Source organism: Malus domestica, chromosome 03, assembly GCF_042453785.1.
Source record: "Malus domestica chromosome 03, GDT2T_hap1".
Classification (NCBI taxonomy): domain Eukaryota; kingdom Viridiplantae; phylum Streptophyta; class Magnoliopsida; order Rosales; family Rosaceae; genus Malus; species Malus domestica.
Window position 1 is genome coordinate 23,033,761 of NC_091663.1, and position 62,037 is coordinate 23,095,797.

The window sequence follows — 62,037 nt, forward strand, 5'->3', positions numbered from 1 at the left end:
GTTTGATGCAACCCTTTCTCCAACTTTTTTTTAGCAAGATCACTGATCCTCCACAATTGAGAAAAATCATTATCAGAACGTGCAAATTGAATATAAATATCAAGTTCATCTTCAAGTGCCAATCTATCTCAATCGTGAAATCTTTAGGATACAATTAATAAAAACATATATCAATTAACCAACAAACAAATACTATCCAAATTCCAGCATATCAATTAACCAACAACATAAAACATATCAATAATAGACTATAAATCTCCATCAATGTCTAATATAATTCAATTGAAATTGGATTAGAATACCAAAAACTTGCTTGAATTTTGAAACAAATTGTGGTGGTATGGAGAATTTTAAAACAAATTGAGGTATGAAATTGGGGTATAATTGGAATATGGAATTGAAATTGAGAATTTAGAGATTGAGGAATTGTGGAATTGGGGAGTTGACGGATGGGTGAATTGGGATTGGGCGTTGGAATTGGGAGGGGTGGGGGGGCGTGGGGGTGGGGAGCGGGATCTGGGCCTTTAAAAAAAAAGAGAAATTAGATTATCATCCTTCATTTTACTACTCCATTAATTAAAACCTTTTTTTTTTTTAATTTTTGATCAAGGTGCTTGGTATTAAATTATTAATAACATCATTAATTATTTTAATAATAAAATATTTTTATTTCTAAATATATTCGTTTAATGTTAAAAATGTTACAATTAGTATATTTATATTTATGACTAAATTTTTTATCATATATTTTTATTTTTAGTTTGTACTCGTTTTTAATTTGCAACCCTTTTTTAATTTGTTCCAATTTCCTTTTCAGTTTTAATTTGTACCCATATATTAATTTCTTTTTGTGCCCATATTTTATAAAGTTTTATTTGTATTTGTACCCATTTTATTTATTTATGTACTCATTTTTTATTTTGCTAAATGTACCCATGCTAATTATATGTACCATTCATGTATTTTTTTTTTCAAATTTTTAATCTTAAAATGTACTCATTCTTAAATATACCAATTTTTTATACGTAAAATGTACCCTTTTTTTTCTAATCCATTTTTAAACTTAATTATATGGGTACATTCTTTTTTCTTTGATTTGAGAATGTATCCATGTTACGTTTAATTGAAGAAATTTACTAATTTTATTAAGCCTAATATCTTTTTTTTTTTTTTGTGATTTTGAAGAATGTACCCATGTTTTGATACAATATTTTTTTGGTTAATTTTGATGAATGTACCCATGTTTATATATATATACACACACACACACAATAGTATATTTATATTTTAATATTTTTAATCCCACAAATTATGATTTTTTATTTAAAATCTCATTAATATAAACAACTATAAATTTCAAATTTTAATTTAAAAAATATAGTAACGTACATAGAAATAAATTATCATATTAATTTCAGGGACTTTGATCAAAAATTGAAAACCAACAAGGTTTCAGTTAAAGAATATTCATAACTAGGGACCGCATCCAAAGTCTCATTTAAAAAAATTATCCAAAAAATTAGGTTAAAATCATTATTTAATAATTTTGGTCTAAAATTTTAAGCTAAAATTATTAAATGATAAAAATTGTAACATTCCACATCGTCCAGGGGAGTGGATTCTGTAAGCCTTATATGTATATTCTCATCTTTGCCTAGCACGAGGCCTTTTGGGAGCTCATTGGCTTCGGGTTCCATCAGAACTCCAAAGTTATGCGAGTTCGCGGAAGAGCAATCCCATGGGTGACCCACTGGGAAGTTTTCGTGTGAGTTCCCATAAACAAAACCGTGAGGGCATGGTCGGGGCTCAAAGTGGACAATATCGTGCTAAGGCGGAGTCGAGCCCGGGATGTGGTGGGGGCCTGGGCCGGGATGTGACAAAAATTGTTTCTGAGTTAGAACCTAAATTTTGTAAGCTAAAGATTTAGGTTTTAAATTTTAACCTGCACCATATTGTACATTCTAAGTAAAAAAAAAAAATCATTAAACTATAATACTAATTAATTACTAACGACAAAGTAATGTAGAAGAGAGAGTAACCCCACTTCTTAGGGTTGATTTGGTATTGTCGTGCTTTGCAAAAAAAAATTGATTTTGCTGTGCTGTGAGAATAAGCTTATTTTTGCTGCTTCACATTATTAGTTTTTTTTTCTTCATAAAAAACTGTGAAAATAAGCTGTTTTTAAGTGTTTACCAAACATCTTTTTGAGCTCAACTTTTTTTATACCCATTTTTTATAAAAACATCTCAATACCAAACCAGTACTTAGTGTCCAAATCGATTTACAGTCTTATAATGAAGCACAAAGTAACAAAGTGTACAGGTAAAAAAATGATGAGAAATTTCTTGAGATTCTGTACTGTGAAAATGATCCGAACCCGCACGAGCCCCTTCATTGGATTCTCTGTTTTATGTCGGACTCAGCTCAGACCCAAGTGTCTGACAACATGATCTCACCGTTGAATATACAATATAAAACCAAACCAATACACACACACACACACACACAGTCGTAGTTCCTTTGTGTCCCTGTTAGGCTATTATGCAAGCAGTATTTTATATTATACAGAAAATACGTTAACAAATTATATAATTCCAACCACATAATCCATTCGTGACAGTACTTCTCTCATTTTCGAGCATCATTTCACCGTATAATAAGTATTATATAAATTATTATTTTATATTAAATAGTATTAAAGAGATTAAATTTTTAAATCAAATTTTGTAAGTTAAATAATATGAACGTTGATGATTGAATTATAACTTAAGTGTTAATTAACGTGCTTATTTTTTATTAGTGACACATCGTTTGGTTTTTAAATTTGATTTAAAATTTTGATCTTCCTAGTATTATTTTTTTGTGTTATACAGAAATTACGTTTATAAATTATTTAATTCCTACCTCATAATACATTCATGACAATACTTCTCTCATTATAGAGCATCACTTCATCGTATAATAAGAATTACACCCATAATTATTTTGTTTATGGTGATTTTGATATTATTTTGCAAAACAATAAATTTGATTTGTAGAAATGTTTAGTTTCTACAAGTGTCAAACAAATAAACGAATATGGTAACAAGTAATATTTTGTAATAATACAAATTAATTGCTTTTATTTATATAAATTAATAAACTTCAAATTAAATGAATTTTTCTAAAAAATATGATACGAAATTAGCCAGCCGGGAATGAGGAAAATATTATCCATCCATAAATCACAAGTACTGAAATATTCTCCTTGCTGCATTCCAAAAGTGACGTAGGAAGGGAAGACATGCATTTGGTGGAAGTACTCTTTTACAGTAAAAAGATAGATGACTGATCACTAGTTTTTCCATCAGAATGGTGGACCTCATCAGTTAACAATTAGTCGTTAATATAGAGTATATAATTTTGTTAGACTACAAATAGTGGTGCCAAATGATTAGTTAGTGGGGTTTAAGAGGTACCCACAAATTGAATTTTGAAGAAATGATCACTTCAAAATTATATCCTCTCCGTAAGAATCCAACGTCCAAAGCGGTATGTCATGATGCAATATATTGATACAATAATGTACCCAAACATCCCCTTCATATTCATAATAATTTGCACCATGCGGACTTGAGTTTAACTAAGTTGGATAGAATGTACTTTTCGATCTGCACTTAAAGTTCGAATTTACGGTCTACAGTTTAAAAAAATTTATCATAGAATATCACATGTAAAAGATATACTAAAAATGGCTACATAAACTTTCAATCTTCATTAACTTAAGAAGGGTTTACACACAATAAAAGAAGTGTCTATGCTTCTCTTACTAATTTGACTTAACAAACCACACTCAAACTTCAAACCCTTCCATTACATTTCACTCACCAAACTCAAAAGGTCAGCAATACATTAAAAAATAAGCAAAAAAAAAAAAAAAAAAGGCTAAAATGAATTAGTTGGACAGCCCCAGCTAATTTAATTACTGCTTAGTATACCCTAGAAATTGAAAACCCAACTTAGATAGTTGGCAAAGAAAAAGCAAGGGCCAATAATTTGCTTTCTCCCAACTCAAAATCTCATCCCATGAGACTAAACTAAAACTAATTTGATGGTAAAGATAACAACCTTCTACGGAGATTATTTATGTATATATTCCACGAAATGTAACACAAAGTTTGATTTAAACTGAAATACCGCCATTTGCAAAGCAGAAGAAGAGCTCTAAATCCGGCGGAGCAAAGAAGGCGATTGGAGATCTCCGAAACAAGAAGTTTGATGAAATCACCCTCTTCTTCTTAGGCGCCGGTGGACAGGTCAAAATCTCCGGTATCCGAAATCTCTGAGCTTTCGGTGTGGAGCAGGCACTTGTAGTAGAGACATCGTCAACAGCCTCCAAATCATCCACGCCACCTTCAATCTTCGGAGCATCGTTGCAGACCACGGAGGATGAATTCCAAGGCGAAGTCGTCGGAGTTGCAATATCTTGACGAGTAGCAGTCTTTGGCCGGCCAAGCTTCTTCTTGAAATGAGTTCTTGTTTTGGCCTCTCTTGTCGTTTTTGTCTTTGATCTTGTTCTTGCAGACGGAGTCATTGGTTGAAGAGAGCAAAGAAGAATTGGGGAAGGATTTGAAGGTGGCCAAGAAGCAAGAGAGAAGAAAAAAAAACTTCAACAAACAAGTAGAGAAAAACTAAACCCTATATATTGGATGCTTTATAAAGCAAGTAAAATTTGACTGGAAAAGTGTCCAAAAAGCTGAAAATAATCAAACACGCCTTTGGAAACAAAGGCTTTTCAATCAAACCTTACAACTACCTACCATATCAAGAAACCCCACTAAGCATGGAGACGCAACTCAGACAATTTCTGACACAAAAGGAAAAAAAAGGCACAAAAACAAAATTAAACCTGATATATTTTTTAAGATGCAGAAGAAAAAAAAAAAAGCAATCTGGTTAATTAGCAGTAATACTAAAAACCCTAGCTACTATATTTTGGAAGGAAAAAGGAACACAGAAGATAGAGGATTATTGGAGTGAATAAGGTAGGAGGAGGGGGAAAACCCACCTCTGTAAGAGTTGAAAAGCCCTAAATAAAACCCTAGAAAAAGGATGGAGGGGGAGGAGAAGAGGTGGGATCTAACACTTATGAATACATATGTTGCTGATAGGGCTTTATAGTGATTGAGAAGTTGAGAGATAGATAATTCGGGCAAAGGCTGCCCGCTGCCCGAAGCAAAGGCTAGAAACAGATTCGGTAAGGGGACAAAAACTAATGTTATTCATCTCATATTTTTTTTACCACATTTTCATACCATTGTAAGTGGCATTTAATGTGAATAGTCACAAATTTTGAATTAATCTGATTTTTAAATTTAGTTCATTATTTAATAAACTAATAATTAAGAAAAACTAGTTAGCTAAATGATGATTGTGGAATATGAGGAGTCTTTCTCCTTTATTTCCTTGGGTTTTGCAAATTTTTCAAATGATGTGATTGTTCATATCAGATGCCACATAAATAACATTACTTAATGCCTTCCTTATTCATTTTAGTTTTCCTTCTTTTAATTCTGTGAACACTATTCCATTTAGAAGAACGAGTAGGTTTAAAAGTAGAATTTATTTTTATTTTTATTTTTATAATAGCAATACAAGGGCAAGGAGAGTCTAACTCGGGAAAATGCTTTTAACTAATTAAGTTGCATGAAGTTCATTTAGAAGTACTTTTAAAATAACTGAAAGCGATTTTGGTGAATTTATTTTTTAAACCAACCCTTAGTAAAAATCCAACTAGATCATAGAAAAACACTTTAAATACTCCCTGCAAGAAACACATATCTAGTGTTTCTTCTAAAAAGCACTCAAAGTGCTTTTGAAACTCAAAATCAATTTCACAAAAAGTGCTTTCAGTTATTTTAAATGCACTTCCAAACGAACCTATAGTCTTTTGCATATAGTTTAATTACAAAAACTTAGTTCGGCTCGTTTGTGGATTGTGCTCGGTCGAGCTTGTGTTTAACTCAACTCAACTGTCGAATCTAATTTTGCTTACTTAATGAACATTGAAAAATTAATCAAGCAAGTACAAATAAACATAATAGTAAGACGTGTCTTAAAAGAGATGTACTCCATAGATATTTTTGTTATCAATCCGAAGAAGGTTAATTATAAGTTAAAATGTCTAACCTCTATGAGTTAAGTTTAAATAAACCAGGTGAACGTGAGCTATCTCATAAAAACATACGAGCTGCTCACGGGCTTTATATCAAATATGTCAAAGCTCATCAAGTTCGGCTCAATTTTTGAACAAGCATAATATTTTGTTTGAGTTCAACTATTACTTTTGATGAACTTAGCTCGAACAAGCCAAAATGAGTCGAAAACTAGTCCCTCAAATTGTTTTGTATCAAGTTGATTTACAACCTTAATTTATTTTACCAAAGTTAAAAAGGTATATTTGATATTTCCTCTTTGGTTGACAAAAAGTAACTACTTTTCAAATACGAATTTTGATATATCATCTTCAAAAGTTGAGTTTCGAGTTCAAAACCTCTATTTTTTAATTAAATTAAAATATAAATATCGTTTGTATTATTATTTTAATAATAATACAAATATATCAAATAAAAGTCTAAATTGAAAAAAAAATTAGGTCTACTATCAATAATATGAAAACACGGAGATACCCAACTTTTACCTTTTGTGAAGGGATTCAAAATGAAATATGCGAAAATAAATCAAACTAAGGTCTCTAACAAACTTGTTAAAAGTGAACAAAAAATATGAGCTAGTTGGCTTAATTATGGGGTGAAGGGAGGGTTACATATTGTATTAGGTTTGGAAATGGTTAAAATATAGATCTCTTTCTCTTCACTTATAAGCAGTTACGAATTTAGGACTCTAAACTCATGGGGTCTCAATGTAAACTCATTGAGGCATTTAGTCAAGCAATTGGTATGCATTATCTACCTGGTTCTATTAATATCTTCCAAGGCTTGATGCCGAGCATCACTTGCCAAGGCGTGTTGCCGAGGCTTGTCCCAAGGCTTGTTGAGCACCACTTGTTAAGGCATGCATAATTTTTCCTAAGAGGCATTGCATCAAACAATTTGTGCGTATTCTTAGGTGAGGTCCCATAACAAATAGCCTCATGCGACATTCCCCAATGTATTTCTTGACTTTAGGATCCCGGGATCTATTAGAACCCCTTGGATTTTTCCTGCTTATAAGTGAGATATATTAAATTCAACTTATATGATTGTTAATAATGAATTATTTATGTGTTTAATTCGATATCTAGTTAGTGACTAACCTGTTGTGGGGGGCTAGTCCAATGTGATTCCCTCTAGAGTAATTTTTACTTACGGTAAGGGAATGAGAATAAATGAGTATGAATGAAAATGAATGGGCCGGTTACCTAAAAATAAAAAATATCTCATTAGCATAGGGAGTTGTTCTATATATAATTCGTATCAGTATTCACCTATGCTTGCAAGTTGTTTGTTTTTGAATTCAGGTTTCCTATATATCCCACATATACCTGTAGAGAAGTCAAATCTTATAAATCACTGGGTCAGTACTCAGTATATAAAAAATAAAGCTTAGATCTTTAATTAATAAAATTAACATTTGAATTTCTCTCCCGCCAAGCTAAGAAATGAAGAAAAATGATAGAATAAACAGAGAAAAATATCTGGGAGATAAAAGAAATAAAGGTCGTACTCAGTGCATAAGGCTTCCGCTTTACGCAGGATCTGGAAGAAATGAATGAATATATTTTAATTTCCTTTGCACCCTAGGGATTACAAATACCCAAGGAGCAGTTAATAGTTTAGATTCTTTCGATTATATATATATATATATATATATTCGGTAACATTGGAGAAGAAAATGAAACACTAAGAAACAACTAATCTCGTTGTAGTAACTCCAAAATAGTTATAAAAAAGAATTTGAACTAAACAAGAAGAAAGCTTCGCAAGCTTCTAAAACTCTATGTTGCTATTTAAACCAATTTAACTAACCCACTGCAAAATTACTCTATCTATATATTGATATATAATGGTACTAAATTCATGATTATTTTATTTTCATAGTTATCTAATTAGTTGATGAATGATAGTCACTCGCTGTTTTGTCTGCAAGCCAACCTTTTTTTATTAGGGTTTCTGAGATTGATTGATTGATTCATGCATGGTGGAGCTGTCCCTGCCCCTCTTGTTTTTTTCCCCTTTTTTTATTAGAAATTTTCCAAGACAATTAATGTCAGTGTTTTTCAGGGAATCCTAAATGCAGGAATTTAATATTTGTACACGTGTCCCTTTATACTTGGACAAAGTCATGGCATACAAGAAATTTGTTTGGGATTGGTTTTGTGAAATTATGAACATGGGTCAATGGAGTTTCATGTTCATGTTACTATTTAAATATGAATCTTGTTTTTTGGAGGTTCCCATGGTATTTTTCTACACCATACCCTCTTGTGAGACTTTCTTCTAGTTTTGTTCCCTGTTAAGATAAAATGACCAAATGTTATGTTGTAAAACTATCATTCAAATTATAAGCCGTGTGGATTGTATTAGTGATTAAAGTTTTTATCTCCAAACTGTGTTTTACGTTTAAATCATCGTTCCTTTTTTTGGTCTAGCTTAAAATAGTAGTAAAAATCTCTCACTCATATTAATCAGGAAACATATTAGATCGTCAAATTAAAAATCCAATAAGTACTTGTTTAAATATATAATTCAAATTGACAGCTTGAGATAACATATACTGTTGGTTTGTACCAGTAGTTGTGGGTAGAGGGGTTGACTCTGGTAAGAATTAAGCAAGCAAGGTTGGAAAATCTGCTAAATGAGCTAGTTTTGCAGAAAATGAGGATTCCAAAATAAAATCTCATATCAACTAATTTCTCTCTCCCTAAAACGAAATAGATTTCAGTCGGCTCGAGATATTCTCTCACGCAATCATTTCATAGTTTCAGTGGTATTATTCAGTCAGTTAATTGTTTTCAAGTGTTAAAAAGGTGAATCACACGTCTAATAAATGATTGTCATGTGGTGAAATGGTTGTAAGAGAGGAGAAATTTTTTATTGTGACGAAAACACAGATGATATATCACAGTGTTTTCATGTAAGTAGTGAAAAATTTTATTTTTTAAGTTCTTAACTTTTTAACACATATATCACAGCATTTGTATAATGACACGTAATGCACCACCTCACGAGAGAACCTCTGGCTCAGCTCAGCGTAATTCCGACAAGTTGCCCACGAATGCCTTACAACAATTTCAGCAACATCCAAATGCAAAACATGTGTCACGTAGCAGATACAGAACGCGAGACAACGGATAAACCTAAATCAGCAGAGAAAACTAGCTAAATATGAAAAACTTCACCCATACATAAATCATACTTCTCCCAAAACAACTAGAAAATCTGGCTGAAAGTCGTCAAGCAAAATTTGAAGCAACAAAGTAAAAGATAATGGGTAGTACACAATACCAAATTGATGGCCAAGTTACAAGGAATCACCGTCCTCTTGATATTGCTTCATCCAACTCATCATGCGTGGAGGGGAACAACTCTATGTATCGACTTCCAAGCGTCATCCTATCCTTGGCCATCGCTGCCTTGGAGTCTTCTGCACTTGCAAACTCCACAAAACCTTCCCCGGTCGGCCTCCCTTCTGAATTCATTGTGAAATGAATTGAGGATTCTGACAACACGTAGTCCTTGAAGAAATCCATTATGTCATCCTTCCCAGCTGAAAATGGCAATCCCCTCAACCGCAATACCCCGGTATGCTCCGCTGATTCCTTCCCTTCATCATAAGATTTGGCCCTTGGGGCATTTCTGCGGGGGGAACCACCACGAGAATCAGATACTTCTTGGGCTATTGCCTTGTAATATTCCTGCCTCTTACTTCTGAACACTTCAACATATCTCCTGCCCATGTTCTGCCTATTCTTTTGTAGGGCAAAATCAACCTGGAGAGGATACCCCAAAACACAAAAAGCTTCCCCAGTGAACTTGCTATTCTTGTGGACAAAAAGAACATCAACAATGTCAAGACCATGGAAGAACTCAGCAACATCAACTTCTGTGCAATCAAATGGTAGACCACGAAGCTTGACGACAGGGAAAGGTGGAGGTTGTCCAACATATGCATAAGGAGTTGGATTGTACATATAACTTGAGCCAGGGGAGGTCCCATAGAATGAAGATCCTGGCTCACTTAGCCGCTGACGCTTTGAACCCATTTCCCGGCCATCACCACCATCAGCAAATTTACTTTAGTCCCCAGTGACAAAAGCAACAGAAAAGAGAAGCAAACTCATCAGTACTCTTAGCACATATTGTAAAGAATCAAAGCTAATTACAGAACTACATTAATATGCATTCCAATTTTCCAATAACGTTTCATTCAGTAACCATTTATGATTGAAACAAGCAGAATCTTGGTGCAGGAAGAAGAAAAAGTACACCAATGACTCCTAGTTTGGTACTTTTTTTTTCTTTCTAGAAAAGCATTTCTCATGCAATTTTCATTGAACCACAACTTTTAAATCACAAAATATATGACTTAGAACCTAGGACAATAGTAGTTGTATTAATATAGACTTCAAGATTAGGAATTCATTAGGTACTGTTTAAATCTTGGCACTTTCATGTTCTTTCCGTGGATGTGGGAGAATCAAGTCCCTACGTGGCATCTCTCCTTGTGTTTCTTCCTATACATCAATTGTTTAGAAACAAGAATACATGTGCTACTCCTACAGGGATATTATCAATACATATAGAATTATAGATGCAATCATTGACATCATTCCTGCATATCAAATTTCCATACGATGTGTATTATAGGTTGTCGGATGATAACCACAATATAAAGCTCTACCTTCACAAATTCCTCAGCCCACGAGTGTTTGAAATAAGTAACTTAGTCATAAATACAAGTGTTCTAACAGTCAATAACCCAACTCAACTTCTTTACAATTACGTACAATGACAGCCCGGATCTCTTCTGATCTTTCTAGAGGTGTATTTTGTACTGTTTCCTTGATTACAGCAACAATAATGTCACCAATATAAGCATATCGTCGATCACTAGCTCCTATGATTAGGCCAAAAAGAAGCTAGCGAATTACAGTTCAGCATTACTTGACACGAAATAATGCAGCCCACAAACTTTAAAAAATAGGTTGGTTTAATGTCATCCACAAATAACCCAATTTCGACACAAAAAAACTGCTTACGTAACCTTAGATGAAGGTATGACTATTATCTTCCATTTCTTAATATGTATTGTACTATTCCTTGTAGAATAATAAAATTTTAAGGTTTTTCTAGTTTCAGGATGAATTGGATTTTGTTTTCATAAGGAATAAATAGTAATACGTTTGGTTAGAAATATGTGTAACTTAGTTTTCAGTTTTTAATTCAAAATATATGTGGAGTCGTGGACTAACCCAAACACAACACCACTAATAAATGGGTAGTTATGCCTTAAGTGTCAAGTCATTCCTCTCGATTAACAAAAGAGGTCGGATTAGGGTTGACTAATAGTTAACAAGACAATAAATGACAGGAAACAAACACCACCTTCTAACATCACTTGACAATAAAGTACATAAATTGACCCAAACACAGCATGATCAAGGAAAAGGTTGGGTTAAATGCCAAGTCACCTTAAAATGGTTAATGAGACAAATTGGGTGAGAGTTCTTACTAGTAAGCAACATGAACCTAAATGATACAATCATACGAGTAGAACAATACACAAATACAGCATGATCAAGGAAAAGGTTGGGTTAAATGCCGAGTCACCTTAAAATGGTTAATAAGACAAATTGGGTGAGAGTTCTTACTAGTAAGCAACATGAACCTAAATGATACGATCATACAAGTAGAACAAGACACAAATACTACCCTTTGGGACTGAGGACCTTGTGCTACTAACTTACAAATTTTATAAGTTGGGAAACCCCTTAGGTGTAAAAATTATAAACTAAAGATAAATTTGCTAAGGAAAACCATATATAGTTGTTCACAAATATAGAAATAGGATTTTTCCCAACAAAACAAAGAAAACTCGTAAATATATTTGCATTATCCGCATCGAATCTCAGAATTTGGTTCATATATTTTTATTCCATTACCCTAGACACCTACCATAAATTTAAATCATACTCGGTATTCAGCTACAGGTACTCGCTTAAGATATTAATGAGGTCAAACATTTTATTCAGGTCCTAAATAAACCTCTCGAAATTGTTTTAGTTTCGACTATAAGGTTTTGATGAACATACTTTCACATCCTAATTCCGCCTTTAAACGTGTGCCAATTTGAAAACAACGGAAGTAATCAATAGTTCCTCAAATAGAAAAAAGTTTGCTCAGCCCAAATAAAAGACGGAAAAAAATTTATGAGTCCATTTATGAAAACAATATTATCCAATTACAAATTACCAGCAAGAATTTTATTGGTGTAAAGGTTTCCGAATCATCGATGACTAGCTATAGACACGAAATTTGTTGAATTTTCTTCGAAATCGAGCATACGAAGGCAAGCAAAACAAGCCCAAATAAAATTAGTTCTAATCAGATCATTTTACATTGTTGAACCCCAAATAATCCATAAAATTTCCGGAAAAATATGAACTTAAATTCTGGGCGTCATCTAATTTATACTAATCCACAATTAACAAGAACAACAGAAAGAAATCGATCAACAAAGGCCATCGACAGAAATTAATAGAGAAAAGAGCACTTATATGGATTGAAATAACCTAAAGATAATGGAAAGATGAAGAAGGAAGAAATTGAAATAAAGGGTTAGAAGGAAGGGAAGGTGCGTTACCCTCTGTAGAACATGTCTTCTTCGTCGTCGTCTCTCTCTTAGCGGCGCCTCTGTAGCACGAGGATAGGAGAGCCTGTCCAACTCTCCCTAGCTCACATTCTTCACCTTTAAAAGGCTATTTATATTATTATTTTTTATTACAAGCAATATTATCGAGTCTTCCTTTGTTGGCACCCAACTTGTAACGTTGCAACCGGAAATAAGTTAGAGTTATTGTGATAGTACGATCGAATTTCGTCAATGACTAATTTAACATTTAAATAATAATAAAATTTTACTCATTAAGTGGGATCAACTGTATGAATCTTAGAATATCATTACGCTTATTCTGTGACATGTCATCCGTTTAGATTTAAGTACTCCAAGTCTTTTTTGAGAGTCTCTTGCCAAGTCTTCTTAGTCCTTCCTCTATCCCTTCGGCTTTGAACCTTTGTCGTGTAATCGCATCTTCTAACCAGAACGTCTGTAGACTTCGTTTCACATGTCCAAATCACCTTAACCGATTTTCTCTCAACTTACCTTTAATTTCGGTTACTCCTACTTTACCTCAGATATCTTCATTCCTAATTCTAATCCTTTCTCGTGTCTCCATACATCCGACGAAACATTCTTATTTCCGCTACACTCACTTGGGAAATTTGAAAAATATAACCAAATTTTAGGCTCCATTTAGGGTTATAGCCATCATTTAAATTTTATAATAATTGGTAATTACAACAAAAACTTGATGTAAAAATACTAATATACCCTTGATATTAGGGTTCCTTGCAATAAACAAAACACGATCTTTAAACCACTTTAAAATGATGAATTAATGTCCATCACTTTTTTATTTTCATTATTCTCTAGAATTTTTAAACTACTTTTTGCAATCTTCTGGATTTTTGCAAAATGATACAAAAGCCGTATTTTTATCTTTGGTTACACTTTCATTGTTCAATCACTTATCAATTTTAAAATCTATTGGAAGTATCAAGATGCCTAACAATTTAATCTCAAAGGCTTTATTATTATTATTTGTTTTTAATTCATGCTTTTATTATGATTTAAAGGTTGAAAACATTCAAACGTGTAGTTAAAGGTTGTAGACATCCGAAGGTAGTTTAAGGGTTACATAAAATAATGAAAACAAAAAAAAAATGATAAGAGATTAATTACTAATTGATGTCAATTTGACAACAATAATGCGGGAATTCGAAAAACTCTCTCCATCTATATTCAGATTTTCAGTATTACTGGTTATTGTGAGAAATTCTAATATTAAGTGTGTATTAGTACTTTTACATCAAATTTTGGTTATACTTATCAATTAATTAAAGTGGTGGCTATAATTCTACATGAGATCCAAAATTTGGTTATTTTTCCAATTTTCCCCCACTCACTTTGTGTACATGTTGATGCTTCATCGCCAAACATTTAGTGCCATAAAGCATTGCTGACCTTATTGCCGTCCTATAAAAAATTTCCCTTGAGCTTTAGTGGCATATGACGGTCGCACATCACTCTCGATTCACTATTGCACTTCATCCATCCAGCTTGTATTCTATGATTAAGGTCTTCATCCAATTATCCGTTTATTTTGTAAGATAGATCCTAAGTAGTGAAAGCGGTCGCTCTTTGATACTTCCTGATCTCCAATCCTCACCCCCAACTCATTTGAACCTCCATTTGCGCTAAACTTGCACTTCTTATACTTTGTCTTTGACTAACCTAGGCGAAGACCTTTAGATTCTAACACTTCTCTTCAAAAGTTAAGCTTCGTAGTTACTCATTCCTAAGTTTCATCAACATTATATCTTCTGCGAAAAGCATACACCAACATAAGGCTAATCTAACACTAATTTAACAAAATCGATCGTTTGACAAAAAAAAAAAAAAAACTAAGTTAAGTTCACCCAATTAAAAAAAAAATTCTCACTAAACTTTTCAATTTGCCATTCAATTTTAAGTTCACCCAACTAATAAAAATCCTCTCTTCTACACCCATCTTCTTCATCTCTCTCATTAGCTGATGTGGTAAAAGTTAACACACAAATTAAACTTGTAAATGATGTAATTGTAGTATAAATAAGTAGGAATCTTTCTATTCCAGATATTATAAGGGATGCTAATCAACAAAAACTAAACTAATAAAACTGAAAACTAAGTTAAACTAACAATGAAACAATGAATGGGGGATTTTAAACGAATTTAATTAAAATTGAAATACAAGTAAATGGCAACAAGTAAGTTAAGTTGTGAATGAAATACGGATGAAATGATAGCTAACGGATTCTTCTCCTCACATGAAACATGTGTATACAAGTCAATATCCAGTTATTTTTCCTATAAACCAGAATGACAATACCCTAAATTAACTGTGAAAAGCACTAAATAACTCTCAAATTTTCCTAAGTTCATTGAATTGGACTCAGTGATGCAGCCAAATTATTATTCTCAAGTTCCCTAACTAGCATGATAGAGATACATCTAAAAAATCATTAAGTTATGTGAAAATCATAAGTATTGGCGAAACATTTGTACCTATGAAAAGCATGATAATCCTGCCAAGGATTATACTTAAATTGAACATGACTAGGGACTTTTACTACTTATAAATATAAGTTTATAACGATCAAGTGAAATTCTCTTATATTCTAGAAATTCAAGCATGCAAACTAAGTTGGCCACCCTTAAAAGACATACAAGAATAAGTTTTCTATAAATCAGATAAATAAATTGCATTCACGTTTAATGAAACAATAATTGGATGTAATCAATTAATATAAAATATATGTTCATATCTTCGAATTCACCTCTAGCTAAAAAGAGACATAGTTGCACATGTTCATCATAACTAAAAAGCAAACTAAAATAAACATCGATACTTAAAACAAAGATAGAAAAAACTTTGAAAATTCTAGCAACTTCGTTGTGAATAATAGGCACGGCACGCTTGTGTAAAACGTTGAGGACATTTGTATATGTGTGCGGCACAACTGAATCTAAGGAAGAAAGGGATGAGGCGTTTGAATTATTTTAGGATTCTAAAGAAACAGTTTTAGAGTGTTGGAATGTGACTAGGACTTTCCCTTGCAGCTGGAGATATGATAAGATAAGATAGTGTTTCACTCCAAGTAAGACTTCTCTTACTTGTGTAATTCCTTGTATTCCAAGCTTCAACTTTAATTCATTCATACATTAGCATGTGTTTAACACCTTTTAAACTCCAAAAAGGTCCAGCACATATCCATGCACGCTATCAAATCTACGTTCAAAACTGCTCCTAATTGCTCCATTTGATCTCTAATTATCAACTTTACCAAGTGGACATTCAATAAAACAAAAATAACTTAAATCACTACAACAAATGAAAATTAACTCAGTGAATACAAAGAAATAAGATAATAAAGTCGCATAAAAATGCTTCTATTAGCAGAACAAAGGTCCCTATTATGGCAGCTATGAACCACGTCATGAGTGACAAGAAATCTAATTAAACCAAGGTTAGCAAGGGTCAAAGACAATGAATTAGATTGAACAATTATTTAAGCCAAATCCTATGAATGACAAAGATGTTACATTTATTAATTACATTAGATGGTCATGGGCATGAATACAAGGAAATTACTACTTCCCTTCATTTACATCAAAATCGCACATTTGATGAATTTTTTTTATTTACTTGTTCAATTATTGCTGAACTACAATGGTTTATACTATCCATTTCGTGAGAAAAATGTAGGGGTGGGGGAGAAGATTGCATCAAGAAGTTAGTTTTGATAAATATAAACTGTCCAATGTCATAGCATTTCATGTCTACATACTACCATTCAGAATTTATGCAGTAACAACCAGTTCACGTAGAAAGCTCTACTCAATCCACACTTAATCCTAAACATCGAGGGTTAGCTCAAGTTTACAGAGTCATAAGCCGTAAGCCGAAGCCGCAGAGCAGTCATAGTTTGGTTATGATCGTAGATTTTTCATAGCTTCCTTATGAGGAGAAACATCCTCTGGTCGAGTTCAAAGTTCTTGAATTGTGAGGCTTCCCCCTTCAACATCATCAAAAGCCCGCCAAATGAAGCATTTACCTCCCTGAAGCCACAAGACAAAACCCAATAAAAACACATCCTCGATTATATGATATAAACACGTAGTTAGACCCCAATATTTTTTTGTCTTTCTGTACGAGAAGTAATTGGAGCAACTGATTGTCTTAGGAATAGCATCATCATCCTCTACAATTTGTTTAGGAAAAAACAAGGATCATATTTGTCGAGGATATAATACCTTAAGCGGACTTTTATCAAATTCATGTGAGCTTATTGCCTTATTATACCAATTCCAGATGCCTACAGTTTAGCTTTTGTTGTCTTTGTCACGAATAAACAAATAAATAGCATCATAGTTAGATCCTAAGAAGTGAAAGTTTTTATACGTACGCTTTTGGATCACGTTTAGAACCTTCTGAAATCTTAAAAAGCTTCCCTTGCATGACATACTCATATTCATCAGCCAATGTCCTGCGATTGCCCTGCAAAAAAGGGTAAACTTTACTGGTCAGGCATAATGTGGCTCAATAATTTGGTAAAACCGAACACAAGCAACTACCGCTGAGAACAAGGGTCAAGAAAACATGGAACACAATCATCCTTAGGAATCATCTACTTGTTCTCATTGTCAATTCATTATGGACAGAGATGCGACCTTTCATATTGACCTTCAAGCTATCATACGTACACCTAATAATTTGATCAAATCCAAGCAGATACTATCACCAACTTGAAGTGTCAGCCCCGCCATTTTATTTGTCAGTTTAAGAATAAATTTATTTGAAGGCAAGAAAGAAATATTCTAACCTAAAGGCACATAAATTAAATCTAGAAAATAATAAGGCATTCCAATAAATAACAATCTCAAGATGTGGTGGAAATCTGCAACTTTGAAGATTCCCATATTCCATAAGTTAAAACCCACCTACACAAGAGTGTAATAATAAATGATCAACCGACTATGCCACTGGCAATGTAAGTTGTAACACCATTCACCATGAATTTTCCCCTAGCAATCAAGTTCTCTGGACAACCGAATTACTCTATATTTCCATCCATCCCAAAACAGTATTTAGGAGGAACCACGGAAGACCAGATGTGCTATTAATAAACTAGATTATGCTCCGAGTACATGAATAACAACATTTAACAGAATAACTACTGACCACGCCATAATTTGTCTGAAATCTCAACCTCACTCAAGACATCGGCCATCATGTCACAAGTTTGGAAAGCCACCCATGCTCCAATCACACTTTCAAATGCCAAAGCTACATGACATCCTCACTGCCCTCCTACACCAACCTCCTAAACCATCACTATATTACCTCCATCATCCTTCTCAGGTTGTCCTACAACAAATCTCCACAAACTAAGAAAAGCCTAATTGATTGGATTATGCGGCTTAAAATCCAGATCAACAGTTAACATGAACCCAGTATTTTCCACCATACTAAATATACCTCTACTCTTTCCCCATCCGTGTTCATAAGAAGTACCCCTGAATCTTGAATGCAATGGCACATTGAATAACAATGACAGACAAAAAATAATTGATAGATCATAGACGGCATCAAAGTTATCTCTCAACCCTTAAAAGAAGTAATGACTTTCTTTTCACCCAACTAATTGCTCACATTTCACAAACTTTTCATAAATCTCTCACGAAAAAGGCCTTCTTAAAATATGAACCCCATCTAAGTTCAAGATAGGTCGGACGAAAGGAAGGAAAGCCTACTTCCATCTCCATTGCATTACTAAATGCGTTTCAGTTGGCACATCAAAGGAAATTTCATGTTTGAAAATCAGAAGTACTAGTACATGTACCTTAGATCATGGTAGAGAGTGGCTAGCAGACTCTGGGCATGTATCCGTAAAATGAAAATGCCATTGCAAATACCAAAGTTGTAACCGCAAATGTAACTTGCTGAGAATATATCCCACCTCAGGAAAACAATAGTGTTTCCTGACAATACAAGGTCATGGGCTTGTACATCTACAGCCAATTGGTTTTGAGCTGTGGATGCTCTAATTCTATCATTGTATCAGAGAAAACAATTCACGTATTGGGCCTAGTGAACACACGTGCTTGCATGTCACCCGATATATGTTGCCCCACGTGTCTGGCTCAAGTCAGATGACAAGTGAGGAATGGAAAGGTAAAAAATCCACACAAAATCAAACATCCCAGTCAGTTTATTACAAGCTTATACAAATTTCAGAAGTTCAAACCCATCACAGGTCACAAAAAGCTTAAATCCATACCACATGTGAAGGTACCAAAACCATGCATCACTACGGATGTAGCTCAGGCTTCAAGTTTCTGTCCAAGTTATTTCCAGAAATATAGTTTATTCGTTTTAGTGGTAGGTGAAGTGATAGACAAGGACAGTATATTCAAACTGAGCTAACAAGAAAAAGTGTAAACAAAATTTCAGGATGTCATGGACCATGTTGGACTTTGGTGATACAATGTGACAAATGAACAGATACCACTCTGATTTACAATAATTCAAATCTTACTAGCTAGGTGATATCATCACCTAGCTAACCTTCATTAGACAATAGAAGATCTGGCACAAATGATATACAATGCAAGATGTGCATAACTATCTAACCTTAATATGCAGGCTCATTTTATCTACAACTTACGTTCACCTTCCAGTGGCTTTTGTTAATCACTAATTACTTATTACAAAGACTTCGGCATTTCCCTACGTGAAAGGACCAGGACTGCCTTTCCGAAACCACCTAATAGACTAGGGAGTTTTAACGAAAAACTCACGGTACTGTTTACTTTAACGAAAAACCACATTTTTACACTAAAAAGTCAAACTTGGTACTATTCACTTTAGCCTTTATTTTGTCCTTATCATTAAAACTCAAAGTTTTCAAGCCCTTTTCATTAGTTTTCTAATAGACTAACCATGAAATCCAAGACAAGATACACATGACTTACAGAAACTGCTAGAGACCACAAAAATACCCAAACAAAAAATCCTAAATAAACCACCATTGAAATTTCAGAAAAACAGTACAGGTTTCCGGAGAAAAAAAAAACCAGTTTTGCCATTCGAGCTAAAATCACCGATAACTCTCAAGCTAATAACCCAAGTTATAAATTCACTTTCACTGTACACTGGCACATGCTTTCATACATGTCACATATTACCAATACAGGATTACAGATACAGTAAAAAAATACAAGAAGGGAATCCATAAATAAATATATAAGCAACAAAGTAAAAACACAAGTTTGAGTAAGTACAGGTTTTACCTGGGTGAAATAACCAGTATCAGGAGTTCCATCCAAATTGATTGTGGAAGTTAAAGCCATTGAGAATTTCTCACCTTCCCTCATCGGATACACCTCTGAATTCACATCCAGGTGCATGAACATCTCGCAAGTCTCACTCTTTGCTTCCACTCGAGTAACTTTCAAAGCGCAACAAATTAAAAATTATTGAATAAAATTTAAAATTTTCTTGAAAAAGGTTATGTAATTTCGAATAAGAAATTCGAAAAGATGGATGGGAATACCTTTATCGAACTTTTTGCCATCTGGGTTCAATCGCAGAATCTGAAATATGTCCTCGAACAGACGATCAACCATCCTTGCCGCTCTGAACGCCGAGTGTTGTCTCGCTACAAAGACGGTGTTCTGAGTAGTGGGACGACTATGGGGCTTGCTTGCGGGAGATTGGCATTTAACTGCGAAGCTACCATCTCCCACCTTGACATGCTGAACGGTCCTGATCTCCCAAAAAATTCCACAAAGTAAAAATAAAGATTAAGTACTTAAAACCCCTAACATTTAGTGTTATTCTAAATTGGTTCAAACATTTTTGAATATTCCAAAAAAATACTTAATTTATTAAAAGTGTAACATCCATTAAACCCAAGTTAATTTTCTGCTAAAATAACTAGAGCTTACTTTGTTTCCAATCAATAAAAGGTCATGAAACTAACAGTCACCACCACTCTCATCAGGCCATCACCACTAAAAACTAATGCGCAACCACCAACTCCACCCTACAACTCAAGGCCACTCTAAACATGAGCAAAACAAATATGCTATAGCAGCTGGAAGTAGTCACAAAAAGTATCCACTTCACATCATCACCCACACAGATCACATAGAACTTCAACATGTTATCAAAGAGGCAGTTCTGGTGGCAGATGCACTTTTTGACTCAAGGCTTACAATAGGCTTCAAATACTAGAAATATAACCAAATTCAATCTTGTAGGTGGTGGCGACTATTTGATCGGGTTGTTCTATCTCCTTTAATATCAAGGATTATGATGGTAATACATCAATATCAACCTATGTTCTTTCTCCCCTCCTTTCTAAGTCTTCCTCCCTTATTACCTTATCAAATTTAACTCACCTTAGGTCTTAATATTTTTCAATCAAGTAGGCCAATCAAAGCTTTCAAGACTAGTATAAAACTTGGAAAAGGGTTTGCATGGTTGGAGGTTAAGCTTGGAGTTGGCGAGGGTTTGATATTTTCGGATCTTCATTTTTGTTTTCTGTTTTATTTGTGAATTTGTTTATTTATTTGTTTCATCTTTATGTATTTTTTGAAATTATTATTATTATTATTATTATTTGTGTCCAAGTAAGCTAAAAGTGAGACCCATTGTTACCCGATGGGACATTATCAATAGGTTGGATGCTTGTTGGAATGTATCAAAAGGTTGAGACTAATTTTGAATGACAATAAAAGAATGAGGGACTTTAAGTATTTAATCCTAAAAATAAATAAATAGATTTGACCGCTCTATTGTAACATATTTAGAGCAACTCTAGCCCAATTTTTTAGGCTGGCCTAAAGTCCAAAAAAGAGGTCGGCACCCCCCAAAATCACTCTAGCCAAGCCTAATAGGCTGGCACTCAGCCCAAGCCAGCTTCTAGGCCGGCCCAAAACGTGTTGAGCAAAGGCCCAGCCTATGTGACATCACGCTGGCTTTAGCATGACGTTGTATAATCTCATCTCTAGCGCCTATGTCGTCTGGCATCACCGATCATCCCACAAACCTAGTCACCAAATCTTGCCTTCTCCTTTGTACATGAGTTGTTGCCCCCTTTTCCAACCATTGAATTGATTAAAGCTTATGTTTGAAGATTAAAGCTTATAAATCCCAAATATAGAAACACCAAAATCTACGATAAACCCATAAAACTATTACCTTGGGTTGTAGTGCTCTTATCTAGAAATCCATAGGCAAAAACGAAATCAAATTTGGAGCTGTAAATCATAAATTATATTAAAAACTTGATTTGGGATTTTTGAGTAAAAGAGATAGCTCTCTCTGATTCAAGGAATAAGAAGAAGGATCTGCTGGTCTTTTGATCCAAATGAAATTAGGTGCATATTCAGCTTCCTCATTTGAAGAAGAAAACATGGAGAAAAATGGGAGAAAAAATGAGAGGGGAGAGAGAAGGTTGGTCGGAGAAATAAGGGGAGAATACAAAGGATAGGGAATGGAAACATTGGGAAGGAAACAAAAATGTTGAGTGCATTTTTGCTCAACACCATTTAATGTGGTGTATGCTCACCATCCTAATTATCACCATTAGATGAGTTTGAATTTCGAGATTCGTGTAGTAGATAAGCACAAATCTCGAAATTCAAACTTATCTAATGGTGATAAATAGGGTGGTGAGTATACACCACACTAAATGGTGGTGAGCAAAAATACTTCCAAAAATGTTAGACCTTTCGAGAGAAAGGAAGAAATTTCCTAAAAGAAAAAAATAAATTAATGATAAAATATTAATTGATATGAATGAAATAATGTAATATGAGATAGGTTGAGTGTCAGCGTATTTTTTAGGGGTAGAGTTGCATTTGGCCAATTACTGTTTATTGGGGTCAATCACTATTCATTTGAGTGGATTAAATGGGCTGGGTGTTAGCGCATTTTTAGGGGTGGAGTTGCTCTTATGGGCGTATTTTAGAGAAGCTTAAAAATGTAAGGGTATTCAATTAAGATCTAATTTTTTTTTTTTTTGTAAATGTTTAAGTATATTTTAGAGAAGTCTGTGGCCACGAGCATGGTGAAATACCATAGCTGCTCTGGGTTGGGAAGAAGTGGATAACCGTGGCTTGCCACTAGTTGTCTTTTTTTTTTTTCAAAAAGAAAATAATTAGAATGTTAAAGTTACAGAAGTCTATAGAATTTCATGTGTATGAATCTATTAAAGTTTGGATGTATTCAGAATATCATTGATTTTGAAAGCATTTTGAAATTAATGGCTTTTTAGAGATTTTGTGATGTATTATAGATAATAAAAATCTCACCTCTCATCCAAAGATTTTGTTGGATTTTTCTCTTCCATCTTCTCATAATATAATCAACCACCAATCCTCCCACTGCATTTCTACCACCATCCTCCCCACCTTGCCATCACCATCACTGCCACCATTACCTTGTATCGAACATTACCACCACCATCCTCTCCACTGCCACCATTACATCTACCAAGGGAAGAGCCGTGAAGGGACTAGAATGGTCACGGGTGTACCCTGACATTTTTTTTTCACCCAAGAAAATTAAAGTTATCCCTTTGATTTAAAATAATTTTTCAGGGTATTCTGGCCCCAACTAGAATCTTTTCCTTATTTCCTTCACTAGGTTCGGTATGAGGTTGGTGGCTTTTATGCCGTTAACTGGGATCACTATGAGTTTTGAGTAACTCAGATGATCAGAACAGAGAGAGAGAGAAAATCGACGAGAAAACTGGTTTTATTTTTATTTTTAAAGGGACTTTTATTTTGAATCTTAGTCATGATACTGGGTATGAGGGTTGAGTTGAGGAAGATGATAACAAGAACGGTATTATACCAATACCAAATGATGAGGGTCGGTAGCTTAGGACAAGACATATCCTTATTTTTCTTAGATCAGAAGAGCGTTTTATGGTGAGACTTTTGGCTCCTCCTGAACCACCTTGGTAAGACCATCACCACCACCACTATCCTCATCACCACCATAACGCCACCGCCGCCACTAGAACCATGTCAGAATTATCACTATAGGCCCTACCATCACCACCACCATCATTACCTTATCACGACCCTCGCCACCACCATACCTCCACCGCCTACTCCCCACAAACATCACACATGATGGCCCGCCACTTTTTTCAAAACTAATGGAAATGTCCATGAATTTTAATGGACATGCATAAATTCATGATAAAAGTCTCACAGATTTCATTAAAATTCACATAGAATTTACTCAAAATCCATTTCAAGGCTCACAAGCTCTCTCAATATTCATGGATTTATAACTCCCACAACATCTTCTAAATCTCACTTGAATATCCTCCCCGCCCCCTAGTTTTGTTTTTGACCAAAACAATTTAGTTTTCATTAACTTCCGGAAAACAAAAATAACCATTATGTTTTTATTCATTAGTTCTTATTTTCTGTGTTTGAGATATGTGAGTGCATATAGGAAAACGGAGGTGTCAAAATGGGCGGTGAGAGTGAAGAGAAGAAAGAATGAAAACAAAATCTTAAAAGTAAGACCGACTTAGAATGGCTTTCGGCTCCTAGTTTTCATTTTGAGTTTTTCTATTATATTTCTTCTACGTGTATTTACTCCATCCTTCCTTTAATCTTTCCCCGCCCTACATTTCTCCCATTTCCTGAATTTTATTTTTAGTTTTGGAATTGTAGGGTCTAAATTCTTACAGTTTCATAAGGTTGTGGGAATGAATTTTTGGTCAATCAAATAGCCGATCCCATACTCCAAACCAAAAGAAATAACTAATACCTATTCCGCTGGTTGTCGGATAATAGAGTTTTATGTTGAAGATATAACAAAACAAAATGCAGTTTATAAGTGGAACTCTATTCTTCACACGTCTCTCATTTCATTTATATACTAGAGTCAACATAACTTTTTGAAGGCTTGGTCATTCATTGAATACTCTTTTAAGCTGAAGTTAACCTCTATTTTTTGGAAATCCAACTTAAAAAAGCAAACTTGAGACTAATAAACTGAGCCTAGGACGTGTTGAAATAATAACTTGCAATGATATCATAATAAACATTTTTAGGCTTATCACCACCACAAATATCATTATTATCATCCTCAACTTAACCAAATTAAATTTTATAACAAAAGACATCGATGTTTGGACCGTAATAAGAAATTACTATGAATAGAAGTCAATGCCAAAAGTTATTGTAAATGAGACTATTTTATACCTTGTGGTTGACCACACTAATTTCTCATGTTAATAAACAAACTCATGTTGTCAAAAGCTCAAATTCTAAACCACAAACGTTCAAGCAAAAGAATCTAACCTCCCTACCCAATGTGGACTACATACAAAATGCTCCCACGTGGCAAGAAGCCCACCAATTTGGAGAAAGCATCGGTCCAGGTCGGTTAGATGTTAGAAAAATTGAATATTCAAAAAAGTTGAAGACAAGGAAGAAGCTAAGTTTGATTTGATGTGTCTTGGAACGTTTGAGTTAGAGTAATTTGGACCTCAAAATTTGTCTGGTTGATGTTCACACACCTTCAAAACCTCCCAGATTCTCCCACACCTTTACTTGCACCACAATACCATCTTCGTTCATCACCAAGTTTTCCCTCTCCTCATAGCTCCTGAATCTTTGGCTAGATTTTCTTATCAAAATCTTCCATTTTCTCGTAAACCCCATCAACAGATTCTTGGCATTTCCCTGAATCCAGCTGCCAAGATTGTTTTTTGGGAAAAATTCTGATCTGGGATTTTCACAAAAAGGTGGTTTGAGCTTTTGAGAGAGAGAGGATGGTGGGAGCTGCTCTGTCTCTGGTAGGTTCGTCGGTGGTGGACTCGCACACTAGTCCTTGCCTGTGTTTGGATGCGCTGCCGACGACGGCGATGAATCTCAAGAGCGGCGGCGAAATGGTTTTGCAGAGGAATTCAATGGCCAAGAAGCATGTGGTGAAACCAGGCTCCTTGGAGTTGGGCAGTTCGTTCATTGATTTTGGCCACGACAGGCGATTTTCGATGAAATCTCTTCCTGTTACAGGGAATAGGAGTACGAGGAAGCGAAAGAACCGGGGTTTTGTAATTGTTAATGAACTTGGTGGGCAGTATGAAGACAGTTTTGAGGATGTTAAGACGGTGAGAAACTTGTCCCCTATTGAGATTTTTGATGAACTTTCTTTGGATGATGTTTTATATGTTCAACTCTCTTACATACATGATGTAGTTTGTTGGTGTTTTGGTGTGTATGAGACCCTTAGTTGACTACCTTATCCGTTTCTGTATGTGATTGAATTAGGTATTTCCTATGTTTATAGAGTTCACGCCTTTATTTTTAGTCCGCTATGCTGTTTGAAATTTTCTGTAGATATAAAAGATTGAGTAGTTTCTTGAGTCCATTTGATGTGGGAAGATGACCGTAATGTGTTACCGCCATTTGTGCCACAAAACTGATTGGTGCCCCTGCACATTTCGAATGAGCTTATCGAGTTGAACACTCTTCGCATCCATTATAGACTAATTTGTCTGGACTTGCATCATTTCCCAATTTTGTGTAGACGATGGTATGTTTATATGCTTTCGTATGTAACTTAGCTGACTGTAATTTCTCTGCATGCAGCAATTACTCAACTATTTTACGTACAAGGCTGTGAGGACTGTTATGAACCAGCTGTACGAGATGAACCCTACGCAATATAGGTGGTTGTACGAGTAAGTGATCGACAAGTGATCGATCAGGCCACTTTACCATTTTTCGTAATATGGATTTCACCTCATATTCCAACGACTTTGTTGTTCGAAGTATTACTACTACCACTGTTTTATCTAAATCCTGCTTCCATTTTCTTTGGGACAGTTTTGTTGCAACACACAAGCCTGGCGACGGGAAGCGTTTCCTCCGCACCCTTGGGAAGGTATCTATAAATCTTTATACTGTGGTTGCTTCGAACTCAAAACAGGGAAGCCATTTTGTTTTGTTTGTTCTTTGTTTTGTTTCGATTATAATTGTATTAGACGCTGAAAAGAAGGGGTTCCTGTAGACCATTCCTTTCGCAACTCGTTTGCGTGGTTGCAATCACTTTCTGGAAACCTGACTATCTAAAGCACAAGACTCACACTTTCACACACATATTTTCTGGCCCTTTGATGTTTTAGTAAAGAAAAGGATACACAAAATCGGGTTTGGATGTTATACATACGCTATTGTTTACCTACAAATTTACGCGAATGACGGAAATACAACCGGTGCTGATTGACAGGAGAGGCATGAACTTGCCGAGAGAGTAATGGTCACACGGCTTCACCTCTACGGTAAATGGGTCAAGGTAAGCAACTTCAAGCATTTTCTTTTCGAACGAGCAAAGCACTTTGATGGAGAAATGTGAGAACCAATTTTTCTTGAATTCTCTTTGATGCAGAAATGTGATCATGCCGAAATATATCAAGGAATATCAGATGAGAACCTGGAGTTGATGCGTGAACGGCTTTTTGAGACCGTGATATGGCCCTCCGATGACAACACGGAGAAGATTGGCTGATCGGGGATCGTAGCGTTCATCGTGTATGGGTGAGGTTGTTCCTTTGTCTAGTCTAGGTATATTTCACGTTACATACCAATTTGGTTCCCGGTCTGTCATTTATATTATTTGCCACCAACTAATAAGCTGCTGAATATCTGTAGACTGTATATAAGAACGTCGTCCACCTCGTTACGTTTAGCTTCCGATTGAGTATATATTTTCGCATATGAATTTGATCGAAATTATAATGCGACGTAAATGGAGATGATGAACAATTTGAATTGCCCGAACCACGGAATCTCCTCGTGCATGCAGATTCAGTTTGAACTGAACCGAAGACGAGCATTGTAGTGATGTGCCTAACTGTAGGATGCTGTCTATCGAGATATCGTTTTTGCTTTGGTTACGTTGGAAGGGAATCGAATATTTGACCAATTTCTCAGATTTAACGAAACATGCCTACAAATTTGCTTGGCTAAAAGAACTTGGTTCAAAGCTCTATAAACGACGTGAGTAAAAACCCGCTTCAGTTCTTGTCCACGCTATCAATTAACACTTGCGATCTAATAAATGTTCAATTTCCAAAACATTCGTTAATTCAATTTCCCTAAGTTCTAATTGCAATGTTTACATCGTCCACAAGAATGTTAACCCAAGGCCAACATGGTCCCATGTTCAAGTTCAAATATTTGTAGCGCGTTTACGTAAGGGTAATTGGAATCAAGAAACAGAATTGAATTCTGATTACGGTATACTCCGGTGTTTACTAAATCTGGAGGAATCAAAATTTAGTGGGTCCCACACAAATTTTGGAATCCAATTCCAATATTTGGTTGATTTGGATTCCTAAGATAAATGAGGTATTTGGATTCCGGATGGCTTGGGGAATCAGAATACTAACTTTTTTCCCTTTATGCCCTCACTTACTTTCATTATTTCCAAGATTATCCTTTTAACCCTAGACTATTATTTCCCTTTTCACGCTACAATATCTTAACGTTTTGGAACGGTTAGTTGATTAATTCAGTCGACCTAGAGTAAATTCAATCGATATAAAGTAACTCTGTAAATACATGCATAATCATTTTGTTACTCAATGCAGAATCCGTTTGTTACTTCATGCAGAATCAGTTTGTTACTCAATGCAGAATCAGTTTGTTACTATTATATACTATATCAAATTTTATTAAAAAAAAGTATATAAAATATTTGATTTGGGATAAAGGCATTTTAGTAATTATACTGGTTTATATTCCAATTCTGCTGAATTAGTAAACAGCTTTATGGAATTGTATTTCGATTCCAGACAATTTTAGTAAACAATTTCAACATGAATCTGATTCTGATTCCACCTCATTTCAATTCCTCCTCAATCAAATTCCTCACAATTTGATTACGGATTAGTAAACGCACCATTAGATTGGGATAATACCGAGAAATTTTTTCATATCCTCGATCGAAATCAAAATAATATCAAAGAAAGAGATGGGATGTCCGCACAAACTTAAAATCTCAATTCGTGCAGTAAATGCATTATTTGTTCATATACGATCGCACTCAACACCTCCTTTATTTGTAAGATATTTCTGTATGACCTGCACTCAATAATATGTGGGCGGCATAATGTATCGGGCAATTGCGGTACTAGTCCCCAAAGGGCTTTCTAAACTCCGACGCAGTACAATCTTCTGCAACACAATCAGCCCTGCCTCAATCAAAGTAGCATCAGAGCATCCTTTGCCCGATACTCCTCAACACACAGCTTCCACAAGGCAACATGATGCCACGATTATTCTGGTCACTTTATACATTTGGAAGTAAACGATTGCCGATGTATACATGTCTACAAATCTGACATGATACGACAGTATTGTACACACTACGTGTTGTCAGTCAGATGGTACACTAAGTTTACATAACTACATCAACCATATGATACAAGATAGTAAAAGGTGTTCAAAAGAAACAAAAATGGAACTGGGGAAAAATGATGGGTAACCTGGTTAGGAGTACCCCCAAAATTAGCAAAGCTTCCGCACCGCTCTGACTGGAAAGAAAGCAATGTGTTACACCTGCAAAAAAAAATAATGATGTAAACATAAACTTGGCTAATTACAAACATCAATTCATGTCGTCATTAAGCTTTTCTCGAGGCCATGGTCAGGGGGGTAGCCAGGGGGGCTGGGGGCCAGGGGGCTTCTCATGGTTGTTGATAATGGTTTGGGACTCGTAACACTTTGGTCCTTATCTTTTAAATTTGGCAGATGGAGGGGTCAAGGGTGTAACCGTTTGTAACTTTAGGAGTGGTTTTTGTTAAATATTAAAAGGACCAAATTGTTATAGGCGACAAAACCCCAGATTTCTCTATCCCAGATGCCCTCTCCAACTCGCTGCACTGTGACGTCGAGCCAGCGGCAGTGCTGGACTGCTCCAGCTGGTTTTGATATATAGAGTTTCTTTTTGGGCTTAAGGGGCAGAATGGGGAGGCTAAAGTTAGTAAGAGATGTTTTGCTGGAATAACAGTACTATAATACTATTCTATTATTTTTACCACACGAAACATTTAACCTGGCTTTCAATTTATATAAGAATAGTTTTGAATTAAAACAAGAAAGTCATACTAAAAGTCATTGTGACTTGAAGCTTACCATGTGGCTGCAAGCCACGAAGGACGCTGAATATACAATGAGGTCAAAACTAGTGCAACATCATCATTACTCCTGTTCTTTGCCAGTGGTCCGAGGGTAGGAAAATCATGTTGAGCAATCACTGAAGGTTGTAAACTGCCCAAGCATTGTTTTTACTCGAAGCTGTGCCACAATGAATCAGATAAAATTTAATCGAGTATTACATACAATGGATAAATAACCAATTTGAGAGATAAGATAACAACCTTCACGTCTAGGCAAGGATCATTGACCATGCTCTTTACTTGAGAAACTATGCCAGCATCGTGTAGTTTCACAAGGCGGCTAAATGCACCAGGACTTGATGGAAAGGTAAGATTCACAATGGCCCAGACAGAAGCTGTACGTAATTGGTTCTCATTACTCTGCAAAAACTTGAGAATAAAAGATTGTGTCCCATTGTCTCCTTGTGGAATGAGTTGTTGCATAACTGCTTCCTTGTGAAATTCATTCCCACTTGCAACATTGCTAAGCACATACATTCCCTATGTGAAAATGATTTAAAACCATATTATAACGTAAAATATTTATAATAGAAACAGTAAGATCAGCGATAACGATTAGAAAGGAGTCAAAAGCTTCAATCTATTCCTTTCTTCTGCATATTTAGATCTTGTTACTTTAATCATGAGAAAGTAAACACTGGTGTTCTATTAAGTCCCCAGTGGGCCATCACACGATTCACTTCTAGATTGGTTACTTGACTTTTAAGCATAAAAATCTTGTGCACAATTAGAATTGATGGTTAAAGATGGAGATGATGTCACTTTAACTAAAGCATCTGCCTGCTTTCTGACTCATGAAAAGAAACTCACTGGCCCACTAATTGCAAGACCCAGAACTAGAAAACATCTTTTATCAATAAACCTTCAATCAAAACTTGGTATTCCAAATTATCCCTGGTTAAACAAACAAATAAATAACTATGGAATTGGTAAGTTTATTATTCGCAACATTATTATATTGATATACCAAATGCACGTTTTCAGAAATTTCCATTTAAGTATATATTCAACAAACCTGCAATCAAGACGAAATATCAAAATTTAGAACCTGCCATGATTTCACAACATTATTAGACTGATATACCAAATGCATGTTTCAGAAATTTACAGTTACATATATTAACAAACTGGCAATCGGAATGAAGTATCAGAATCTAGAACTGGCACTGCATGTCACCATGGTACCTATAAGATGGCTACTTAATGTCATCAATCTATAGAAAGACATCTAACCTGTATCAAAATTTCATCTTTTGAAGCATTCTGCAATTGCTTCCCAACAGCATCTAATAACATGCCATCTTCAGCAAAGACAAGCTCAACAGACTTCATACATCCATCAACAAGATTCCGGATAAGTGCAAGAGCCTGCTCTTGGACAAAAGGTTCGGGGTCTGCAAGGTGCAAATACATGTAAATTTGAAGCAAACATATGAAGAAAAATTATTAAAGGAAAAGTTATAAGCTGCCACCGACAAACCATCACATTACCACAGATGACACTTGCTAATGAAGAAGCTGTGAGCTCCATGAAGATCTCTTGTTTACAGGCATTGTCTGCAAGGAACGTCAAGTTCCTTAAAGCCCATATAGCATTTAACCTCACAGTTGAATCCATTGATCTGGATAACTGAACAAGCTGTTTCACACCTCCACACAGTCCGAACAATGACCTACGCATGGTAAAATCAACTACTACGTTGCCAATCGCACCAAGAGCTGCAACCTGAAAAACAAAGCATTGAACGGAGATTTTCTGTAACTTACCATTTTTTGTTGTAAATGTCTAGGTAAAATATTTAAACTGTGGTGGATAAGCGTAATCTATTATAGGAATAGAAATGAAAATCTAAACTCTAACTGCAGGTATTATCTTGATGACTAATTTTGAATTATATTATATGTTTTTACTGAATTTTATTGTCTATAGCAATAAAGCGCCGAGTAGGCACGGCATCGCGGATGAGTTTGATTTTCAATTAAAATTTGTAATAATCATCTTTTGTAACATTCTTTATTCAGATACTTGTTGAAGACACAAATTAAAGATGAATTCAGTCTGAAAAATCTGAGTTCTAAGTGTCCTACTTTTTTTAATTGAGAACTTGATCTCTTAGTTGAATGAGTTAATGTCCCCTTAAGTCCAATAGATTCAGATGAAAGGCACAAGACGCTCAAGGAAAAAAAGCTCCAAGATCACACAACATATAATCTTTTTCACCATTCAACCCAACCTAGTCTGTGGCCTCATAAAAAGTCTTATATTTATGTGCTTCAATGCATCCACACAAATTTTAACCCCTTGAACCAAATTTCTCTTGAGCACCAAATATTATGATGGAAGCCCCTAAAGAAGCTAGAATTCGGTAATTATTTTGAATATCTATTTGATTCCCCAAAACTTTTATTACAGGATTGTTCATTTGTAGTTCTTTGGCAATAGCCACCATCGAAATATCCTTTATTTGAGCAACAATCAATCAATCAACTCCTCTTCTTTTTCCCTCTTTTTGATAAGTATCAAGCCACTGAGAGACTGAAAACACAGTTAATTGTTGTCACATAATCAAAACCATAATAAAAAGTTGATTGATTCACGGGGTTTTTGGAAGCAAGTAGTAAGTATCATGTGCGAAATATGGGAAGTGGAAAACACAAAATCCATTCCACCAGTACATGTAACCAGCGCCTAAAAAATAACTCATAACCATTGGCTCTACATTAGTCTATCGTATTAACAAAAAACAGCTCAAAATAATAATTGGGGAGGGGAGGAAGGGAGAGAGGGAGAGAGAAGGGGGGGGGGGGGAGAAGGCAAGAATCCTCTTCACCAACAATATCAAAACTGGTGCAAAAACGAAGAGAAGTCCTAAGGTAATTTTAGAAACCATTTGCATTGACGCAACTGCATATCTGTATTTCATTCAACATAAATTCTTGGGAATAATATGGGACTAGAGTCAGCTGACATAGAAACAGGTTCATTAGTAGCATATACCTGGACAGACGTAGAGGGGTCATCCAATAGCCGAACCAAGGGAGGGACAATCATTTCATTCATAAAATTACCTGCACACAAATTCTGAATGACAATTTCTTAGAAACACCTCTGTGTAATAAAATTCTAAATATTATTGACCTAGAATTCATTGCAAACCTTGATTGACCGAGAGACAGATCTTAAACAAATGCAAGCTGCCGTACGTACTTCAAAACTATCATGAGTTAGTGCATCAGATACCAATTTCAATGCCTGTATTGAGGAAAGTATCAGAAGTTACAAACTGGCTGGAAATTTCACAAACAAAATATCAATTCTACAGCTTAGTAAGACATAAGACAAAGAAGAGAAATGAGGTCATAATGATTTGCTCACAGAAACCACTATTATTGGGGAAAAAGGGACTGTTTTTACAGCTTTTATTTTTGGTTTTAAGTTTTTATTTTTATTTTTATTTTTATGAAGGAGAAGTGGGCACATATGAGAGAAAATATGGAAAAAAAAACAATGGAACGAGGATGGAAAAATGCTGGGAAATGGGAGATGAAGAAGAAATGAAATGAAATAAAAACTCGAAAACTGTTTGAAATTGCTTTTAATTTTCATTTTATGTATCATTTCATTTACACTTTTTCTCTCCAATTCCTTCATCTTTGTTCTCGCAATCCTCCCATTTTAATTTTTGAAAAATGAAACTAAAAACAAGTGTTACCAAAGAGGCCCTTTGAAAAAGAATATTGCTGGCCAAATCATAATAAACACGACCACAATGTATGATAAATAAATGTGCAAAACTAAATGAACGGAAAAATTTGTAATATTAACAAAACTGTAATAGGCTAATAGCTAACCCAGAACAAGTTAATGTGTTATATGAGGCAACAGACCTGCAATGACAGGAATCTAGACCTGCAGCTCTCCAACTTTGAGCATACATCAGCCAGTGCCAGCAATATTCCTTCGAAGCGTTTGGGATGTAACAGACTCTTTTGCAAGTGGTTGTAAAGTTTATCAACAGCATTTGCCTCAAATGCTAGTTTCTGTAGATCCAATTTTTCAGAAATTAAACTAGAAAATGCAGAGGGAGCTTCATCTCCAACTTGACCAGGATCATCATGAAGTTCAAGTAAGAGATGCACCAACTTGGTTTTGATGCCTATATCTTGCAAATAGCAAGAAGAGGAATTCCTTATAACAATCAGGCACATAGAGGCCAATAATCTGGTACGGGGATACCTATCCTTTGTTAATTCAATTAAAGAACTCAAAGCTCTCCCATTTTCAGATCCCACAAACTCTGAAACAGCTTCAACATTGTTCTTCATAATTGTGGCTAGAGACTCTAAACTATTATCTCTCTGACTTAGAGAACCTTCAAGAAGGCTAATTAACTTCTTAACAACCCCAGAATGACATAGTGCCTTTTGTTCAACAGTAGTCTCACAAGAACGTATGATTATACTTGTACCAAGTCCAGTAACATTTTCATTCTCACTATTCAATAACGAAAGAAGAAACTCCATGTTTTTCTCTTGAATGAAATCACACTTTGGAGCCAGTTTAGATTGATAAATCATCCTCAAGGAACGTGCACCGGAATCGACAATCTACAATAAAAAAAAACCATGGAATGGCATATTAAATGAGCAGGAAAGAAAAGGTACTCATGGAAGCAGGACATATTAGAAACACAGGAAAATTCTGCAATTAACCCAACGAGGAATAACTAGAGTAAAATGAGTACTAAGTGACACATTACACTAACCGAAACAGACTAGATGAACAATGTCAATAGAGTATTCTCCATATACATTTAATTTTCAGTAAAGAATGGAAGGACAAGATTTCCTTCTCTTTTATCCACTCCAATGATCCCACCCCACTAGATTAGAAAGAATCATTCATAGGGAAAAGACGTCGGGAGCACATAGAGATTCATAGACAGCAGACAATTTGAAAATGGAATGTCCGGTGGTGTCAGTCTAGTGGCTCTATCTTTAATAACTTGTAGAGTTATACACGTGATTATTTGTGAACTTTATTGAGCATCAGGCATTCAAAAAACACATACATGACACCTTGACATGGATAAACTATAATTCTGGATTGTGGATTCCACAATTCTCTCAACTACCAATGTTTTGATGCAACTTCAAATCAAACTACCAAATCAGGAGAATTGTTTATAGGGAACTTTAACGAAAAGCACCCGGTACTGTTCACTTTAACGAAAAACCACATTTTTACACTAAAAAGTCAATCCTGGTACTATTCACTTTACCCTTTATTTTGTCCTTATCATTAAAACTCAAAGTTTTCAAACCCTTTTCATTAGTTTTCCTTTGTTTTTTATATCATCCAAGATATATAGGATTTTTTTATACGGGAGTCACTTCTATAATCCTAATCATTTACAATTACGGCTTCTTTTTCTGTCTTGACATAGAGAAACATAAACCCATACCCATTCATTTATATCAATTAGACCATTTGTTCATAAATACTTTTTTGGAGCTTTTTGCATGTATAAACAAATGTCTGTTTTGCTACATATTAAAAAAAAAACGAAAAGAAAGTCTTTTTATTCATTTCACTATGGTCACTCAAAGCTCTTTAGTTGTTTTTACATGGTTTTCTTAATAAAAGAAAGGCCCTTGAGATTATCCATTGCGTATACACATGCAATCATCTGGTAGAAAATGGAATATATCAAGTTCTGATAGTAGTGGTTGACAAAGCACATGTTAGTGAAAATCGCCTATAGTTCTTGTACCGTAGGCTCTGCGGCTGAAAAATCCTAGTATCAATTAGGCATTAAAGTACTAGACTTTAGAGGGAAAAAGGGCTAGACTTCAAGAAGAAAGGTTGCTTGAGTTCTGGGACAGCATGTAAATACAAGATATTTCAGTAGAATTAAGAATAAAAAATTGGGATAAAAAATTAAGAAAAGAAAGAAGATGGGTGCTGTTCTTGAACAGTAAGGAGAACCCATGAACAATGCAGAGAGAGAGAGAGAGAGAGAGAGAGAGAGAGAGAGAGAGAGAGAGAGAGAGACTAAGTTAGGTTAACAAGTATCTGATACACAACGTGTGTATCAGAATTCACTAATACATTACGATGGGTATTGGATTTAGGAGATATTAATGATCCTGTGTGTGTTAAAATATGGGTGAATGGTCTTAAGCACTTCAGCTACAATCCCCTTGCCATAATAAAGGTGGGTTCGATGCACCATGTACTGATGTGGTATATTAAATACATGCAGACACACAATCATTCACAATCCACTTTTATGGAGTATAAACAAACATTTCCTATCAGGACTAAACCTTCAAATACAGAAGGCATTCATTAAATAACCATATCAGGACCAGAACATTCAAACACAAAAAATATTAGCTAAAAAACCAATTAAGACTACAACTTTCAAATATGATAAGCAATATTTAGAAAACCATTTCTATAAACTAAAACACCTGATTTAAAACCCAATAAAGGACACCTAGGAACAACTTCAATCACATTCTGTGCTCAATAGAATTAGTTTAAATATTTGTCAACTAACCCACCACTTAGTGGGAAAAGGCTTTGTTGTTGTTGTTGTATTTGTGCAACTAACCCAGAAAAAAAGACCTGTAGCTCTTACACTAAAGACTCAATTAAAAGCTGATATAATCCCAGGCCTAAGCTTCAGATCCATACAAAACTTGTCACTTCCACTTTCACACATATGCTGTACATAACACAAAAATGCTAAGTCTGGAAATTGGCAAATAGACCCTTATTAGCAAGTAGACCTGATACTCTTCCTCGGTTGGAGAAAACCTTACTTTGAAGTTTTGAAAGGTTTCAAAAACAAATTATGGGTTTCTTACTTCCCATATTTTGTTACTCTTGCAAATCAAAGCATCATAAGATCCTAAGATAAATTCCTACAAAATAGTCCATTGATTAAAACTGGAATTCTGAATATCCAAGCGTTTGCACAGCCGCACGGCCCCCCGGACCAATAGGCATACCCTAGGTACATTTAACACAGGCAAAGCATGTTGCATTGATCTTTGTTGAAGTCCGACTAATTGTGACACCAACTAATGGTCAGGGTAAGGCTTTGATCGTATAGTGAACTTCCATCATAGTGAAGACAATTCTCCATAAGCCAAAAATCTTTGATCACTCAATAGCTTATAAACTATTAAACATAGTCTGAAGATAAAATGCAGTTAGTTTAAGGGTAGTGATTTCCGCACACCCATTCTCTCCCCCTGCAACCCATGCTTATTTCTGGTCTATATCTAGCCTTTGGATTGAATAAATCAAAGAATCAAGGGACAGAAAAACATGGGTGTGCATTAGGAGGAAATGGGTGTGCGGAAATTAATTCCCTTAGTTTAACCACAATTCTAGTTTAAGTAAACCAAGTTCCCCATTCCTTATACCTGCGTTTCTTGTAATTTTTTATTTTGGCCTATATTATAAACTTCACAGCTGGGGAAATCGACCTTTAGCACAAAAAACGATTTGAGCAAGTAAACAAAAAGGCAACTGAGATCACATTTACTAGTAGCAGAAACACATCAATTTCCTATCTTTCCTATCTTCTTTTTGGTCCGTATCGATTTCCTATATTTTGAATTGAGTAATTCACATCACACTTCTTATAATCAGAAGCAGCAAAGCAATAATTCATTTCTTTTCTGCATTTTCTCCGCATCCAAAATAAAAAACTAGCAGAGAACAGAATGAGAATTCCATTAATTTGACATATTCGATCAGATACTTGTTTACCAAAGCAAAATTGAACAATTGAACAAACGAAAGCAATTGTACCTTAGCATCAGGATGCGATAGAAGCAATAAGAGGTTAGGAAACACGCCGGCGTCGAGAACGGCTTGGACGCCGGCATCGAAGCCGCAAGCGAAGCTTCCGAGGGCGGCGGCCGACTGAACAAGGAGATTGTTGTCGCGATGAGCCTGGGATTGGGATTGGGCTCTAGAGGCGAGGATGGCGGCGACGGGTGGGACCAGTCCGAGCTTGATGAAGGAGAGCTTCTTGGTGCGGTTGCCGATGATGCGGTTCTTGAGCTCTCTGAGAGCCTTGAGCTGGACGTCGGAGTCGGGTGACGTCAGCCGGGTCAGGAGGTCCGAGTGGGTCCCACTGGTTGAAGAGGCGGAGGCGGAGGCTGAGGCTGCGGTGGGCATCGTCGTCGTATCGCTGGAGGAGCCGATTCGGGTGACATGCAATGGCCACAGCGCTCCACGGAAGAGCGAGGTATAGCCTCCTCTGGAAAGGGACAGAAAAATCGATGACTTCGGGTCTTCGGCAGAAAACGAGAGAGAGAGAGAGAGAGAGAATGAGAGAAGAAAAGGAAATTTGCTTTTTAATTATTTATTTAAGCTTATTTATATACATTCCCCTGAACTTTAGTCATTGTTTCACTTTGGTCTTCAAATTTTTGGGTTCCGAGTTGCTCAAACTTTTTTTAAATAGGGAAAACTTGGTATAAGTCTAAAATTTTGCGCTACTAACTATCACAGGGTGACTTAATGTATGGAGATGAATTTCATGCCCATTTTCACACGTATGCTTTGAGTTTGATTATTAATGCTCGTGAATCGCATGATGGTGATCAGGAAAAACTGAAATACCTCTATGAGTCTTTCCTGCTCCTTGCCGTAGAGAAGCATTGAAGTCACTAGCTGGTTCGCTTTGTTAAGCAAAGAATATTTTGAGTCAATATTAATAATAGTTTAGTTTATTAAAATAAGTCAAATTCTTTAAGTTTATGATTATTTTATTATCAATAATTATCTCTTTAATAATAAGTTTCTTATAAAAATTAAATTTCTTCCTATTATCTCTTTAATTATTTTTTTGTTAATTCTTGTTCTTCTTTCTGCTCTAAACCCTCTTTATAGATTTTATTTTTAATTTTATAATCAACTTATAACACATTTTAATTGTATTTTTATATAACTATGTGACAGATTCTTTTTATAATCAATATAACAGATTAATGTGTCTTGCTTGTAGGTAACTAGACTTAACCTAATAACCATGTTGATTTTTTGGACCTAGATCTAAATGCCCTTATAAAATATGTAATGTTAGCTACAAAAATTGATAGAACTAGTAAAACAACAATAAAGCCTTATCTCACTAAATGGGTTCAACTGTATGAATCTTAGAATGTCATTGCACTCAGTTTTGCACCAGGTATTCTGTTAGCTCTAAGTACTCCATGTCTTTTCTTAGAGTCTCTTTCAAAGTCTTTCTAGGTTTTCTTCTACTCCTTTTGACATAAGCCTCTATCTCAAAGTCACATTTCTTAACCGGAGCATCTACAGGTCTTCGGTTTGAAAGGGAAAATTGAGATTTATGTGGGATTTCGAGTGACTAGCATGCAGACAATTCAAAATTCAAATACATAAGCAACGGAAGAAAAATATCAAAGTTATATTCATGCAAATTCTTCTAGAAGCATAGGTTTAGACTTGATGCATCAAATAAACTTATTGAAGAACAAAGTGAAGGGTTAGTTTTGTACCTCTTGATCTAGACTTTAGACCAAGGAGGACCACCTCCAAGACCTTTGCTTTTGGACCTCCTTGAGCTTAGCCTCCCTCATTGCTTCCTCCACCTTGAAGATTTGGAACTACTTGATTCTCCTTAGTCCCCAAAGTTGAAGGCCTCCAAAGATCCACACCCACTAGTGTAGTGAGATGGATGAGGGAATAACCAAAACAAAACGGGATGATTAGCTTTCTTCTTCCTTTGGTAGCTGGCCTATGTGCGTGATGGTTAGGTTTTTTCTCTCTCTCTTTCTCTCACTCCTACACAAAACAGTTGGCCTTTCCTTAGTGTTGGGCTTGGCTTGGCTTGGATTTTCTTATTTCAAGTCACTCCATGCTTGAATTAAAAGCCCAATGGATTTGTACCCAATGGACCCAAAAGAACTTGAACTTCCTTTAAGCCCAAAAACAATGTTTCATTGCTTCTATGGTTTATTTAGACTATCTAATTAATCTTGACATGTAATTAATCTAATTAATCATGACATGTAATTAATCTAATTAATTAATTCCATTATCCTTTGTTATCTCATCACACAAGTGTATTGGTGTACAATCTTTTTAGGTTCTAATTAGCGAGACAATGAGGTGGTTGGTAACAATCCAATTGATTAGTACTAATACAATCACTTCACGAATTAAAAATTGCTTTTAATTGTCCTTCTATTTTGATCACGACTTAGTTAATCATCTAGAATGACCCACAAGCCATGTGAGACATCTAATCATATATCATGACTACCCAAGCAAATGTAGAATTTGGTCGAAGAACTTATTCAGTTGGAATTACAATGTAATTCATTCATTCTTTAATGCAATACTCCCAATCACATTTTCAGGGTATGAATACTTTACGTCAAACCCTTAATGTGATTATACTATCTTATATGATTCAATTGAGCTGTATAGGAATATCTTCCATCATTACACTCGATACTTCGGTCCAAGGCTTCCGAATCATATATTAGAGTATCCATCCTCTTGTATTAGGTATTAGAGATTCCTTGTTGAACATTCACATGCCTCTGAGAATAAATCACTAACCCCAACAATGCATAGAATACATCCAACATGAGATGTGGTCACGTCTCATTATGAAATGATCAACATTGTATTCCCCAAGACATCTATGATGTCTCAGGTCAAATGACTACTTACATTATTCCAACCAGTAGAGTTACTTGCTTGACATGTGAGTAGGCCTCCATGCAATTACTCAGGTTTAATTGTGTTCAGTGGACTCATTCCTTTAACGAGCGCCTACATACTTGTCTTAGTATTCTTACACGAATGGCTTGAGACTTTCTATCATTCCCATTGAAGCAGACATAATATGTAATGCTCTATCCGGATTGTCAGTATTCATCTAACAATCCTATGATCAGGAACCTTTTGGACATTATGGTTATGTGAAGGAGGTCCTTGTAGTTTAACATATTTAAATTACTTATTCCATCAATCCATAGTCCATGGATTTATTATTTGGACATATATGGTTTATTGAAATAGTCCTAATTAGTGATTGTGCGCTTTTGTTGTATTAGACTTAACTATAGATTCTAACATCATCATGAAACGCTTCTTCTGAAGATTGACTCTCAAGACATATCCCCAACAATCTCCAACTTTCCCAGTGAAGACTCGCTCACGATTGGAACAAGTGTCGACTTTTGGAGCTAGTTCACACAATGTACTAAGCTTGAAACTCTTGAATTCCTGACTATGCACTATACCACTTGTTGAGAAGCTTGAAATAAGTGATGATTCAAAATGATGTTAGGGTGCGATTGCAGAGAGCTAGTCCATAGCTGATGGTCACCTATTTTGTAAAGTCTGACAAGGGAAACATCAATGCATGGACAATTAAGGTCAGATAGATTTGGCTGCAGTGAGTATCATCTTCGTCGGCCTCTCACCGGAGGATACATTAGTTGAAAAAGTTCTATCTAGGTTGAACGTAACCATTACATTTTTCTTGATTCCTCACCCTAAGATTAGGAACTCAAATTAAGTATAGTTTGGGTGATGAGCATAACGAACATCAAGAATGGAAGCTATAGCTATCGTCAGGAATTTAGAGAAGAAAGTTGGAAAAAAAAAGTTCGGGTATTGTGAAAGTTTTTTTCAAAGAAAACTTGAGAAATTTTGAAGGTTGTAGGAGAAAGTGAAAGAGAATGGATGAGTATTCATAGAGGTTTCTTTGGAATGCCATAAACGTTGAATCTAGAACAATTCATCTTGAGATTCATGAATCTGATGGCTAAAAACTCTTGGAAATGTAAAATGTGATATATCTTCATCATCGTTGTCTTGATGGTATGACTCTCGAGATCACATGTGTAAATTCAGAACGTCCCCACTACCTGACATTGATTACAGAACCGGATTGGTATGAGTTAAAGAATTACCAATGACATGCTATTTCAATTTACTCCGAAAGAAATGGTCCTAACCTTCAAGGGTACATCATTTCCAAAGCATAGTTAAGGAAATTTGTGGGACCATGAATTTTCTTGGGCCGGAGTAAGGTGGATCAGAATATCAATGTATTTATAGTTTGGTTATGGACTCAACGACTTCGAATCAAACTAAGCTGCCTACATGGAGCAAAGGTGCCATCACACCCTGTTGGGCACCAGAAATGGTAGGCAAGGCCAACAAGCCTTTCCGACCATATGCTTGTTTCACAAGACACGAAAACCTGATTCGACTAGGGATCATATTGGTTTCCTATATTCTTCTGTATTTCTACAATTTGGGAATTGGCTTGTGCCTCAAGTAACCACAATCCTAAAAGGAAATAACATCTTATGCTAAATATCCTATATGATTCTCTCGGTTTAATACAAATTCAATATCTTAAAAAAATCTCTCTCGACTAGTAAATACACCCCTTAGGTTTCAACATGGCAACACATACTATGCCTTCTTGCCCACTGCTTGAGTTTTAAGATATTATACTAACTTGACCTCCAGAGACCCTTTATCCAATATTACATCGGCCTTAGATTATTCATGGATGTTTGCTCTTTCTTGTAGGTGGTCGTTCTTGCACTCTTCTCCGTCCACGGTGGTACAAAAATTTGGTTCGAATAAGGAAGCATTTGCCAAATATATTTTAGTGAAATGCAATATATATATATATATATATATATATATATTATTTCATTTCTGGACTGTTTAGTGAGATATTTCTCCCACCAGGAATGAAGCATTCCTGTAAATCCAGTGACCAAAAGGTCGACAACTTGAGGTTGGCTGAGATTATGATTGGTAATATAGCTTGTGGATGTAGAGGATGTTTTTAAGGCTACTGCCTTTGAAGAAGAATTTGGAAAATCAACCAGAGAGCTTTCTCTGATTAAGAATTTTGGTTGAGAGAGTTTATCAATTTTAGTTTCAATTTTATCTAATTGTTTTCCAATTGTATGGAGACTTTGATTAGTAAAATTGTTTTGTTCAATGATGGGTTTAGTTCCCTCATCTTCTTTTGAGATTTTAAAAGGAGTTGCTGGAATCTGCTTATTAGCAGTTGTGATGAGAATAGTTTCTTGTGGTGGATGACTAGAAGAAACAATAGTCTTGTCTTCTTTAAGCCAATTTTCTTTAGTTATTACGTCTAGTTTTTTATCAGACTCATAGTACTTCTTAACATAATCGAAGAAAAATACTTCAAATCTGTGGGTTTCCATGAATTCATTCCATTTTTTTTATAAATTTCTAATTTTTCTTCTTGAGTGTATTTATTTAAGAAAATATTCCTTCGTGGAATGTTTTCTTCAGCTTCAATATCAACATTGAGCCTTTTGCGGTTCTTTTTAAATGGTTTATTTAAAACTAAAAGTTGATGATGAATCTAACCTGCATCGAAATCAGATTCTGTAGGAGAAGTTTATTCTCCTTGATCTTGGGTTTGAGGTTGGTAAACTAGATGTGTAACCTGAGAGGTCGTTTCTACGGATTTTAACTTGATATTAATCAAATCATTGATTAATTCTTGTTGAGTGATGGATGAACTAGTGTCTACTGTTTTTAATTTCCTATTGGCTAAATTGATTAACTCTTGATCCTGACCCATCCTATCAATTGGTATGGATCGATAAAAAGAATTTTTGCTAGGAGCAAATGATTTATGTGAGTGAACTGACTCACAAGACCTTCTGGCTGGACGATCAAAATTAATTTTGACAGTCCCATCAAAATATTGTTCTATGTTGTCTAAGTTGACTAGACTGTTTTGGATGGCTATTGGCCGACTTTCATTAATCAAATACCAATCTGAGGGTAGACTGATATCTGATCACCTAATGGTTCTTGTTACTTTAATGTTTGCATTTTCTTGGTTGGTTTGAATTAAAAGTGTATGATCTCTCGGACTTTTGGTTAAAGCCTGAAAGTTCATGTTGGTGCCAGTGACTTTGTAGTAGACTCGATAAATTAATGCCAAGGGCTGTGTTCCTTCAAGGATTTGATATCCTGAAGTCTTAATATTTAATGTGAGTGCTTTCAGCAAATGGGGGTCTGAAAGACTTATGGTGAGATCTGGAAAACAATCAAAATGGATAGGTCCATTGTAGAGACTTGACTCAATCATACCAAGTATGCTATCACTAAAGTTAGTGAATCTAGCATCTCGGAGACATAACAAAATAGAGGTGTTAAGGCCTCTACGTGTTAAAGGTTTTACGGCTATTTGAACTAAGCCAATGTGAATGTAATTATGACCATCTTTCCTATGGGATTTGATTTGTTTAGGTGAAAATAACTGACAAGTCTCATGTTCTTTGCTAAGAGCATAAGCTTTTTCAACTGTTTTAACATGATGTTCACTTCTAAATGTGGCTACTGACCATTTCTTTTTGTAAATATTTTTACTTGAAACCTTGGGGATATTCCAATCTCCAAAGTCAACACTTTCATTAGTTTGAAAATCAAGTTTTTGTTCTTCATTAACAATATCAGGGATAACACCTAAACTTGACCTAGAGCTAGTGCTGGCCATTGAATTAGATCTAAATAATTTACTCATAGAGTTCACAAATGAAACAAACAGAATACAAAAAACTTATACTGATTCAACTTCCTCATGCGCTGGCTAAACCCCTTCCTTGCTCATGCGATCTGCTCATGCCTCTCCTGGGTCTTATTGTTTGGAACACGCCTTACTGTTTGGTTGGGGACTTGAACAAACGACTATGAGGACCGACAGATAAGATAGACTGTAAAATGAAAGCTTGAAAAGACAAACTTAATTTGTAGATTATGAAGATGCTAATGCAATTACCACTCACTTGGCTCTGATACCAAATGTACGCGGAAGCTTACTAGCAGATTTCTAATGATGGAAAGTTTGATGAGGACAATAATGATCATATTGATAAGATGAATATGGAATTGGATTATTATCATCTGAACCATAACAAATCTGAAACCAGCTATGATAAACAAATAAGAAGAATTGAATGAATGATTGATCGGTATTTACCTTGAATTTGAGATACTCAATGAATTGACTGTGAGTAAGAATTTTGTGCCATTCAAAATCAGTAGTTATGAAAATAATAAATTAAAATTAATGATGCAGATATAAATTGAAAATAATTTTATTCCAAACTGGAAATCAACTTACAATTTCGTTTACTGACGATTCATTAGGAAAACGATGGTGCTCGCAGACATCCTTGATTGAAAATAAAATACAAGTGTTTGATAATTTTATGGGATGAAGCTGAATAGTGACTTCTGTTCTCTAAAGAATTCACAAAAAATCTCAACTATGTTCTATTGAAAGTTTTCTTTCACTGAAAATGAATTCTTATTTTGTAGGAAGAGATTGAATGATTGAGGCCGGGAATCCCGCTGCCGTCTGTCGGTTGCATATGCCAAAGGCTGTAAAGGCTGGCGAATAATGATGTTTTCCTTGTGTATTCACACTGCTGCTGGCTGAAATGATGGATAAATAGTAAAAAGTGATTTTACTATTCATGAATAGTGTCTTGTCAGAATGATTGTTACTACTGCTGTTGTTGCTTTCTCTGTGAAAATCACATGGCTTCTACTGTGCGATTTACATAGGTAAAAACTTAAAATGATTACAAATCATTACATTTTTGAAATTTTACAAATCAAATGAGTCTTAGGTATCCTGGTAATCTGCCCACTTGGCTGGTTGAGATGAAGCGTCTGATGAGTCTGAACTTGGGTCTTCGAGTTCACTGCGCAGTAAGGCTGCTTCTGCTATAAGCTTATTTGCCAGTTTCAAAAGCTGTGAGGATTTCTCATTCTTCTTCGAACTTGAAGTTTTTGAGGACCTGGATGATTTAGTGATTCATTTGAGGGAAGATGAAGGACTAATGTCTGATAAGGACTGGGTATTTTTTGGGATTTCTAGCAATGCCTTTGTTGTAGTTGCTGGTGGAGATACCATTGGAATAGGTTCAATTGGAAATTCCGATGAGACTAAACTGATAATTTTTTCGTAATCAAATTTGTCCCACCATTTAACCCATCGGGCTTTGTAGACTTGACTTGTTTCTATCTCATAATTCCATTTCATGATACAAGGAACCTTGTATTTTACCATAAACAATGAAAGAATAGTAATTCTGTCGTCGAAACGGCTTTGATCAATTTTCTTCTGGAAACCAGATGATAAAATTTGCATGAGGCCCTTAGGTATTAGGCTGGCTGTTGGGCCATGAGCTGACCACCAATTAGGAAACCATGCTGAGAAATTTAACTTGAAACTTTTATCAAATGCAATGAACCAAGAATGACTAAAGCCAGATGTCTGGTGTAAAAATATGTTGGTCCATGTTTGAATGTAGTCGAAATAACTGTATTTGTTATTGGGAATGAGATTATTTTGGGTATGGAGTCGTTTGGTGTGATAGAGGGGAATTCCCCATTCTTATTCTGTAAGAAATTTTCCTATATGTAGGGAATGGTAGAGAATTTTGTTTTGATGATTGGTGGTATAAATAGGTTTGATAGCAATGCTTTCTGTTTCACTGAGAATGGCTTGATAATATTTGAGGGTTTTGAAAGATTTAGTTAGGATGTGATGAAAGTTTGGGGGTAAGATTGTTTTGGCTATTTTTTTCTGGGGATTGCCTTTTGTTAATATGGTTAGGGATGCAGAAAAGGTATTCCATTGGATTTTTCTTGACATAGGGAAGCTAAGTTTTTTAAAGGTTAATGGTGATGGCATGGAAAAGTATGGATCATATGGACTGGCTAAGGCTGTTTGGTAGTTTGGACAGAATTGTCCGATGGTTGAACCTATGGGTGCTCCTAAGGGAGTAAATCTGTTGGTAATGGCTAGGGCCGATGAGGAATCGGGAATAGATTCCTGTTTTACTGGTGGTGGAGGTGGAAGAGTGGCTGGACTCTGACTACTGCTATTTCTGGACATTCTTCCCCTGCAGAAATTCTCTTGTTAAAAAATCTGGGATGCAATTTTGGCTGCCTTTGATATACTCAATGTCAAAATCAAAAATACTTAATATGGCTTGCCATCATGGAAAAATCTATTTGGATGCAATATTTTGAACATCTTTTTGTAAAACATGTTTTGCAGATTTGCAATCAACACGGACTAAAAACTTTTGATTTAATAAATTATCTTGAAATTTGCTAATGCATAATACAATAGATAATATCTCTTTCTTAATAGTACTATAATTAGTTTGTGTAGGATTCCAAACTCCTGAATAGAAATGAACAATTTGTTCAGGAGACTCGGAAGAAGTTCTTTGCATGAGGATACCTCCATAACCAATGTTAGATGCATCAGTTTCAACTATCTTAAAGGAGTTGAGAGTTGGAATGCCAAGACAAGGCAATGTCTTGACATGAGTTTTGATCTGTTTGACAATAGAAGTATGAATGGTAGACTAAGCTGGAGGATTATCTTTGAGACGATCAAACAATGGTTTACACTGCTGACGAAGATGAGGATAGAATTCTGAAACATAGTTTAATGACCCAAGAAATCTTTGCAACTGGGTTTTGTCAGTAATCTGATATGGGAATTTATTAGCAAATTGAATGACTCGATCTATGGGTTGAATGGTAGATTGGTGGATATTGTATCCTAAGAACCTAACATTATTCTGACACAGTTTAATCTTAGAAGCAGAAATAACTAAGCCGTTGGACTTAATAATTTTAGCAAACAAATGTAAATATTTCCAGTGTTCGTTTGTTGACTTTGAATAAATAAGCACATCATCAATATAAACAATCGAAAAATGGCTATATTGAGTAAAAATCTCATTCATAATATTTTGAAATTCACTTTGTGCATTTTTCAAGCCGAAAGGCATTACATTCCATTCATAATGTCCAAAAGGAGTTACAAAAGTTGTTTTGTATTTATTAGATTCATGTATTTGAATTTGCCAAAAACCTGATTTCATATCAAATTTTGAAAATATAACTACTTGAGAAAGTCTCTTTATCAAATCTCTTTTGTTGGGAATTGGATACCTAATCCATTCCAAAACTTCATTCAAAGGTTTGTAGTTAAGAACTAATCTAGGAGTTCCTCTTTCTAATTCTGTGTTTTTCTGAACATAAAATGCAAGGCATGGCCATGGTGATTTACTTTTTCTAATAATTCCTTTATTAAGAAGTTCTTGGATTTCTATTTTACAGAATTCCATTACTTCCTGACTCATTTGGATAGGTCTAGCCTTAGTAGGTATTTTGGATTCATTAAACTTCTTTATGTAAGGAAGTTTAACAATGTGTTATTTTCGGGGCAAAAAAGAATTGGGAATATCAGAACAGATTTCATTAATAAGTTTCTTCTGAAAATTATTAATAGTTTCTAACAAAGATTTATTTGTTAGATGTTCTTCAAATCTTTTATGATTAATTTCTTCTTTTAAGAAATTAATGTGTTATGACTTATTAGTGATGATACTAATAGTTTTTGAAATATTATTTTTCTATAAATGTCTTAGTTTTTTTAGGTCTGTTTCCAGGCAGAACTCAAATATAACCTTTTGTCCTAAGACTCTGGTGGTAATCCTATTGTGATGAACCTTAAAAGGATATATAAGTGCCAAAAAGGGGAGGCCTAATATGACTGGATCAGAAATATTTTTTATTAAAACAAATATTGTCTTGACAAACATGTGCTTTGGGTATTTCATAATTTAATTGCATTGGTGATTGTTTTGCAGCACTAAGTATTTCTGTGGACTTATGAAAATACTTAGTAGGTATTAACCCTTATTGAATACAATTCAAGTCAGCACCCGAATCAATCAAAGCATTTGTTTCTAAATGAAAATCTTCAATTATTATTTTGATTTTAGAATACCATTTTTGGATTCTTATCTTATCTAAAAAACTTAAGACTAAATTTTCTGTGGACTTAGGTCCTGACTCAGAACTGGAGGAAGAACTAGCAAGTTCTTCTTCTTGAGGGTTTACTAACAAATGTGTTTGTACTTTACTAAGTTGTGATCGGACTTCTAAATATTCAAACTTAAGAAGTTTGATTTCTTCTTTGATTTTGTTGACTTCCTTTTGGAGGTCTTTGACCGTGATTTCTTTCTTAGATTTATTAAACCTTTCCAAGGTTGTGCTAAGAGAGATTTTTGGAGTTGGTTGAGTTTGGCTAGTGCCAGTTTCTTCAGAAGAAACTAACTTTTTTAGTTGCTTGAAATAAAAGGATTTTAGTTCAGGGTCATCGACTTTACTTATTAACTCAAGTAGAAAATCTTCTTCTTCTTCTTGTTTATTAAGGACTGAGATTTTGTTGCAACAAGCATCTGTACATCCGACCTTGATGTTTGGAGATTAGCTATTGCTAGATGAAATGTTACTAGAAGAGGATAATTCCAAATCATCTTCTGATTAACTATGGTCTGTGTCTTTTAATTCCAAAACTTGGATTAGCTGAAGTTTTTCTTCCTCAGAGATCTTCAATTGATTAATAGTTTTCTTTATACGACATTTATTGGCATAATGGCCAAATTTGCCGCATTTATAACATTTTCCTTTTTGTTCCTTAGGGAAGAATTTCCCTGAAGGTTTTCTCTTTGACTTATTAGTCTTTGGTTTTTCATAAAATTCATTTTTCTCAAAATTCTTATTTTTATATTTGTTATATTTAGAATGTCGTCTGGAGTATTTGGTTGGATACCTGTTATTGGTATATGACCTTTTCTTTTTATTAGAGGGAGCAATAGGAGGTAATCCATATTGTTCACAGAACGTTCCTAGCTTGTATTTAGCGATGGATTTGTCTTTATTAACTTGTTTTGAAATTTTCATATCTGTACACATTTTCAATCCTTCTTTCTAGATAATATTTATTATATTTCCATAAGTAAGGGTATGATATGGTATGATACCATCTTCATTTACTAAAACATTTCTGATTTTATGTGCAAAAAGATTTGGTAATGCATTTATAAATTTTTCTTTCCAAAATGATTGATTACTATCTTCTCTGAGCATGACTATAGACATGAACACATCTTTGTACCATCTAAAGTCACTTAGAGTTGGACATCTCAGATTGCTAAATTGATCATGGATCCTAGATGTAACATTACTAGGTGTTCTTATGAAATGTTCTATGATTGTAAAAAGTGGTGTGTTAATTGCCTTGTCTAATATTTTCATCAAAAATAGGTAATCGTTCTTCAATTTTTTAACGGCATTTATTATTTCATTTCTGGACTGTTCAATGAGATGTTTTCTCCCACCAGGAATGAAGCATTCCTGTAAATCTAGTGACCAAAAGGTCGACAACTTGAAGTTGGCTGAGGTTATGATTGGTAATATAGCTATTAGCAACCATAGAGATATGTTGAAGTTTGTTAGAGATTATGATTGGTAATATAGCTTGTTTATACCATACTTAGGGCCTCCGTATTTAGACCTCGTATAAATACTTGGGCGACTTAAATGTCATTATGTAATAAAGGAAGGGGCAAATATGTAATAAGTGAGGAGCCCTTATTCTATAAAAGAACCCCTCACCCTCACAATTAGGGAGGCCTCCTCACTTCCAGAAGCCAAGTTCTTAGGCATGGAAGGGCTCTTTCACCCTCAGAAGCTCTCTCAATCTCCCTCCCTCGCAAACAGAGAAATACAAATATCAGTGTGGACGTAGCCCAAACATTGGGGTGAACCACGATACATCTTGTGTTATTTACTTCCATGCAGATTCACGGTCGTATTTACGTTGTTCCAAGACCTCCGATTTTGTGCATCAACATTTGGCCCTGTCTGTGGGAAATCGATACGAAAAGTTGTGTTGGTTCTCTTTCATTTTTTCACTTCTGCCGTGAATATGCAAAATCTGCAAAAACCCAGAAACAAAAAAGATCCAAATTCTAACACCCGTGCTTTTCCCTCCCTCTCTGTTCTTGTAAAAGCAACATCTAAAGGATCCATCTGTTGAAATCTTAACCACTCATCTTTCTTCGTTTTATTGATCTTGTCACTAATCTCTCGGCGAGAGATCAGACCAACTTTTGCTTGGTTTTTCCGAGGGTGTGGAGTAACTTGCTTTTTATTCCTTGGCGGGGAAAATCACCATCAACGTCCTTCCTGCTCTTCCTTGGTGGAGACAGATCTGTATCAACATCCTACCTTATTTTCCTAAAGGTCTGATCCAGGAGGAGAAGGCAAGTGCTCGTGGTTCGTTTCAGGCTCGGGTGACAGGGTATGGTGGCGCTTCCTTCTCTACCTCCACGGGTTCCAAGCAGTCACTCATGGAAGCCGCGACGGCTATTTCTGATGGGAAATTTGAGGCCGCGGTGGAGATCCTCACCCGGATGACTCCGACCCGGGTCACGAATCTTAGACCCAGTTCAGAAGAAAGGCTTTTGGAGTTCATGGGTTTAGCTTTGAAGTCTCGGGTCAACCCGATTGATAACTCGCCACCGATAGCGAGAGACTTTTGCAGTTCATAAAGTTTCAATTTTTATCGAAGAAGAGAGAGAGCGCGTCTGAGTCATAGACAGTTCTCCCTCTAAGATCTCGAAGCGAATCTGCCTATCAAGCTCTCAGTCGCCATCGTCGGAAAATCCACTGAAATCTGCAACTTTTAAGTGAGTCCCAAATTTCCCAATTCGGAAATTGCTACAGAAGAATATGGATTTTCTCCCGACGGAGACCACCACCTCGACGATAGTGAAGAAACATGGGTTCTGGTCATTTAAGCTGCTGACCGTAGACATGGACCAGGAGCTCGGAGACCAACCTGTTGGAGTTGACTAGGGCAGGCTTGACAATGGCCTCTCTTACTATGTCCGTTACAATTCTAAGCCCCGAATGAAAGCTGCCCTCACTCTTGCTGTCAAAGTTGGGTTGCTGAATTTGGCTGTTGATGTCTCGAAGCTCCATCAGTTCTCCCCCGCCCCATCTACCCCTGCCTCCTCCACCAGATGAGGTCAATGGGGTCGCCATATGAGTAAAGAGAGAAGAGGATGAATGTGGCATGGCAGGCGAAACATTTACAGACTATCGCCCTCCAAAACTATCCATTGGACCTCTTCATCCAGATCCTGTTGTGGAAACATCATCCTTGGCTGCCGTGCAGCCACCTGAGCCTACTTATGATCTGAAAATCAAGGATGATTTGGAAAATTTAAAGGCTTTGTCATGTTTACAGATTGAGATATTGGTCTACGCTTGTCAGAGACACCTGCAGCATTTTCCAAGTGGTGAGAGGGCAGAGTTCTTCGTTGGGGATGAAGCTGGTGTGGGAAAAGGTCAAACAATATCATGGTTAATGTGGGAGAATTGGCACCGTGGGATGAGGAAAGTAGTCATATCGTACTTGGGTTTTCTCCCGCACCCAGATACCGTCATGGCGCTCGATCTCAGCTCCCTCGCCTCTGTTAGGAGTTTCGTCTCCGATTCTGGAATTTGACTACATCAGGGGTCAAACATCGATCCACGAGCTCACTGCTCTGGTACTTTAAGCTGCCATCCGAAGCTTTACCCAGCAACCATATGATAAGTTCAGAATACTCAACAATATTTTGACATATCGGGAAAGCAATAATAAAAGCAAATAGTCATGGCTATCATGGCAATGATGGACTACTTTATCGGGGACATGGAAAAGGAGAAGCATTTGGCCCAACCTACACCTTTGGGGATATAGTTGGAGGTGGTATCAGTCATGGTTCACAAGAATTCTTTTTCACTAAAAATAGAGCCTTGTGGATGGACTCGTGGACCATGCAGCAGAAAAGAGAAAAGAAGAAAACAAAAGAAAAAGCAGAAAGCAAAAGAAGATAAAAAGAAACAGACATAATTGCGGTGGTGATGGCATGCAGAAAAGAGAATTATAGGGGTGACCCATTGAGCTGAGGGTCAGATTTATTTTAGAATGATGTAATTTATTTTCCTTATCTTTCAGAGACATCTGTGTAATCCCATCATAGGGTAATCATAAAAAAAAATGGCAAAGCCCAAAATAAATGGGCTGCAACGTTATGTGGAGGGCGAATGCCCATATGCCCAAAAGAGCCAGACCCTATGGCTTTAAATTTATTTGGCACCCTGCCACTATTATCACCAACTAGGTGATCAACGCCCAGTACTCCAAAATTATTAGGCAACATGCCGCTACTATCACCAACCAGGTGATTAAAAGTACGCCAAGTACTCCAAAATTATTCGGCAACCTGTCGCTATTACCACCAACCAGGTGATCAAAAGTACGCCCAGTACTCCAAAATTATTCAGCAACCTGCCGCTATTATCACCAACCAGGTGATCAAAAGTACGCCTAGTACTCTAAAATTATTTGGCAGCTTGCCGCTATTATCACCAACCAGGTGATCAAAAGTATGCCCAGTACTTCAAATTATACATGAGCATTACTCATGTCAATCATATATAAACATTCATGAGCATTACTCATGTCAACCATACATAAACATTCATGAGCATTACTCATATTAATCATACATAAACATTCATAAGCATCACTCATGTCAACATCCATGAGCATCACTCATGTCAATCAACATAAACATTCATTAGCATCACTTATGTCAATCAGCTTCAAGTGCTTCATTTACAAAAGCTCTAGCTTCAAAAGCTTCATTTACAGAGCTCTAGCTTCAAAGCTTCACTTGCAAAGCTTCACCTACAAAGCTTCAGTGCAGGGTATACAAATATCGCCTCCGAACAATCGCCACTTCTGCCCATACATGGATTCAATTTGAACTCTCCAGCCAACAGACTCTATTGATCGAAGACTTAGGGGACTACATTATGTACCATATATTGGGCCTCAACTGGGCCTTATGAAAAATACTTGGGGGACTTAGCCCATTATTTATGTACTGAGGAGTGAGCCCTTATTCTATAAAAGGGACTCTCTCACTTTCATTAGAAAGCACCCATTATTCATGTACTGAGGAACGAACCTTTATTTTATAAAAGGGACTCCCTCACCTTCATTAGAGAGCATCGCCGCCAGCTAAGGAATTGCCTCGCCGCGAGCATCACTCCTAACCCATTATTCATGTATTGAGGAGCGAACCCTTGTTCTATAAAAGGACTCCCTCATCATCATTAGAGAGCATCGCTGCTTACCGAGCAACCGCCTCGTCGCGAGCATCAATTCTAGCCCATCATTTTTTGTAATGAGGAGCGAGCCTTTATTCTATAAAAGGGACTCCTTCACCTTCAACGCCACAAGCCGAGCCAACCAAGGTAACATAAGCCACTAGCCGAGCAGCCTCGCAACATGTGCTATTTCTAGTTGAGCATCATTTCTCTTTGAGCACCGCCTCATATCAAGTATTAGTTCAAGACGACATCTAGTTACTTCGGCCCACACATGAACTGAATTTCAAGTCTCTAGCCAAAAGACTCTCTTGACTGAAGACTTGGGGGACTACTGTTTATACCATACTTAGGGCCTCCGTATTTAGACCTCGTATAAATACTCGGGGGACTTAAATGTAATTATGTAATAAAGGAAGGGGCAAATATGTAATAAGTGAGGAGCCCTTATTCTATAAAAGGACCCCTTACCCTCACAATTAGGGAGGCCTCCTTACTTCCAGAGGCCAATTTCTTAGGCATGGAAGGGCTCTCTCACCCTCAAAAGCTCTCTCCATCTTTTTCCCTCACAAACAGATAAATAAAATATCAATGTGGACGTAGCCCAAACATTGGGGTGAACCACGATACATCTTGTGTTATTTACTTTCATGCAGATTCACGGTCGGATTTACATTGTTCCAAGACCTTCAGTTTTGTGCATCAACATAGCTATTAGTAACCATAGAGATTATGATTGGTAATATAGCTATTAGCAACCATAAATGGTTTATCAGAACAAGAACCCCTTAACAAACTTCAACATATCTCTATGGTTGCTAATAGCTATATTACCAATCATAATCTTAGCAAACCTCAAATTGTCGACCTTTTGATCACTGGATTTACAGGAATGCTTCATTCCTGGTGGGAGAAACATCTCATTGAACAGTCCAGAAATGAAATAAGAAACGCCGTTAAAAAAGATGAAGAACGATTACCTATTTTTGATGAAAATATTGGACAAGGCGTCCCTAATACAATTAACACACTACTTTTTACAATCGTAGAACATTTCATAGGAACACCTAGTAATGTTACATTTAGGATCCATGATCAATTCAACAATCTGAGATGTCCAACACTAACCGACTTTAGATGGTACAAAGATATGTTCATGTTTAGAGTCATGCTTAGAAAAGACAGTAATCAATCATTTTGGAAAGAAAAATTTATAAATGGATTACCAAATCTTTTTGCACATAAAATCAGAAATGTTTTAGTAAATGAAGATGGTATCATACCATATCATACCCTTACTTATGAAAATATAATAAATATTATCAAGAAAGAAGGATTGAAAATGTGTATAGATATGAAAATTTCAAAACAAGTTAATAAAGGCAAATCCATCGCTAAATACGAGCTAGGAACGTTCCGTGAACAATATGGATTACCTCCTATTGCTCCCTCTAATAAAAAGAAAATGTCAAATACCTATAACATGTATCCAACCAAATACTCCAGACAACATTCTAAATATAACAAATATAAAAATAAGAACATTGAGAAAAATGAATTGTATGAAAAACCAAAGACTAATAAGTCAAAGAGAAAACCTTCAGGGAAATTCTTCCCTAAGGAACAAAAAGGAAAATGTTATAAATGCGGCAAATTTGGCCATTATGCCAATAAATGTCGTATAAAGAAAACTATTAATCAATTGAAGATTTATGAGGAAGAAAAACTTTAGCTAATCCAAGTTTTGGAATTAAAAGACACAGACCATAGTTAATCAGAAGATGATTTGGAATTATCCTCTTCTAGTAACATTTCATCTAGCAATAACTCATCTCCAAACATCAAGGTCGGATGTACAGATGCTTGTTGCAACAAAATCTCAGTCCTTAATAAACAAGAAGAAGAAGAAGATTTTCTACTTGAGTTAATAAGTAAAGTCGATGACCCTGAACTAAAATCCTTTTATCTCAAGCAACTAAAAAAGTTAGTTTCTTCTGAAGAAACTGGCACTAACCAAACTCAACAAACTCCAAAAATCTCTCTTAGTACAACCTTGGAAAGGTTTAATAAATCTAAGAAAGAAATCACGGTCAAAGACCTCCAAAAGGAAGTTAACAAAATCAAAGAAGAAATCAAACTTCTTAATTCTGAAAATTTAGAAATCCGGTCACAACTTAGTAAAGTACAAACACATTTGTTAGTAAACCCTCAAGAAGAAGAACTTGCTAGTTCTTCCTCCAGTTCTGAGTCAGGACCTAAGTCCACAGAAAATTTAGTCTTAAGTCTTTTAGACAAGATAAGAATCCAAAAATGGTATTTTAAAATCAAAATAATAATTGAAGATTTTCATTTAGAAACAATTGCTTTGATTGATTCGGGTGCAGACTTGAATTGTATTCAAGAAGGGTTAATACCTACTAAGTATTTTCATAAGTCCACATAAATACTTAGTGCTGCAAACCAATCACCAATGCAATTAAATTATGAAATACCCAAAGCACATGTTTGTCAAGACAATATTTGTTTTAATAAAAAATATTTCTGATCCAGTCATATTAGGCCTCCTCTTTTTGGTACTTATATATCCTTTTAAGATTCATCATAATAGGATTACCACCAGAGTCTTAAGACAGAAGGTCATATTTGAGTTCTGCCTGGAAGCAGACCTAAAAAAACTAAGACATTTACAGAAAAATAATATTTCAAAAACTATTAGTATCATCACTAATAAGTCACAACACATTAGTTTCTTAAAAGAAGAAATTAATCATAAAAGAATTGAAGAACATCTAAGAAATAAATCTTTGTTAGAAACTACTAATAATTTTCAGAAGAAACTTATTAATGAAATATGTTCTGATATTTCCAATGCTTTTTGGCACCGAAAACAACATATTGTTAAACTTCCTTACATAAAGGAGTTTAATGAATCCAAAATACCTACTAACGCTAGACCTATCCAAATGAGTTAGGAAGTAATGGAATTCTGTAAAACAGAAATCTAAGAACTTCTTAATAAAGGAATTATTAGAAAAAGTAAATCACCATGGTCATGCCCTGCATTTTATGTTCAGAAGAATGCAGAATTATAAAGAGGAACTCCAAGATTAGTTCTTAACTACAAACCATTGAATGAAGTTTTGGAATGGATTAGGTATCCAATTCCCAACAAAAGAGATTTGATAAAGAGACTTTCTCAAGCAGTTATTTTTTCAAAATTTGATATGAAATCAAGTTTTTGGCAAATTCAAATACATGAATCTGATAAATACAAAACAACTTTTGTAACTCCTTTTGGACATTATGAATGGAATGTAATGCATTTCGGCTTGAAAAATGCAACAAGTGAATTTCAAAATATTATGAATGAGATTTTTAATCAATATAGCCATTTTTCGATTGTTTATATTGATGATGTGCTTAATTATTCAAAGTCAATAGACGAACATTGGAAATATTTACATTTGTTTGCTAGAATTATTAAGTCCAATGGATTAGTTGTTTTTGCTTATAAGATTAAACTGTTTCAGAATAATGTTAGGTTCTTAGGATACAATATCCACCAATTTACCATTCAACCCATAGATCGAGTCATTCAATTTGTTGATAAATTCCCAGATTAGATTACTAACAAAACCCAGTTGCAAAGATTTCTTGGGTCATTAAACTATGTTTCAGAATTCTATCCTCATCTTCGTTAGCAGTGTAAACCATTGTTTGATCGTCTAAAAAATAATCCTCCAGCTTGGTCTACCATTCATACTTCTATTGTCAAACAAATCAAAACTCATGTTAAGACATTGCCTTGTCTTGGCATTCCAACTCCCAACCCTTTTAAGATAGTTGAAACCGATGCATCTGACATTGGTTATGGAGGTATCTTCAAGCAAAGAGCTTCTTTCGAGTATTCTGAACAAATTGTTCGTTTCCATTCAGAAGTTTGGAATCCTGCACAAACTAATTGTAGTACTATTAAGAAAGAGATATTATCTATTGTATTATGCATTAGCAAATTTCAAGATGATTTATTAAATCTATTGATGCACAAAATTGGCGAGGACTTTAGTACAACAGAAAATGTTAAGTTTGTGACCTTCGCTAGATTGCTCCGGTCACTAGTGTGGATAAGTATGTAAATGGATAGGGACAGGGAAGCAAACACATGATGTAAGTGGTTCACCCAGATTGGATACATCTACAGAGTAGAGGAGTTCTCATTAATTGTGAAGAGTTTACACAAGTACATAGGTTTAAGCTCTTCTTTAGTAAGTATTAGTGAATGATTTAGTACGAATGACATTAGGAAATATTGTGAGAGAATGATCTCTATATATAGAAGAGAGTTTTTAGTTTCATTCTTATATTGACACGTGTTGTGTTGTGATTGGCTTCTGATGTTAACACGTGTCGCGCTATGATTGGCTTCTAATGTCGACACGTGTCGCGCTGTGATTAGCCTCCTGGTTGAAGGGAAACTCTTCTGGGTCCTTGACGGTATAACGTTGACTAGTGCTCAGTAGTTTCGGGATTGGTCAAGTATGGTACAAACAATGCTCCCTTAAGTTCCCGAGTGAGGGAGGCTTCTCAGTTGGGGACTTGCAAGATCCAAGCCATTGAGTAATCAGGAAACTTCTAAGTACCAAAGTGTGGTATCATTTTCACTTGCCTTATCTGTCTTATATGTAGAAGTAGCATCTTCTCTGGAAATACTTTTCCTCCATCCAGGGGTGGTACCTTTAACCGATGAAGATGCACAAGGTAATGTATCAATTTCACTTGAAGCTTACTTGTAGTTTCGGGCTTGGTCAAGTGCGATACAAACCTTATAATAGGAGTCCCCCAAGTCGCCGAGCTAGGAGATTTACCGAATGAGGTAACAGACAAGGTAAGCAATCAGACTTCTAAGCAAGCAACCTCGATCAGAGGTTTGACTTCGGCTTCCGATTCATTATTTTCTTTCTCCTTATGTCGTAAACAGCAACAAGGATAAGGATAAGCAAATGGAGAAGAGATGATATGAGATACTTTTGCTTTTGAAGAAGTAACTTTCCACATGCTTATTCTTGAACTGGGCTGGAGGGTTTTCTGGTTTCCTCCAGAGTATAAGGCCGACTCAAGAATTTGAAGGTTAAAACAAGTTCATCAAATCTAGAGTACGTTCGACCCTGATGATATGGGATACTTTTGCTTTTGACAAAGTAGTGGATGTATCAGCACGTGTTCTATTATGCTTATCTCCACATGCTTCATTGTATCATTTTTACTTACCCTATCTGTTCCTCAAGCAGATGTGGTATCTTCTCTGGAAGCATAAGATGTTGAAGATGAGTACTCGAGAGCAATGCCAGGTAAGTAATCAGGTAAGGGGTTCCAGGCAGTCAGTTCCTGACTGGAAGCTTGATTCCAAGTGCTGACCGATTGCTCTCTTTCTCCTTGTCTTGCAGGTAAGAACAAGGCCTAAGGAAAAGACAGGAAAAAAACATGATATGGGATACTCTTGCTTTTAACCCTGATGATATGAGATACTCTTGCTCTGGTGTGGCTTGTTTGCAGAGGTATTATTGGGGGAAAAAAGAGTTGAGTATTTCGAGAGACTCTGCTGAGAGTGTCCTCTCGGATGTGAAGAAAAGTTAAGCATTTTTTTTATTTGCAGGTTTGCCTGGCTGTGGAGGATGAAGGTCGACATATATAGGAATTGTCCGAACAGCGAGTGGTAATGGTGTTGCTTTACCTTTCTCGGTTATAGCAATGGAGTGGAAGCTGTAAGATTCACGTGTTTTAACTTTGTTAGAGCACTTTGAAAAAGTGGTCTATGGTATATAGAAAGCTGATGTTACGTGTGAAGATTCAGACAAGCTTTATCCAAGGAAATCTAGCTCTCGAAGTTCGAAGAGTGATGCCTTTTCAGTTTTCGAACAAGCAATCCTGTCGGGGATTTGGTTCTCGAGATTCAGAGAACGGTGCTTTTTCGATTTTTGAGAAAGCAATCCTGTTGGGAGTCTGGCTCTCGAGATTCGGAGAGCGGTGCCTCTTCGATTTTTGAGTAAGTAATCCTGTTGAGAGTCTGGCTCTCGAGATTCGGAAAGATGTGCCTCTTCGATTTTTAAGCAAGTAATCTTGTTGGGAGTCTGGCTCTCGAGATTTGGAGGGCGGTGCCTCTTTGATTTTTGAGCAAGTAATCCTGTTAGGAGTCTGGCTCTCGAGATTCGAAGAGCTGTGACTCTTCGATTTTTGAGCAAGCAATCTTGTTAGGAGTGTTTTCTTGAATGTGAGTAAAGGTTTGACATTTTTGCAAGTTTGCCTTGCTACGGAGCACGGAGGTTGACACACATAGAGACTTTCCAGTTATCAAGCAGTGGTGCTGTTCCTTTACCCTTGTGGGTAATAGTAGTGTAGCTGGACCTTCAAAATTTATGTGTCTAAACTTTGTCAGAGTTCTTTGGCAAAGTTATATGTGGTACTCGAAGAGCTGATGTTGCGTGTGAAAAGTGGTGGTTCTTCAGAATCCGGAGAATGGTGCCTGTTCCATTTTTGAACCAACGACCCTGTTGCCCTTTTTTTTGTAAGGGCACCAATTGTGTGCAAGAAGTACATTCAGAGAGTTATTGCTTGTAGGAATTTTCCCCTTACTTCAGAGATTTATTGCACCTCATTTCTCCTTCATCATTCCTGAGAATGTCTGGCCCATCCGACCGTCGTTTTGACTTGAACTTTGGTGAAGAGGTAGCCATGCCTTTTCAAGACAACATATGGCGCCCATCCTTCTTATCCTCTACTGGTCCTCTTACCGTTGAGGACTCTATGATGAAGAATGATATGACCGCTGTGGTGGTGGCCAAGAACCTTCTCACTCCCAAAGATAACAGACTATTTTCTAAACGGTCTGATGAGTTGGCTGTTAAGCATTCTCTGGCTCTCAGTGTTCAGTGTGCATTTTCTGTGTCTAATATGGCCCAACGCCTATTTGCTCGAACCCGCCAAGTTGAATCATTGGCGGCTAAAGTGATAAGTCTCAAACAGGAGATCAGAGGGCTCAAACATGAGAATAAATAGTTGCACAGGCTCGCACATGACTATGCTACAAACATGAAGAGGAAGCTCGACCAGCTGCAGGAATCTGATGGTCAGATTTTACTTGATCATCAGAGGTTTGTGGGTTTGTTCCAAAGGCATTTATTGCCTTCGTCTTCTGGGGCTGTACCGCGTAATAAAGCTCCAAATGATCAACCTTCGGTGCCTTATCCTTCTGGGGTTCTGCCTAGTACTGAGGCTCCGAATAATCACCCTCTGGTGCCTTCTCTTTCTGGGGCTCTGCCGACTGCTGAGACTTCTCCTGAGCAACCTTTGTGAAGGCTCCCTCTTGTTTGTTTATTTTGATTCATGTATATGTACATATTTGTAACTTATTGGAGATATCAATAAACAAGCTTTGCTTCATTTCAACGTATTGTGTTAAATACACCAAGGCATTCTTCACTAAGTTCTTTGAATTTTTCATTTTGTTGAAGCTTGTATGTTAAAGCTTTGTGAGTGAAGCATGTAGGTTGAGGTAGTGCTCCCTTAATTTTCCGAGTGAGGAAAACTTGTCGGTTGGAGACTTGAAAAAATCCAAGTCACTGAGTGGTCGTGAGACTTCCGAGTATCAAGGTGCAGTAGCATATGGTAGGAGTCCCCCAAGTTTCCGGTCGAGGGAGTTGATGAAGGAGGTGTCTTGCTAGTAGCCAAGTTTCCAAAGTAACAAAACTTCACCATTTTCCTTTCTAAGTGGTAGCCCAAAACTCCTCATTCATATATATTTGTTATGAAAGTTGTTAGGCC

The 62,037-nt window shown here is 35.8% G+C and overlaps 5 protein-coding genes across 7 annotated transcripts; 1 reads left to right on the top strand and 4 right to left on the bottom strand.

Annotated features, from left to right (window-relative positions):
* Positions 1–4,162: 4,162 nt before the first annotated feature.
* Positions 4,163–4,573, bottom strand: LOC103401799 (cyclin-dependent protein kinase inhibitor SMR9-like). Its single transcript, XM_070819637.1, has one exon. It carries the CDS (start codon positions 4,571–4,573, stop codon positions 4,163–4,165), a length of 411 nt encoding a protein of 136 aa, XP_070675738.1.
* Positions 4,574–9,364: 4,791 nt separating this feature from the next.
* LOC103401761 (uncharacterized) lies at positions 9,365–13,009 on the bottom strand. The gene is made up of 2 exons (XM_008340481.4): positions 12,844–13,009; positions 9,365–10,274 (listed from the first exon to the last, which is right to left on the bottom strand). Exons 1-2 carry the CDS (start codon positions 12,855–12,857, stop codon positions 9,512–9,514), a joined length of 777 nt encoding a protein of 258 aa, XP_008338703.2. The 5' UTR covers positions 12,858–13,009; the 3' UTR covers positions 9,365–9,511.
* A 3,573-nt stretch (positions 13,010–16,582) lies between these two features.
* On the bottom strand, positions 16,583–20,643 carry LOC103401760 (DNA-directed RNA polymerases II and V subunit 8A-like). The gene is made up of 4 exons (XM_008340480.4): positions 20,418–20,643; positions 20,155–20,312; positions 17,268–17,359; positions 16,583–16,920 (listed from the first exon to the last, which is right to left on the bottom strand). Exons 1-4 carry the CDS (start codon positions 20,488–20,490, stop codon positions 16,809–16,811), a joined length of 435 nt encoding a protein of 144 aa, XP_008338702.4. The 5' UTR covers positions 20,491–20,643; the 3' UTR covers positions 16,583–16,808.
* A 4,613-nt stretch (positions 20,644–25,256) lies between these two features.
* Positions 25,257–27,636, top strand: LOC103425231 (chaperonin-like RbcX protein 2, chloroplastic). The gene is made up of 5 exons (XM_008363313.4): positions 25,257–26,012; positions 26,494–26,585; positions 26,731–26,788; positions 27,134–27,199; positions 27,293–27,636. The coding sequence occupies exons 1-5, from the start codon at positions 25,674–25,676 to the stop codon at positions 27,410–27,412; spliced, it is 675 nt and encodes a 224-aa protein (XP_008361535.3). The 5' UTR covers positions 25,257–25,673; the 3' UTR covers positions 27,413–27,636.
* A 1,539-nt stretch (positions 27,637–29,175) lies between these two features.
* LOC103401757 (uncharacterized) lies at positions 29,176–38,457 on the bottom strand. 3 transcript variants are annotated; one of them, XM_029100037.2, is made up of 10 exons: positions 37,918–38,457; positions 33,975–34,694; positions 33,244–33,339; positions 33,085–33,168; positions 31,578–31,812; positions 31,320–31,480; positions 30,288–30,566; positions 30,043–30,204; positions 29,394–29,466; positions 29,176–29,245 (listed from the first exon to the last, which is right to left on the bottom strand). In XM_029100037.2, exons 1-8 carry the CDS (start codon positions 38,287–38,289, stop codon positions 30,148–30,150), a joined length of 2,004 nt encoding a protein of 667 aa, XP_028955870.2. In that variant the 5' UTR covers positions 38,290–38,457; the 3' UTR covers positions 29,176–29,245; positions 29,394–29,466; positions 30,043–30,147. The 3 variants fall into 3 exon arrangements, with proteins under 3 accessions (XP_028955870.2, XP_017178718.3, XP_008338699.3); XM_017323229.3 differs by adding an exon at positions 31,102–31,134 and having other exon boundaries at positions 29,176–29,466; XM_008340477.4 differs by having other exon boundaries at positions 29,176–29,466.
* Positions 38,458–62,037: the final 23,580 nt, after the last annotated feature.

What these genes read in the sequence shown, in the direction of transcription:
- LOC103401799 (XM_070819637.1), bottom strand. Translation starts at nt 4,573, where the DNA reads ATGACTCCGTCTGCAAGAACAAGATCAAAGACAAAAACGACAAGAGAG.
- LOC103401757 (XM_029100037.2), bottom strand. Translation starts at nt 38,289, where the DNA reads ATGCCCACCGCAGCCTCAGCCTCCGCCTCCGCCTCTTCAACCAGTGGG. An exon ending in CTGTCTCTCGGTCAATCAAG is followed by an intron (nt 33,169 to 33,243) that starts GTTTGCAATGAA and finishes ATTGTCATTCAG; the next exon opens with AATTTGTGTGCAGGTAATTT. An exon ending in ATTAGCAAGTGTCATCTGTG is followed by an intron (nt 31,481 to 31,577) that starts GTAATGTGATGG and finishes TGCACCTTGCAG; the next exon opens with ACCCCGAACCTTTTGTCCAA.
- LOC103401760 (XM_008340480.4), bottom strand. Translation starts at nt 20,490, where the DNA reads ATGGTTGATCGTCTGTTCGAGGACATATTTCAGATTCTGCGATTGAAC. An exon ending in TGGCAAAAAGTTCGATAAAG is followed by an intron (nt 20,313 to 20,417) that starts GTATTCCCATCC and finishes GCGCTTTGAAAG; the next exon opens with TTACTCGAGTGGAAGCAAAG. An exon ending in TCTAAACGTGATCCAAAAGC is followed by an intron (nt 16,921 to 17,267) that starts GTACGTATAAAA and finishes TTGTGGCTTCAG; the next exon opens with GGAGGTAAATGCTTCATTTG.
- LOC103425231 (XM_008363313.4), top strand. Translation starts at nt 25,674, where the DNA reads ATGGTGGGAGCTGCTCTGTCTCTGGTAGGTTCGTCGGTGGTGGACTCG. An exon ending in CAATATAGGTGGTTGTACGA is followed by an intron (nt 26,586 to 26,730) that starts GTAAGTGATCGA and finishes TCTTTGGGACAG; the next exon opens with TTTTGTTGCAACACACAAGC. An exon ending in TCTACGGTAAATGGGTCAAG is followed by an intron (nt 27,200 to 27,292) that starts GTAAGCAACTTC and finishes TCTTTGATGCAG; the next exon opens with AAATGTGATCATGCCGAAAT.